At 55.0% G+C, this 69,459-nt stretch overlaps 2 protein-coding genes across 2 annotated transcripts; both read left to right on the top strand.

The window, feature by feature from the left end:
• The first annotated feature begins 6,906 nt into the window (after positions 1-6,906).
• On the top strand, positions 6,907-8,789 carry LOC136017694 (noggin-2-like). The gene has a single exon (XM_065686187.1). It carries the CDS (start codon positions 7,205-7,207, stop codon positions 7,841-7,843), a length of 639 nt encoding a protein of 212 aa, XP_065542259.1. The 5' UTR covers positions 6,907-7,204; the 3' UTR covers positions 7,844-8,789.
• Positions 8,790-30,235: 21,446 nt separating this feature from the next.
• On the top strand, positions 30,236-61,684 carry NTN3 (netrin 3). The gene is made up of 7 exons (XM_065686186.1): positions 30,236-30,309; positions 39,214-40,208; positions 46,965-47,153; positions 53,349-53,498; positions 54,436-54,489; positions 59,811-59,885; positions 60,144-61,684. The coding sequence occupies exons 2-7, from the start codon at positions 39,242-39,244 to the stop codon at positions 60,470-60,472; spliced, it is 1,764 nt and encodes a 587-aa protein (XP_065542258.1). The 5' UTR covers positions 30,236-30,309; positions 39,214-39,241; the 3' UTR covers positions 60,473-61,684.
• The last annotated feature ends 7,775 nt before the right edge of the window (positions 61,685-69,459 follow it).

The following is a 69,459-nucleotide window of genomic DNA, read 5'->3' as shown; positions in this document are numbered from 1 at the left end:
AGCTCACCCTGGTGAGGATCCCGTCCCAACATCCAGGCTTCTGCCTAGCCTCGGGCTGTGTGGTGGAGACTTTGAGCTGGAGGGGGGTCAGGAAGATCAAACTGTTTCACTGGGGACTTTCCTTCCCCAAATTCCCTCGCTGGAGGGTGAGGTCTCCTGCCCTGGACCACAATGACTGATGCACGCAATGCAAAGTGCTGATGTGTGCAGTGAGACAGTCCTCCTTCTGCCTTCTTGCAATGCCAGCACCTGCCCGGAGGACACCAGCCCAGGCAGTACGGTCCATTCGGTGGCAAGTGTTATGGTCACTGTGCATGGACTGAGACCAGCAACACCTTTTGCTCAGGGCAGCCTTATTCACCAGCACAGGCATCACCTGGTTGTGTAGGCCACAGCAAATGGGACGTAATTCAACCCCAGCCTGTAAGGGAAAAGGGAGAAACCCCCCACTTAAACTAATGGCAATAAGATAGGTTTTCCTAAAGCATTTAGGACATCTGGCACTACTGGAAATGTTCCAGAATTTGGGCAAGACTGTTAACTGGAACCAGTAGAGCAATTGTTGGGCTCTTGGGACAGCAGGGAAATGGAGTGCTGAAGGGAGTGGAATCAAGTGTGGGATACCAAGGTGCTGCATCCAGCATGCAGCCACAGTGCAGGCAATGAAGGATGAACTCCAGGCAGCTGATGGGCAACTGGAAGGTGCAGATGCACAGAAAACATGGAGATATGGGGCCAGGGCTATGCCAGGAAATCAGATGGGATCATAAATGGGTGAGGCAGTGAGGGATGGGCCACAACACCATGATGCCGAGAGGAAGAAAGTGATGAGAAGCTTGAAAAACAGATAAATACATCATGATAAGAACAAAAAAAGGATGCCATGAAGCTCAGAATAGTTAAACCACCCTACTTGGTATAGGGAAAGTATATTTCTGAGGCACAAGTAGTACCCTCCCTGGAGTTTCAGGTGTGTTTTTTTTTCCCATCAGCTCTTTGGCACATTTGAACTTGGTGCAGCTGAGTGCCGAGGTGGTACCGAGCTCCCAGAAGCACGAGGAGGTTCTATCAGCTCAGCTGCTCAGAGGAGACCCTTGCAGATGCACTTCCCACTGGGGCAGCACTGGGCAGCCGAGGGGGTTTGGTTGGGGCTGATGGCCTGTGGTGGTAGAGGAGAGAGCTGGGAGCAGAGTTTAAGTCCCTAAAGCAGAAGGTGGTTGGGGCCACCTTTCCTACCACCCCTTTTTCTCTTCCCATCCCATTCCTGAGCCTGTCCTGTTGGGATGGGAATAGGAACCTGTGAACTGGTGAATAACTGCATTAACACTGGGACTAGTGAACTACTTACAGAAATTAAACTTAAGTAGGTCTGTGATGAGAACAAGGAACACTGTGTGATTGTGTGTCCCGTATGGGGACAAATCCCCTCTGCTTCACAAGGCTTTGGGGCCATCCAGCCACCTGCAGGCTCAGAACTCTTTCTGTGCCCAGCAGACTGCAAGGAAGCAGCAAGCCCTGAGCTCCTGCAGGAGTGCGAGGCTGCTCCGTGGAGACCTGCCAACCACTTGCCATGGCATACTTTGGGAACTGTTCCTTTGGACACACTGACGAGAGCAGGGTAATGTATTTCTACTGGAAAATAAACATATCTCTAATGAAAACCTGGTGCTCCATCATTAAGCCTTTTTTTTTTTTTTTTTTTTTGTGTGTGTTCCTTAAGCGAAAATCAGGGATTCTGTCTTGTCAGACCCAAGCACCCAAGCTGTTCCTCATACTTGCCATGCCAACCCATCAGCATTATTTCTCAAGCATAAAGAGAGCCTGGAAAACTTAAACAAGCAAAGAGAAAGCAAGAGAAAAAAACCCAAAGAGACAAAAAATGTTTGGCTGGGAGCTCCTTTTCCTCTTCTCTTCTCTCTTCTCTTTTCTCTTCTCTCCTCTTCTCTTTTCTCTCTCCTCTCCTCTCCTTTCTTCTCTTTTCTCCTCTTCTCTCTTCTCTTCTCTTCTCTTCTCTTCTCTTCTCTTCTCTTCTCTTCTCTTCTCTTCTCTTCTCTTCTCTTCTCCTTTTCTCTTCTCTTCTCTCTTCTCTTCTCTTCTCTCTTCTCTTTTCTCTCCTCTCCTCTCCTCTCCTCTCCTCTCCTCTCCTCTCCTCTCCTCTCCTCTCCTCTCCTCTCCTCTCCTCTCCTCTCCTCTCCTCTCCTCTCCTCTCTCCTCTCCTTCTCTCTTCTCCTCTCTTCTCTTCTCTTCTCTTCTCTTCTCTTCTCTTCTCTTCTCTTCTCTTCTCTTCTCTTCTCTTCTCTTCTCTCTTCTCTTTTCTCTCCTCTCCTCTCCTCTCCTCTCCTCTCCTCTCCTCTCCTCTCCTCTCCTCTCCTCTCCTCTCCTCTCCTCTCCTCTCCTCTCCTCTCCTTGTCTCTTCTCTTCTCTTCTCTTCTCTTCTCTTCTCTTCTCTTCTCTTCTCTTCTCTTCTCTTCTCTTCTCTTCTCTTCTCTTCTCTTTTCTCTTCTCTCTTCTCTTCTCTTTTCTCTCCCCTCCTCTTTTCTCTCCTCTCCTCTCCTCTCCCCTCCTCTTCCCTCTTTCCTTCCCTTCTCCTCTCTCATTTTTAGATTTCCAAGCATGGGCTTCCTGCTCTCTATACTTTTACATGGTCAAAGATGAAGGTGTAGATTTGAAGCTTTTGTGCCTACAGCTGAAGAAATAGGAATGACTTTGTAACACGATCATTTTGTTCTGCATCTTCACCCCAGCTTTGACTTGAATTAGTGCTGCCCAAAGCAGGCTAAAAGATAAAACCCCCTGTCAGCTGAATAACTGTGTTGCTAGGACAGTACCACTGATGCTTTGCTGCTACAAATTTCCTTGCTTGTGGAGCCTTACCGTGAAAACAGAGTAGGCACTGCCCAAGCTTCAAATGTAAAGTAGGAATGCCCTTTTTCTTTTGTCACAACACTTTTCAGGTCTGCTTTAGATGGCAAAAGGATGCCAGATGAGGCAAAGGAGCAAAACTAAGCAGTTTGCAACCATTTTAGCCTTCAGAAGGTGCCTTTAGCATCACACCTTTCTTCTTACATGGGATCATTTTGATAAGGTTTTTCTGTATGTGATATGTAGCCTTTCCAACTTTATATCCTCTAATGAAGGGCTAGGTTGTGATATGGGGGGAAGGTAGATGAACGCACCACTCAGCCTCTCAGTCCATGCTCACAGCCATAAGTAGTATTTTGCCCCAGTGCTTCTGGTCCTGAGGAGAAGAGGACAGGAAATGGCTGCCATGGTGGATCCCACGGGCACAATTAAGCCTTATAATTCTTTCCGGGGGGTCTTGTCTTAATTCCCTACTGCCCTTGAGAAGTTGAGAACACCACCCAGAGAAGTGCTTCACACTGGCCAGCACAGGAGCATGGGGTTAGCCCACTGCGGGCTGCCTAATGGGGAGTCTTGGGGAGTCTTCCAAGCCTGCTGCAGACCTGGTGCCTCCCCCTGCTGCTCTGGGGACGCAACAAGCACTATTTTCCTTGCCTCCGAAAGGGGAAAACTCCTCCACTCCTCCCTTGAGAGCTTCTGATCTATCATGGGGACCTGTCGAAGTGATGTGAGGTGCCTGAAACAAAGGCATTTTTACTGGCATGGGATGATTCCAAAGCATGTTTAGAAAGTCCAAGGGACAGCTGAAGGAGTTGAGTTACTCCAGGGCTTTGGGATCCTCCAGGATGAAAAATGCTGTATATATGTTGGATTTTATTATTCACAGAATCATAGAATTGTTTGGACTCAAAAGGACCTTAGGATTATCCAGTTCCCACCCCCTGCCATGGGCAGCGACACCTTCCACCAGACCAGGCTGTTCCAAGCCCCATCCAGCCTGGCCTTGAACACTGCCAGGGATGGGGCAGCCACAGCTTCTCTGGGCACCCTGTGCCAGCGCCTCAGCACCCTCACAGGGAAGAACTTAATCCTTATATCTAACCTGAACTTCCCCTATTTCAGTTTAAACCCACTACCCCTTGTCCTATCACTACAGGCCCTGATGAAGAGTTCCTCTCCAGCATCCTTGTAGCCCCTCTTCAGATACTGGAAGGCTGCTACAAGGTCTTCATGCAGCTTCTCCAGGCTCCACAGCCCCGACTTTCTCAGTCTGTCTTCATTCGGGAGGTGCTCCAGCCTCTGATCATCCTCATGGCCTCCTCTGGACTTGTTCCAACAGCTCTGCGTTCTCCTCACGTTGAGGACACCAGAACTGCACACAGCTCTGCAAGTGGGGTCTCATGAGAGCAGAGTAGAGGGGGAGAATCCCCTTCCTCAAGCTGTTGCTCATGATCTGGGGATGCAGCCCAACATACAGGGGTGCTCTGGGTGGTGAGTGCACACTGAAGCCGGCTCATGTTCATTTTCTCATCGACCAGCACCCCCAAGTCCTTCTCCGTGGGGCTGCTCTGAATCTCTTCTCTGTCCAACCTGTAGCTGTGCCTGGGATTGCCCTGACCGAGGTGTAGGACCTTGCACTTTGCATTGTTGAACTTCAGGAGGTTATTCCAATGACGGTGAGATGTTAATCCGCTTGCCAGGGTTTAGGAAGGCACCAGTGCCAGCAGCAGCACACCTCGCTGTGTGGCTGCCCACTGCTAACTCCCAGGTGTATCTGCCCTGAGCTGCTTGTTTGAATTTCAACACTGCCAAGACACCGGTGTCTCCCACCCCAGGGCAGGCAGTGCCCATCTTCCCGGCTTTGCTTCAAGCATCACACTGGGATGTGTGCATCAGGAAGCTGGTCATGAATGTGTTTTCCTGATAATACTCGGTATCAAGGAATAACAACACCCATCTCCTTTGCAAATTGCTTTGAGAGCTAATGTTAACAGAGCTCAGGAACAGTGCTGTTTCATGGCTCTGTGGCAGAGTATGATCCAAATGATTGAAGTTCAGCAGAAATCCCAATCTGGGATCATGTCAGCAAGGGAAGAAAGGCCAGATACGTTTAAACCATGTGCTTTAATACCATAACTGGAATGCAGGGTGGCTGGCCCTGAGCAGCAGCTTTGTCTCCCTGAAGTCCAGGGAATGCTCTGGCTTTATGCGGACTCAGGACTGGATCATCGGCCTCGCCATTTTGGGAGGGGTTTGTTTTCTTTCCTAACATTTGGAATTTCTGGGATGATGAAGAGGCCGAAGGCTGGGGGACATGCTCCGTTTGCTAGTTTGCGGGATGAAGCCGGCTCTGCAAGTGCTTGGCACGCCTCAGTGGGGTGCTCTTGGCTGATGTGGCACTGCACCCCATTGCTTTGCCTGGTGGTTCACCAGCACATTGTGGTGAGAAGTTGATGATGGGCTGTGTTGCTCCCTCCCCACACCGTGCCTCAGCCCCAGTGGGTAGCTGGTTATCTCATGCCCCTGGGAGGGAGTGACTGGCATGGGCAGGAATGTTCTTACACACCACCAGCCTGGAGGAACCAGCAGTGTGTCCAATTCCTGGACATGGTTCAAGTGTGAGCTCAGCGCCAAGCAATGTGGAGGTAAAGGAGGTGTGAAGGGTTGTAGTTTGTGCCGTGCGGACACACACCAGGCTCCCACTCCCAATGCCCCAAAGGTGGAGGGCCCAGCTCTCCTCCAAGAGCTTTCGCCCCACACTACGGAGGAGGGGGTGAAAAAAGACCCAGCGATGCCGCGCCGCGTGCACCGCGGGATGCAGGGACACTCCCTCCGGTGAAAGGGGTGCTGCTGGAGGCTGTGGCCTCCCGCGCAGCGCACGCCGCGGTGCCGGAGTGCTCTCGGCGGTGACATCCGGACGTGCTGGCGCGGCACGGGGCCACGCTCTCTTTCGGGCTCCGCGCGGAGCTGAAGAGGGCCTCGGAGGTGGCTTCTGTGGAGCGGCAGCTGCGGTGGCACCAGAGGCAGGGCGAGGGACGAGCGGCCGCGCGGGTCCGTGCCGGCGCGCAGGGCCCGCCCGGCCGACGCAGGCGGAGGATGCCGAGGGCGGGCAAGAGGAGGGGGCAGCTCCTGCGCGGGGGCCGCGGCCAGCAGCGCGGCGCCTGCCCACCGCCGGCGCGGGCCGCGGGTGGCGCGGGAGGGCGGCCGGACCCCGCGGGCGCGGCTGCCGCTCAGCGCGCGGCGAAAGTGACAGCGGGGGCGGGGCGGGCGCGCGCTGCGCGCGTATTTAACTTGGGCAGCGGGCGGCGCGCGGCACAGCGCGGCGGGCGGGCGCAGGGCGCGGGACGGGGCAGCGGGGGCCGGGCGCAGCCGAGCCGAGCCGAGCCGAACCGAGCCGAACCGAGCCGAGCCGAGCCGAACCGTGCCCAGCCCAGCCCAGCCCAGCAGAGCGGCGCCGAGCCCAGGCGGAGGCGCGGCTGGGTTCGTTTTGCCCAGCGGAGCCGGCCGGGACCCCCAAGCACCGGCGGCAGCGGCAGCACCGGGCGCCGGCAGCGGCAGCAGCATGGGTCGCTGGGGCTGCTGAGCGGCCGAGCCCGCCCCTGCCCGCCCCCGCCGAGGAGCCGCGCGGAGAGGCGGGCGCCGCCGAGGACCGCACCGGGAGCCGGTGCCGGGGACATCTCCTCCGTACACAGACGCCGTCGCGCCGAGGATGCTCCGGGGGCCTGCAGGCCGCCCCCGCCGCTCGCCATGAGGAGGAGCCCGGCCGGGCCGCGGGCGCTGCCGCCGCTGCCCGCCGTCGCCTGAGCCCCGCGCCCTGCCGGTGCCCGCGCAGGGGCCGCCCGAGCGGTCCGCCGTGACCCTTCCCCCCGCCCCTCGCCCTGCCCGCCCGGCTATAAAGGAGGGTTTTATTCTCGGGCTCCGGTCTCACGCCAAACCCTGTCACACCGTCTAGACAAGCTGTCGTGGGGCTCGGCCCAGCTGTCACCATGGCGATGGAGACGAGTCCGCTGTGAATTTTTGGGGGGAGCGAGCGAGAGCGGCGGCGGCGGAGGAGGACGGCTCGGCCGCCGCCGTGCCCTGCCCTGCCCCGCGGGGGAGGCACGGACCCCCCGGCGCTCTCGGCCGCGGCTGGAGGCGGCCCGGCGGGGAGCCCCGGGGAGCCAGCGGCCGCGGAGCGAGCCTCAGATGCGTCTGTCACACAACCCCGGCAGAGCTATTTAAAGTAACGGGCCTCGCCGGACTTTGTCTCTGCCTATTTATGAGTTCCCCAGAGCTGGCAGGCGCCGCCGGGCAGCGCTAGGAGCCGAGCCCGCGGGGACGCCAGCGGGGGCCCGCCCGGAGCATGACGGCGATCCGGGCGCTGCTGCTCTGCTTCTGCCTGGGGCTGCTGCGCCCGGTGGGCGGGCAGCCCTTCCTGCGACTGCGACCCTCGCCCAGCGACAACCTGCCCGTCAAAGACATCGTGGAGCACCCGGATCCCGAGTACGACCCCAAGGAGCATGACTTGGACGAGAGGACTCTGCGGAAGAAGCTGGGCAGCCATTTCGACCCCGGCTTCATGGCCGTGGCCGTGCCGGGACCGGCCAACGCGTCGGGCGCCGAGGCGGCGGCGGGGCGGGCGCGGGCGGCGCTGCCGGCGGAGCTGCGGCGGCTGGAGCTGGGCCCGCCCCAGGGACCGCGGCTCAGGGTGGGCAAGAAGGCGCGGCGGAAGGTGCTGCAGTGGCTCTGGGCGTACACCTACTGCCCCGTCCTCTACACGTGGAAGGACCTGGGCGTCCGGTTCTGGCCCCGCTACATCAAGGAGGGCAACTGCTTCGCCGAGAAGTCCTGCTCGCTGCCAGAGGGCATGTTTTGCAAGCCCGTCAAGTCGGTCACCAAGACCTTCCTGCGCTGGCATTGCCAGGGCTGGTCCAGCCAGAAGTACTGCACTTGGATCCCGGTGCAGTACCCGCTCATCTCCGAGTGCAAGTGCTCCTGCTAACCCCCCCCGGCCTCGCCCCTCCGCCCGGCATCGCCCGCATGATTTGGAGGAAGGGGCTGTGAGTGTTTTCACACTGCCCAGCACTGGGTGTTGGAGCGAGGAACCGGGTTGTTTGGTTTTCTTTCTTTTGTTTTTCTGGACTTATTTTAATGTTATTTTATTTGAAAGGGGAAAAGCGAACCCAGGAACTGCAGGGCAGGCCAAAGGCACAGTAAAGCACTACAATCAGATGTCTATTTTTATACGTATATAGCCTTCTAACAAAAGGAAAAAAAAAAAAAGAAAAAAAATTACCAGCCGTGTAAATAGAGAGATTTTAAAGGAAAGGGAGGAAATCGCAGTTGTTGGGTTTTTTTTTTTATTATTATTATAATTATTGTTATTATTTTAAAGACATAGGACCACATTTTAAACCCATCCCCACAGAACCTGAGAACTCCGTGCTGAAGGGAAGGGCAAAGATTTCCCATAAAGATGATTTTATCAAAAGGAGAAAGGGAGGGAAGGGGGTGTAAAAGGAAGCAAAGCAGGAATGGCAGCAGCCCCCAAGATGGTTGTTTCTCTGTGCTGTATTTTGTCTTCTTCAGACCTTGTCACTGATGTTTTAACTAATTTGCCACGCTCTCTAGGGTTTTTAAAGTGTATAACAATTAATTCAGGAGGAAATTTTAAAGAAAAGTACAAATCTATGAAAGAGTGGAATCGTTTTGTTGTGTGGGAATACATATAGTCATGTAGAGATGCTAAAGGAAATTTTCTGTGTACAGTTTATTTATTTTTAACGTTTGTGTATAGGAAAAAAAAAACAAACAAGCTAGAGATTATGCCAGAAACTATTGGAAATGTTTACTTGAATATTCCTTTAAAAACATATCAATGTAAATATGAGCTATCACTGAGCAGAAAAAAAAAAAAAAAAAAAAAGCCTTTTTAGCAATAAACTCTATCTTTGAAGGAACCCCCTCCCCCATGGTGCACCCCACTTCCCACTTCCCCGCAGGAACTACCGAAACCCCGGGTCTTGCTCGGAGCGGGTGATGAGTTAAGGGCTTTGGCCATGTGAATCGTGACACGCTCCTGAGGCTGGTGGAGCTCCACTGGCTTCTGTGCCTGGGATCCCGCTCTGGGCTCTGTGTATTTAACCTGATGGGGAGAGAGAAACAAAAAATGGGGAGAGAAATGGCTCATAACGTGCAAAAAGAGTGCGATGTCCTGGCAAGGAGGTGTCATCTGAAGTCCTTGGGAGATTCCATGCTCTGTGGCTCTTGGATTCAGCTATTCTCCCACTGGCAGAGGAAGCGATCGAGGTTACTGCCCCAGCCATCAAAGCGCCTGACACAGCTAGGCAGCCCTGTGTATGTCAGAACAAATGCTTTTTCCTTGGCTGCCGCTGCTAGCACAGGAGGGGAGGATATTGACGAGCGCCGTGCCCAGCCCTGCTGCCACCACGGAGCCCAGGGCCCGTTGTAAGCTAGGGTGAGGAGGAACTGCTGATCCCACAACGGCTCTGCGTGCCCTCAGCTTCCCACCCTGGTGTGCCAGGGCCGCCGGGACCCTCGCTGCTCTCCCGCTGGAGCTCATGGAACCCGGGACAGGGACAGACATCCAGGCAGGCTGCGGGCAGCAGAGCCACTGGTGAGGAGCCCAGCACTGGTGAGCAGAGACATTGACAGTGCAAGCCCATTCCTGATGGACATCTGTCTGTCTGTCTGTCTGTCACAGGGCTTGGAGTGGGGCCCTGATGGGCTGCTGGGCTGTCCTCCTGCGTGCTCCACGTGGGCTGCTGGTGGTGGAGGGGAAGGTCTGGCCATTCCCCCCAGTGTCTGAAACATGCCCAGCATCCCTGAGGAACAAACTGCTGCCGAAGGCCCTTGCCACCAAGGAGCCAAGCTCCGCCAAGCTGTCTGCAGAGCGGCAGGGAGACCCTGTCCCCCTCCAGCCTGGCACACAGCAGAGGAGAGCAGTGTGACACCAAGCCCATATACCATGGGAAGGCACCGGAACCCTCCAAGGGGTCTGGCTTGCATCTCTCCATCATCCTCTGAAGGCATCGCAGTCCAGTGAGCCCCCCTGGAGCAGGCCTGCAGAGCCTGGAGGTCATGTACAGATTGAGGCCGAAACTGGGAAAGAGCTTTTTTTAGTGGGCATGGTGGGGACAAGGCCAGAGGGGCAGTGACATTCATCAGCCCATGTCCCTGCAGAGCCCTGCGGCCGTCCGCTCGGCTCCGTGAGAGGAGCAGGTTGGCCTTCCCATGCGTTCATCAGCGAGGGACCAGGGAAGGGGGAGATGCGGAGGGCAGGGTGGAAAGGAGAGCTCAATGAAGGCAATGTGCAAAACATCAGGGGCATTTGGGAGAGGAAGGGGAAAGCTCATTTTGCAAGAGGAACAACATCTGTGGTGTGGGGGCTGAACATCTGTAGGAGGGAGCATGGGGGGAGGGCATTCTGGGAAAATATTTCTGACATAATCCCAACAGTATCTGGTGTGTTGGGATTTGGTTACAAATGGCCCTCTAACGTCTTTGTGCGTTTTGTTCTGCTGGTTCCAGGGGCACACAGAGACCCCTGCTTTGTGCTAACCTGGGAAATAAACCATTCGCTGGGCTCAATGGCTGAGTTCAGTTGCACGGGGAAGGGGGGGTGGGAATGGGGAAGGCGAGATTTGTGTGAACTCCAGCAAAAACCAGCCTAAAAGCCTCTGTGCCATGTGCTGGAGGGAGGAGGGGGGCTGCCTCCATCTCTGGGGAGGACTCAGTGGTCCCGCTTGAGATGGCAGCTTGTTTGGAGGGGAAAGCATGAGACTCGGGAGCGGAGGTGCTTGGTGTGGGCAGGGGCCGGGAGCTGAGGGCAGCCCCACCGGGTGTGTGCCAGTTCACCAGGCTCTTGTGTGCGGTCACTTCATGCTGAGGAGCCTCCTGCTCCACTGCCCCAGGAGGGGATGAGTCGGCCGTGTGACAGCCGGGACATGGGCGTGATGGCTAGCCTCGGCTGCTGAGCCTCAAAGGACAGAAAGACAAAGGGGAACCAGCCTCGTTCTTTGGTGCGGTTATTTCATTGTCTCCCCAAGCTGCTTGTGATTAAGGAACAAGCAGGGGGGGAGAAAGGGGACAGAACCCCGAGTTGTGGTGGGTGCTGACTTCTGAAGATATGGGTCCTTCCCTTGTTCTGGCCTGGGAAATGGGCCCAGAGCACCAAAGGCAGGTGGTGTCCCCTAGGTTGGGTCCCACTTGTCATCACATTGGCAAGAGACAGGCCGTGGCCACACACTGACAGGAGTGTGCACACCTGCTTCTGGGCACCCAGCGATTCCTCTACTCACCCAGGATTTGCAGGGGGAGTGCGGCCTCCCCAGTGAGCCACATGCTTTGAGGTCTCTCTTCTCTGTGCTGAGTTTCAGGGCTTAAGCAGAAGGTGGTTAGCAGGAGGACCAGCAGTTTGACACCTTCTTCCTTTGGGCAGGGCAGAGCACATGTGGTGGAGGTGGCTCCATGGGACCTACCTGATGGCTGCCCCATGTTCTGAGGGCACACGTCAACTGGCAAAGCTTTCCTCTCCGCAGAGCTGGCCTGCTCTGACACCACGCGCTATGCTTGGGCAGCTCCCTTGGCTGGATCATGTCTGATCTCTTCCTTGTAGTTCCTACAAAGCCTGGCTCAGAGCAGAGAGCTCCTCTCTTGGGTCCACAGAGGTCTTCATCTCTTCTGCATATCAAATCCCTTCGTTCACCTCATGAATTGCTTTCCCATGCACAAACCCTAGATTTAGATGATCTTGTTTGTCTTGGGAGCGACTGCAAGCACAGAATGGCTTCTGACATTTGACTCGCTGGTATGGAGCACTTTCCCATTCGTCTTTCACGTCCCACTTTGGCTTTGACACCAGCAGTGGGTTAACTCTTTGTCTCTGCTGGCAGAGTATTTCATCCTGTTTCCCATGCCACCTTGCCCAGTTTAGCTCAGGTCCCCTCAGCTAAGGCCAGTCTCCAGGAATGCGGTTTCTGTTGGCGTGCCAGCTCTGCCAGGGTGACCCGGATTCACAGGTCCAGAGTTTGCAGGTGTCTAATGCCAGCTCTTAAGATATCTGATTCAGGCCCACATGATGATCTAAGCCCATCACTCATCATTCCTAGAAAGGCAGATGAATGGTCCGGATGCAGTAATTGCCTCCTCAAACTTTCAAGCCCAGGCTAAGCTGAGATTTCTCTCAACGTGCAAATTTGTTCTCAGCTCCTCCTTCAGTGTCAGTGTTGGCAGCATGGCCACCAGGAGCCCTCAGGGAAAGCCAGTCTCCCTGCATCTTGCTTGTTTCACCAGCAGGTCCCTGGCGAGCCCAACTGCTGCTGGCCAAGATCTCCAGCCAAGCTGGACCTGCTTCCTCCAGGCACTCCCAGCTCCCCATTCACAACCATAAGGAAAACCACGCATTGGTGTTTAGGTAACCAGCACCAGTACCAGCCAGTGCTGATCATGCTGAGCACAGACATGCCTTGTGGCATGGGCAGAGGTGGACTCTTGTCTTGCCATCTCTCCAGGGCTGCTGCGTGCAAGGGCAGGGATTCTGCTTCCTCTGTGCAAGACCCACCTTAGGCTGCCTTTCTCCCCACTCCTTTGCAGTTCTCCTCAGCTGCCTGTGTCTCCACACACAGCAAAGCCAACCGCATGCCCAGTTGCTGCTTGGCAAAGCTGGGCCCTGACCCCTCACCAGCATGTGCATGAAGGTTTGCAGGGATACCTTGGGCTCTACTCACTGTCACTCCCTTCCCCCTCCGGGATGAAACCCAAACATTAACTGCAGCACCATCCAGGAGACATGGCTGCTCTTCAGCGTTAGCTGCCTGGTATTCTGCTTAAAAATGTCAGACACCCCGTCAAGGAGAAGGGGCCACATCATGTGGCGCCCGGGAGCCCAATCAGAGAGGCAGAGACACGAAGAGCAAATCCCGGCAAGCTGGGAGGCAGCGCTCGCAGGACAGCCATTGGCTAGAGTGGCCCTTTCAGGGGCTGGTGAATGAATCCATTCACAAAAACACAGGACTAGTTTGCAAACAGCAAAACAGTCTGGAGGAGTCTGCCAGGGAGACACCCAAGCCCTGCAGCAGATGTGTGGGATGTGGCTAGTGCAGCTGTGTCCAAGCCCAAGCAAAGGTGCAGTGAATTTGGGAGGACCAATTCTGCCCGGCTGCTCCTGTCAAGGAGGTTCAGTGCCCTGCCCCAAGAATCTCAGCCTCCTGCCAGACTCCCGGGCATGGGGCACAGACCACCAAGGACACATGGACCACCACTGGGGCATACTAGGAGAGAGACCCTGACCTCCAGCATCACACAGATATCCCGGAAAGGGAGAAAAGCCCTCACAGAGGCCCATGGTCCCAGAGATATGATGGCGCGTATAATGGGAAAAGCTTCTTATTGGATCTGGAAGCTGGGAGTGAAGGGTGTTATGCTGGATAATGCCAGACGTGGGGCATGGCTGCTCTCAGAGGGCCTGACTAGGTCAGCCATGTCAGCCACCCTTTCAGTGGAAGGGTGGGCAGGCACTGGAACAGGCTGCCCAGGTGGAGTCACTGTCCCTGGAAGTAACAAGTCATGTAGATGAGGCCCTCAGTGCCATGGGTTAGTGGTGGCCTTGGCAGTGCTGTGGGAACAGTTGGACTTAATGATCTTAAAGGTCTTTTCCAACCTGGCTGATTCCATGATTCTGATTCTATGAGCCTTGTTACCACATGGTCTAAGGACCACGAACATGGTCCTCAGAAACCAGTTATCTCCCCATGCTGGAGAACAGAGAGCAAGGTGACCAGCCAAGTTAAGGTGACCAGCCAAGTTAAGGTGACCAGTTAAGATCTGAACCTTTTCCCCCAGAGAAGTCTTTAAAGCCACTACAAAAAGCCAGGGCTTTGGAGCCCGTGCTGCCAGGCCTATAGGAGGTCCACAGTGAGGACCCTGGAGCTCCCAGAATGGTGATCCCACCTACTGAGCAGCAGCATATCCAGTGCATGCCACATCGCGACTCCTCTGTTCCAGCGTTGGTTGCTTTGGGGAGGTAGCAGGGGCCAAAGCCGAGCAGCAGGAATGCTGCAGAGGGAAGTAAAAGCTGCACCTCTTCGTGCCAGGGAAGGACAACCTTTGGAAACCAGGCTCTGTGTCTGGAGTGGGAAAAGAGAACAACGGTGCTGGAGAAAGAGCTCCTTGTCACAGATGCTAGCTCACTGTGTGGGATCACGTACAGGTGTTGAAGTGCATAGGCTTCTTGTAAGGTTGTGCAAGAGCCACCAGATCTCCTCCGAGGCTGGCTGTGTCCTCAGGCATTGTCTGGTCTGCTTCCATCCCATTTACTGCCAGAAGACACTTTCACTCCAGGAGGTGGTACTAACAAAGGACTGGGCCTCCAGCCTGGGCTCAGTTTATCTACTTTATTGGGAAAGGGACCATATTTCATCCTGGAGCTGAGATTAAGCACTGAACTGGACCTGGTGTTCCACTCTATTTTAGGAAAGAGCCTACTTTTGCCTCCTCCTTTCGCACCAGGATTGCAGCCAGCAATCATGTCGGACACCTCTCTGAGGCAGAGAAGGCAGCGTGCAGGTCAGCGCGTAGCGGTGAAGCTGGCCTTCGCCGCTAGCAAGGAAGGATGTCGGTGATGGTGTGCGTAGCGTGGCGGTACCCAGCAGGGCGCTCTGCTGCAGGAGGTGCCTTCAGCCCGGGCCGCGCTGCTGCGCCGCTCAGTGGAACCTGACACACGGTGCTCTGCCCCCTCCTGACAGAGGCTGCCCTGGAGCTGCTCCCAGCAGGGCACCGGCCACCCCACAGCGGGCAGAGGCCGGCGGTGGCTCTGGGGGGCTGCTGGCCTGCTCTGCAGCACTGCAGGGGCGCTGACACCCGGCTCTCCGGGCTCCAGAGAGACCGGCACCCGCGGGGAGGGTCGCTGGGTGCGGGCAGTGCGGCCGGTTAGCCTTCCCCCGGCCCCGGCGCGATCCGGGGACAGGCACTGCGAAGAAGGCGGCCCCTGCCCGGGGGCTGCTGCCCGCGGCCTGCTCCAGCTCCAGGGCCTGCCCGGGCCCCGCCGCCTCCCGTCCCCCGGGCGCCGGTGCCGGTCGGGCCGCGCAGGGCCCACCCGGGGCCGCCGCCGCCGCCGCCAGGGGCGCCGTTCAGCCGGGAAGAGGGCGCCACCTGGCGGCCCGCGGGCCCCGCCGCCCGCCGCTGGCCGCGGGTCTCGTCGCGCCGGGCCCCGCTCTCCGCCCGCCTCACCGGGCCCGGACACCCCGCCGGGACCCGCCCCGCAGCGGCTGTGGCAGCGCCCGCCTCGGCCGTGCCACCGCGGGCAGGGACCCGTGCGGAGCCCTGGGGGGGGCGCTGACAGCCCCAGCAGCCTGCGCTGGGCTCAGCGCCCCGGGGAGCAGCGGCCTGGGCCCCGCCGTGCCGGGGGGAGCGGAGCCCTTGTCCGGGCCGGGCTGAGGCACGGTGTGGTGATGTAGGTCTGTGCTGGGTGACACTTGTTGGACAAGCAGCTCTGTCACAAACACGCAGTTCGTGTACGCTTCTGGTGTGCCCAGCACGAGAGGGACGTGGAGCTGTTGGAGTGAGTCCAGAGGAGGCCACAGAGATGCTGCGAGGGCTGGAGCAGCTCTGCTCTGGAGCCAGGCTGAGAGAGCTGGGCTGGTTCAGCCTGGAGAAAAGAAGGCTCCTTAAGGGGAGACCTTAGAGCAGCTCCAGTGCCTAAAGGGGCTACAAGAAACCTGGAGAGGGATACTTCATCAGGGAGTGTAGGGACAGGACAAGGGGTAATGGGTTCAGACATAAACAGGGCAGATTTAGGTTGGATCTTAGGCAGAAGTTCTTCCCTGTGAGGGTGCTGAGGCGCTGGCACAGGGTGCCCAGAGAAGCTGTGGCTGCCCCATCCCTGGCAGTGTTCAAGGCCAGGTTGGACGGGGCTTGGACAACCTGGTCTGGTGGAAGGTGTCCCTGCCTGTGGCAGGAGGTTGGGTCTGGGTGAGCTTTAAGGTCCTTTGCAACCCAAACCATTCTGTGATACTATGATTCTAATTCCAGCTTCCTACCAGCCACCACCGACCTCCCATGGGATGTCCCGTGAAGCCACCCCAGAGCTGCATGAGCCTCCTTTCCCTCTGCAGCAGCAGCAGCAGCCACTGGCCAGCAAACAGACCCCAGAAGTCCAAAATCCTCCACAGCTTTCATCTGAGCTGAGGTAAATATGTTCTACATGAGGAACTTCAGCATGCCTTGCATATAAATGCTTCCCATGGTGACTGACAAAGCAGCCCTCCATCCTCCCAAAGGGAGTGGTGAAAGAGGCACCACCAAAGATACCCTGCATAGAAGAAAGAAGATATCCTCCGTGAATGCTCTGAGTGAAGTGGGATTCATCTAACCCCTCCATCCCTGTTGCCTACGCGCCAAGTGTCTGCGCACAGTTGTTGTCCTGGTCCAGGTCCAGCCCTGTTGTCCAGCTCAGTTACTTCAATAAGCTTTCAAATTGCTTAACAAATACCACACAAATGTTTAAACCCTGAGAATTTGTACTCTGGGCTCAAAATGTGATTTATCTTCATCTATGCCTGCAAGATTTATCAGCCCCAATTAAGGGAATGGCTGCACTCTTTAAAGTGTGGTTCTAGTCAGAAAAACCAACTGGAGTCTTGTCTCAGTGAGCAGGACACATGGCCAAACCAGAAGGGAAAAACTGAGAAACGTTTTTCTAAAACAATCCTTGTGTTTTTTTGTCAAAATTTTTGAAGCATGGCTGAATTTAGAAACATTTGATCAGCTCAGTAGCGAGCCAGGAGCCAGGAAAGGAATGGTGAAAATTCAGTCAGGTTTTTCCCTCTGTTCTTCATCAGAATTTAATATTTTTATGCCATTTTTCATCCAAAAGTGCTGGCAAGCGCTGCATGGCACATCTGTCTGCTAAAGGCCATCTGCAAACCTCTTCCCCTTTATAACGCGGGTGAGAGATGTCTCTGTTGGTGCATACACACAAGAGAATACAAGCATGTGCTGGTGCACTCCGGGCAAGCCTGCTAAAGCCTGGGACATGAGTCTTTAATCCTGGCCACAGAGGAGTGCACTGGTAATATATGGCAGTAATTCCTGCTAACAAACCCTGCAGACTTGTGGTTCCACTCATCGCTACCAGACTTCTTCCTTTCTTCTTGCTTCCTTTTTCCTCAAGAGGACATGGAGCTGTTGGAACAAGTCCAGAGGAGGCCACAAGGATGATCAGGGGCTGGAGCATCTCCTGTATGAAGACAGGCTGAGAAAGTTGGGGCTGTTCAGCCTGGAGAAGAGAAGCTGCATAGAGACCTCATAGCAGCCTTCCAGTATCTGAAGGGGGCCTATAAGGATGTCGGAGAGGGACTCTTCATCAGGGACTGTAGCGATAGGACAAGGGGTAATGGGTTTAAACTGAAACAGGGGAAATTCAAGTTAGATATAAGGAAGAAGTTCTTTACTGTGGGGGTGCTGAGGCACTGGCACAGGTTGCCCAGAGAAGCTGTGGCTGCCCAATCCCTGGTAGTATTCAGGGCCAGGTTAGTAGGGGCTTGGAGCAACCTGGTCTAGTGGAAGGTGTCCTTTCCCATGGCAGGGGATTGGAACTGGGTGAGCTTTATGGTCACTTCCAATCCAAACCGTTCTATGATTCTAAGATTCTTGCTGTGACACTGAGCTCCCAAGGTGGGAGGCTGGCTCTGCTTTGCCCTGAGAGCCATTGGAGCAAGGCTGGGAAATCCCAATGCCATGGGCAGCTTCAGAGAATATGGAGTTCTTTCTCCTTTCAAAAGCTTTTCAAGTGGATCTCCGAGGTGCAGCCTGTGCTGGCAGTGACAGGTCCAAAAAACCCACCCAACCTCTTATAGGGTGAAACCCTAAACCACACAGAGCAGATCAAGAAATACAAGAACATGGGGGATGGCTCATTAAAGAACTGTCACTAGAATCTAGAGAGACCAGCTTTGGAGCCAGATGACATTAAGCCATACTGTTAAATTCACCTCGTCTGGAGGTGGGGAGGCATGGCAAATGCACATGGAAACCCACACCAGGAAGGAACAGCCCCAGAAACTGGATTTGCTATTGGCGGGGAGTTTTTTCAGATAGACTTACCTTGAAACAATATTGTTTGTCTACCTGTGCAATTACCCATCAAATCAAGTTGTAGGGGGAAAAAATGCATTCTAGAGGTTTCCTTCAGACAGCATGAAAGCCTTTTGATCCAGCTTGAGCCTCCAGACTCCGTACATTCAGACTGCAGTGCTGGTGTGGTTGCAGTGACACAAGGCAAAAAAGAAACAAAAGGTCCTTTCAGGATAGTAGGTGTGATCCTTTCCCAGTAAGTGCAAGGAGAATGTTTTATTCCTCATCAACTTGCCTGGATCAGGATGTCCTTCTTGCCCTAAGAAAATCCTTGGTAATTAAGCCTTTTTTCTGCAATATGTCAGGGCACATAACAAAAAGGATTTTCCTGCCTGGAAGTAGTGTGATCTTAGACATTTCTAGATACAGCTCAGGCTAGAGGTACGAACAGAAATCTGACCTTTTATGTCCACCATCTTTGAAGGTGGGAGGGTCCCGATTTTAATCTCAACAACAAAGTGCACGTGTAAGTAAGTCTTGATTTAAAAGGTCTGAAATGACTCTCATCATCTCCTCTGGCTGCCTGTCTCATCCAGGCAGTCTCACCTCATCCCACAGGCACAGACAGCTGGATCCCATCCGTGCTGCCATCCCGGCCATCCTGTAGCTGAGATCACTGGGGCCAGATATCTAGAGGTGGGGGCTTGAGGGGCACTGTCCCCTGTTAGTACCCCCTGTCAGTACAGGAAGAAGCCGCAGGACTGACTCTTTTCTGAGGCTGAGCCAGATCCTAGATGAGAGAGGAACCCCAGGAGATGCCCTTGTTTCCCTTACCAGCAATGTGTTCTGCAGCCAAAGACTGAAAGCAACCCCATCCCGCTCTGTGGCCCCCATGTGTCACCACTGACGCCTGCCACTATCTCTGCTGTACTCATCCCCTTGGCTGCATCATGGAGGATGCTGAGCTGCTGCCATCCTGCTGTCACTGTCTCTCGCACAGTTTGGCACACAAACAGCCAAGGGCTGAGGAGATGTGCAATGACTAGTCAACCTTGCCATTGCCTTTCTCAACACTTTTAACTAAGAGGAGATGATAAGCCACCAGCTGGCAGGTGGCTGCCAGTGAGTGGAGCCTTGCACAGTGCTTCTGGCAGTTGGAGCACAGAAGGCAATATGCTCTCCACCAGAGAACATCAGCTGGTGATGTGTGGTGCTTTTTCTCAGATGGGGGATGGATGTGAGATGCTCCTGATGATCCAGCACCTCTGAGACAGCAGGTGAAATAAAAGCAAGGTCCTGTTACCTGTTATCTCAAGATCTGTCCTCTGCAGGTTGGCATGTCTAGGGAGATGTGATTGATTTAAGTCACACTAACAAATGTGGTTTTGTCCTTACAGGATGTATCAGCTTGGCTACTGCTTGACTGGCTCGGGGAATGACACTTCAGCATCATAGCCCTGTGCCTTTAGTCAGCGATCTAAGAACTGCAGTGAAGGCTGCTCAGGCACCTCCCCAGGACTCCCTGGACTTCTCCTAGGGCTGTCCCTAGAGTGGCTCTTTACCCTTGGCTTTGTTTGGCATCCCCAGGCTTTTCCTATAACAGCAGCTGCTGGAAGTGTGAATTTCCATGCCTGAGGACTGTTCACTGGAGCATGTGTAGTCAAAGAACCAGTGGAGAAAAGCACTAGGTCACATCCCTTGCTGTAGCTGCAAAACCTGCCTCATTCTCATTGCAGCGAGCCTCACTGTGGGAATATGCAGCTCTCCCATGCCTCCCGGTTAGGAGTAGAGCTGTGGGGCTGTGAGGATCCCTTGGCTTTCACCTGCATGCACATGGGCAGGTTTTGCTCCTATCTGTGCTAGTTCTGCTTTTGGACAGGCCAAGGGACTGTCTGATGAGCTGTTTGGGTATTTGAGTCCAGAGCCTGGTCCAAGGCTACAACTGTCCCAGGTCTGAGCTGCTTTGGAGACATCTGCCATCCAGGGCTGAGAAGAGGTTCCCAGGCCTGCTCAGAAGAAAACCGTCGCTGCCTGCTTGGCGCCAGATCTTGGATGGGAATTCTCTTGTTTTTCATGAGCAGGCTGAGTGGTCAGCACATACCATGAGCAACAGTCAGAGGAGCAATAAATAGCCGACCCAGACCAGAAGGAGACAACCTGTTCAGACTGGACCACTCATCCCCTATGCTGGACAGAATAACTATTGCTCTGCGTCAAGGTCTTGTGCTGAGGAGAGAAAGCCTGTACCTAGCAGATTCTCCAAGAGCAGCCATGGTTACTGTTTCAACTGGCACGTCCCAAGGATGGTTCACATTTGGGATTGCACCCAACTGTACTTCTCCATTCCAGCAAGTCGCAGCTCTGCTCATTCTCCAGAAAAAGGAGCACTTTGAAAATGTTAAGGTTCCATAACTCATACCAGGAAAAACTTGTGTTCCCCAATAAGGTTTCTTTGTGGTCTTATACCACCCATAAGAAGAGGAGAAGTCCCAGATAGCCAGTGCAAGCCCATCACTTAGCGTTTCCCCTTCTCCCCTTTAAGGTCTACAACAGAAGCATGCATGAAAGGCATGCCTGCAGCTATGGGCCAGTGTTCCCTCCCAGTCACCTCTTGCTGAGCATCAAATCTGGGATAGTCAGGGGTTGTAAAGTCCTCTGAACCTGAAAAGTGCTAACCAAGAGAATAAAGCACAACAAGAGTGTTATTAATAAATGCCAGCTGCTGTTATATAACTCCTAATCATGAGCTGCGTCTTTCGGCCCCCATTGTTCCATTGTCAGGCCCCATTATCTGGGAACTCTTACCCACGGACCACAAGAAATAGCCTGGGCTCTGCGGGTTTGCAAACTTTGTTGTTGGAAAGCTTTTCATGCAATTGTTTTTGCTTTGCGCTGTTGCCGTCCTTATTGTACAGATGTGGGTGTGTATCGCAGCCCACACCCTCTGTCTTTTGCCTCAGGATAACTTTGAAAATGAGCTGATCCATCTCAGTGAGTGTTTTCCCTAAGAATTTGCTTTAAAAACAACAACATTCAAACAAAAAAAACCCCTCATTTTCCTGAAGTGAAGCTTGTGCTGGGGAAAGATGCTGGCCTGCAATCCCAGCAGAATAAAGACTGCACTTTATCCTCAGAAGAGACTCCCCACAGGACTGCCAGTGCCTTAGCCCAGGCCTGAAGGAAGAATGGAGTGTGGGGTAACCAGGTCTCTGGGACCCATTTGGAGCAGGGCATCTCTGTGGTTGCAGGGCTGGGCTATCAGTCCTCCCCTGCCAGCTTACGAGCTTTCAGCAGTCCTGCTTCAAGTGCATCTTCATAGAATCCCAGACTGGTTTGGGCTGGAAGGGACCTTAAAGCTCATCCAGTTCCAACTGCTTGCCATGGGCAAGGACACATTCCACTGGACCAGGTTGCGCCAAGCCCTGTCCAACCTGGCCTTGAACACTGCCAGGGATGGGGCAGCCACAGCTTCTCTGGGCACCCTGTGCCAGCGCCTCAGCACCCTCACAGGGAAGAGCTTCTGCTTAAGAGCTCATCTCAATCTCCCCTCTGTCAGGTTAAAGCCATTCCTCCTTGTCCTGATGGACACCTCAAGGAAGGCTTCTTCATGGCATTTCTACCTGAAAATCAAAATGAAGCTTATCTGGCACCAGTGCAAGCTTGTGATTCTCAGCTCTACCTACAGGCTAATCATAGAATCAAAGAATCACAGAACAGTTTGGGTTGGAAGCTTTGGACCTTAAAGCTCAACCAGTCCCAACCCCCTGCCACGGGCAGGGACTCTCACTAGACCAGGTTGCTGTGCAGAAAGAGGAGAGGGTAGTTCTTCGTGGCACCTTCATGCTGGCCAGTGTAAGATACACCAGCATGGGAAGCTCTGCATGCTGGGTTTTGGCTGTTAGGTTGGTTGGGTCATGGCTGTTCATATTGGTTGGGTCATGGCTGTTCAGGTTAGAGGCACAGTCATTTCCCAGGGCCCAGAACTGACCACACCAAAAAAATGGGTTTCTGGTCAAAATTAAAAATTTGATAGAACTTTGCCTAGGTTTCGAAGAGAAATTATAAATCAAAACCAAGAAATGCCAATCTGTGGTGTTCAGTTCCCAAGGCCTGTATTTTCTCTACTAACAATATGTTTTAAACATCATTGTGTTTTTTCTTCCTTTCACTGGAAAACCTGAAATGACACAGGAAGCCAAAAATAGTAACAGTACCCAACCAAGTCATCGATGCTTTTCAGTCAGCTTCAATGCAAACTTCAGTGTTAGCTGGGGCAGGATTTGTTATTTTTCTGACCAGGCCGTATATTAGATTCAGGAATATATCTGACAAAAATGGTCTAGGAAAGCCACCAACCTATTCCTGAATGGTTTTCTCTGGAGTTCACTCAGCGCTTCACATCTTCAGGCAGCAACAACCAGTAAGCACAGTGATGCTCTTGGGATAGGGATGGAGATGAGGAACACCGACAGCAGTGCTGCAGTGTGACCACGGTGTGGTCCTCAAGCCTGGGGCTGCAGCCCTTGGGGTCACCCTCCCTCACGCTCAGGAGAGATGGGCTCTGAGACGCTGTTCCCCCAGGACCATCCTTGGTGGCGGCATCTCCTCCCCAGATGAGTCCAGGCTGTCCGCAGTGGCCATCCTCTGGCCCATCCTGTGTTTTGCACTGAAAAGCAGGTGCAGAACATGCATGGCCACCATGAGGCATCTTCTCACCTCCTTCTGCCCTGCCAGTACCTTTAATACAGAGCAAGACACAAGGCACAGAGGGTGTGTATGCTGTGCAGGGAGCTGGGGCAGCCCAGGATACTACTCTCCTGAGACCTCTGCATGGCACAGAGACATCTACCTAACAATTGAGGGAATATTTTCCACCCAAAGAATCCATCTCATGGTCCCCTCTTCATTTGTGACACAAGGGAAAATGTGAAGCAGCCAAGACGCGTGAATCACTGTCCCAAACAACATATAATGAACTCATAAAATCAAAGGCAGGGTTTGTTTCAACCCGTGCTGCCAGGGCTCCTTGGACATTGTCTGGAATGAATTTAAGTTGTTACAAAACTCTCTGTGTCTCTGTGTCTCTCTTTCCCCCAACCCTCCAACCCGTCTTTCTTCTTTTCCCACCTCATGCTCTGCTTTCCTATGAGATTCTTCCCCCTCCTTTCCCTCCCACTTTTCCTTTCCGTCTCCTGCCTTCATTCTCTGCCTGCTTGCCCTGGTCCCTCGTTCCCAACCCTTCGCCCCAGCCCTTCCCCTTGGATCCCTGCTCCCCCAGACATCCCTGTGGCTGCCGGCCAGGTACCCCCACCATTCCCAAACAGGCTCGTTCCCAGGACAACTTCAAAGATGCAGCCATGCCAACGGACCCCCTGTGCTCTGCTCTGGTGGGATCTCAGCCCCAGGGCCATCAGCAGAGGCTGGGTGGAAAGGTGACCTTCCCCAGTAGTACCTGGGGCTGGAGGAGTACAGCCACAGAAGACCAGAGTCAACCCCACCACAAGCACTCCAGCCACATGTAGCTCCAGCAAGTGCCATGCTGGGGCTGCGGGCAGGGACATGCTGGCCCAGGCCGGAGGCCACAGTGAGAGGCTTTGGCAGCCATACTTCGGAAATTGCCTGCACACCTCATTTGCCCACTCTGTGCTCTACTTCGCCGCTGGGAGCAGGGGTGTGCTCCATGGTTTCTGCTGGGTGTGATGGTATTGTCAGCAGCACAGACTTGATTTCAGCAGGTGGTCCTGCTCCTTCTGCTGCCTCCTAGAAGTTGCCTCCATCCCTACAGGTCTGCCCATGTTCTGGCACTCTCAAAGAAGACAAGGAAGCTGGTACTTAAATCCCATCATGACTTCAAAAAGCCAGATTTAATTCCATCACACAAGGTGCTAGTGCTGACAACTGAGAGGGCTATGGAGCAGCAGGCTGCTTGCAGAGACAGGGGGACACTGCCTAAGGCAAGCTTGGGCAACAGCAGGTCCTGCTGCTTTGGGCACTTGGGCTGGCATTGCTGTGTTGCAACTCATGGTTCCAGCAGCAGGCTTGGAGCAAACCAAGGACCCTCTGTGCCATGTCCAATTGAGCGGCAGCAGCATGGCTCACACTGCTGAGGCTTTCTGGACTCCCAGCCCAGATCTACCCAAACACTAAAGGCTGTATTGGTTTGGAGCAAGAAAAACACAGGCCAAACCCCAAATCAGCCATGCCAGAGCCAGCCTAGCAAGCTGCTCCTGGCTCACACAGGGCAGCCTTCATGTGCCAGGCAGGTCTGTGGGCCTTTCCCTTGGTGTCCAGCTGGGAACACCCCTGCTGCACCCAGAGCTGGGCTCCTGCTGCAGCATCAGCAGCCGCTTTCTGTGGGGAACAACAGCTCCTTCAACGCTGTGGATGAGGTGCTGTGCACCAGCCAGCACAGCTCAGATTCCTCCAGTGCACCAAGATGTTGCCCAGCTCCTCCACATCCCTACAGCAAGCACAGGGGTGGTGGGCACCTGACTGGAGCTGGGAAGTGAGGAGTAAGGTCCCCTGCAGATGCTGAGATACCTCATGAGGTTTAATGTAAGCTGCTTGTGCTAAGGCCAAGTTTTGCTGCTGACTTCAGGCCTGTGGGCAGCGTTTGCAAAGCAGCTCCCAAAGGTCATATGGGATGCTTTCCTGGAAAAACCGTTGCTCTGCATCCACATAACCCAGCTCCAGCAGAGCTGCTGCTGGGCAGCCGTTGCTCCCGGGAGATCCACCACCCAGGGAGCGTGCTGGAGACCCCACGATAACAAGCGCGGACACCACACAACATCCTCCCACTGCTGACAGCACAAACGTAGGTGCAAGCGCCTCAGGGGACTGGCTTTTCCCAAGCTGCCGGAGAGCCGGGGCTGGGACCGCAGAGGCGGGGGAACGGCACCACCTCGCGGCTGCTCCGCCGAAGATGTGCGCCCATCGCGGCTGCATCGGGCCTCTCACCCTGCCACCGCTCGCCCACGGAGCCGGGGATTCCTGGCCCGGGGAAGAGCAGGATGAGGTGCCTGCGGAGCTGCAGCTGGCTGCGGGGACAGAGGGTGGTGTTTGGGAAGTGGTGCACATCTCCGCTGTCCATTGCACCCTCTTCCCACAGCATCCTGCCGGTCCAAGATTGGGGAGGGAATCACGCCAGCATCCCTCCAGCTTCCCTCTGGTGAGCTGAAGCTCTGGTTCCATGCCGGACCTGTGCAGTGTTCACATACAGCATCCTCCTAGTGGGGTGAGCAGGGTCAGAGTGGGAAAAAACCATGTAACATTCGTCTGTGGTGGTGTTAAGTGCTGGATGTTGCACTTTGTTTTCCCAAGGCATGTTCATTGCACAGCTTTCACACAGCAATCCCTATCCCCACTGGGGTCTGCCTCTCCTGTCTGCTTCTGCTTGGAAATGGGTATTTATGTCGGTGGGGAAATAGCTCATGTATAAATGATTCCTGAGCCCCAGATGCTCAGCTTTCCTCTGGGAACTGAAGGCAATAACGTGTGTCTGCCTGTGTCTCTGCCTGTGGCAACATCGTGCTGATTTTACACAGGCTCATAGGGGCACCCAGACCAGAGAACCTCACCCTGAGCTGCCCCAATGCCCATCCTGGGTGGCAGAGAAGTGTGGTTAAAGCACAGTGCAGCACTGCTGCTCCCCAGGGAAGGCCCACTGGGGCTACCTCCATACCACCATGGTGCTCAAAGCCTGGGTGCTGCCTGTGCCTAGACACCAGGGTCTCTGGCCATGTAGAGCAAGAGGAATGAATCCTGACAACTATACCAATTTGTCATTAAACGAGTGGTTTAGGATCACTCCAAGCATGACCATCAAAGCAAGAGGGATTTTATTATGATTTTTAAAGGTACAACCTAACAGAATTTGATGGCAAGGTTCAGTCTATTACTTATTACATGGACCCGAATGTGCTATGGGGGTTGGGTTGGCTAGTGGTGAGCAGGAGGCTGGAGAGGACAAGACCCCCAAAGGCTGGTGAGTCACAGGTGAGTCACCTCTGGTGTGATGCAGCAGTGGCAGGTTGCCTTTGGCAAAGCACACCCCATGGCATGGGGTGTTTGTACTTCTCTGCATGCGCTGAGAAGTCCATGTTTCAGTTCCTGGGGACCTGCACTCCAGAAAACAGCGGGTGTGAGGACAGGCTCTGAACACAGGGTGGAAAGGGAGATGTGTCTGCCAGGAGGCTGCCAGCCCAGCCCAGGCAGAGGTGGAGGTGAAGTGCCTTTGGAGAGTAAATGGCACAGAAAGAAGAGAAACACAGGAATTATGGAATCAGCCTGAAGATGATCCAGTGGCTAAAACTGGCTCCTCTTCTTCCCCTACAGTGGGGCAGGGGCCTGTGGGACCAGCCAAAGGAAAGAGTCCTCCCTTGTCATAGAATCAGACTGGTTTGGGTTGGAAGGGACCTTAAAGCTCATCCAGTTCCAACTCCCTGCCATGGGCAGGGACACCTTCCACCAGACCAGGTTGCTCCAAGCCCCATCCAACCTGGCCTTGAACACTGCCAGGGATGGGGCAGCCACAGCTTCTCTGGGCACCCTGTGCCAGCGCCTCAGCACCCTCACAGGGAAGAGCTTCTGCCTAAGAGCTCATCTCAGTCTCCCCTCTGGCAGGTTAAAGCCATTCCCCCTTGGCCTGTCCCTACAGGCCCTTGTCCAAAGCCCCTCTCCAGGTTTCTTGTAGCCCCTTTAGGCACTGGAGCTGCTCTAAGGTCTCCCCTTAAGGAGCCTTCTCTTCTCCAGGCTGAACCAGCCCAGCTCTCTCAGCCTGGCTCCAGAGCAGAGCTGCTCCAGCCTCCTTCTCCAGTGAAGGATTAAAGAAGGACTCGAGGAAGGCAGCACATGGGGTCTCTTCCCTGCCTGCCCGGCCAGGCGAAAGGAGCCTGGGAACACGAACCTCTGCCTCGTGGAGCCTTTCGTACCGGAGCACGGAGGATGCGAGGGGCTGGGGCTGCCGACACGGGACCTCCTCCGCTCTCCGACGGGGCAGGGCAGCCCGGCAGGGGGCGAGCGAGGGCCGCGAACCGCGCAGCGGCAGAGCCGGGACCAGCCGCGGCACCGGAACTGGCTGTGGGAGGCCGGCCGTGCGGCGGCGGGCGGCGGCGAGAGGCACGGACCAGGGGAAAGAGGGAGGGAGGAGGGAGAAGGGAGAGCTGGGGCGGTGCGGTCCGGAGGAGAGGGAGTCTGGGGAGACCTGCCCGCGGCATCTCGGTGTGGAAAGAGGAGGTATAAGAAACCTGGAGAGGGGCTTTGGACAAGGGCCTGTAGGGACAGGACAGGGGGGAATGGCTTTAACCTGACAGAGGGGAGACTGAGATGAGCTCTTAGGCAGAAGCTCTTCCCTGTGAGGGTGCTGAGGCGCTGGCACAGGGTGCCCAGAGAAGCTGTGGCTGCCCCATCCCTGGCAGTGTTCAAGGCCGGGTTGGTTCGGGCTTGGAGCAACCTGGTCTGGTGGAAGGTGTCCCTGCCCATGGCAGGGGGTTGGAACTGGATGAGCTTTAAGGTCCCTTCCAATGCAAACCAGTCTGTGTCTCTGCATCTGCCTGTGCTGACTCAGTGCCAGAGACACAGCATTTGCTCTGACAGCTTGTGCATCTCTGTGTCCTTCCAGCAATCCTCCATTAAATGAGCATTCTGGCTGACACCAGATGTTGGGCCTTCACGTGGCATGAGGAGCAGGAGCAGATAGATGCACATGTAGAATGGGAGCTTGCAGAGCTGCCTGCAGACACCGGGATGAGAGAAACCACGCAGTGTGTTTGCCCTCTCCTCCTCCCAGTCCTCACAATTCAGTCCAGGAATGCAGTGAGCATGGGGAACATGGTTCCTGGTAATGTTGGCAAACCAAGAGACACCCAGCAGAGTCTCAGCAGTCTGATTCCTACCATAGTGAGCGTTCCATCCCTCCTGATGTCCTCAGCAGCCCCCTGTTTGGCAAACCCAGATTCACATTTTTCTCTTGGGCTCTCCACCCTGCAAAGGTGATATGCAGCAAACAGTGGAAATGAGGAACCAGGACGCAGCTTCTGCCCTTCTCAGGTGGGGTTTAACTGATGTGAGGCCTGTAGACATCAATCCCAGGACTTCCCTGTGTGATAGCCAGCACCTCTAGTATCATGTTTGGGACTCAGGATGGAGGTGGATGAGTGTGAAAAGAGCAGCTATGGGGCTGTGGTGACCCAGCACCACTGTGGAGGAGCCAGGCCGGGCCAGCTCAGCATCACAGCTCGTATTTATGGTAGTCCTTGTGCTTTCTGGTGAGGAAAACACCTTCAGGACCATCCGTGGGACAATTCCTTCTCTGTGCCACCTCAGGCTCTTGGAGCTGAGTACAGTGGGGCTTTTGCCCCATTGCCTTGGTCATCCCAGCTGTTCCCAGCCCCATGCACAAAGTCTCACACTTTCCTGGCAATCACTGCCCTCACTGTGGCCCTTCACAAACACACACTGCCCCTGCACTTGCTTTTCCACTGGGATCTGCATCTGGGCTGCTGGGGCTTTGTGGCTTACGGCTTGGCCTTCTGACTCTCCAAATGCACAATGCTTGTGGCATCAGACTTACGGACCCCTAAGGTTCCCGTGTCCACAGTCCGGCTCTCCTCTGCCCCGTCACCTGGTGGCTTTGCGCTTGTTTGTCCATACCCCTGCTGCTGGAGTAGTGGGAAAATGTGTTTTGTGCAACACGGCTGACAGCAGCAAACAGCATTTTCCCTGGGATTTGAGGCCAGCTGGGGTCTCGTCCTTCGGCAAGCATCTGCCAGACGGATGGGGAGAGGCTTCTTCTGCAACCTGCTCCGCTGGAGCAACAGGATATGAGGACCAGGCATCTCCTCCATAACTAGGGATCCTTGGGTCTGGAGTGATGCTGGTGATGCCTTGAACATAATGGGTGAGCACTGTATGGGCACCTTGCCCTTCTCACCATCTCTGCTACCCTCCTCGGTCCTCACAAGGGCATCCATGGGCAGGATGTTCTCCAGGCCAAGCTAGAAGATGTGGGGGGGTGCAGTGCTGTGAACATGACCCTAGTGACCGAGGGGATCCAGGTCCAGGTTTTCTTCTCTCCTCCGCCGCCTCACACAAACGCTGATTAGATTAGTTTCACCTTTTTCCTGCCCCACTCGCAGGTGGCCGGGGATGAATGGGGTGGTCAGACTTCCCCCTGGGGAAGCAGAGATGAGTAGTCTCTCTCAGTGGGTTCCCTATTTCTGCCTCCCCTGCTAGCAAAAACCAGAGGTTGAGATTGGTGCTGGCGTAGCAGGTCTGGCACCGCGAACTGGAGCAGAAGCTCCATTCTCATACTCCTTTGTAAGAGGAGGCTGCTCCGGCCTGGTAAATCCCTCATTTCTTCTGCTTTGGGAAGCACGGGGAGGATTATCTGCGGCACCGGCTGAGCTCTTGGCGTCCGGGGCCGCAGCGGCGGCGGGCCCGCTCCGGGCAGAACTCCCGGGTGGCGGCGGGGCTGGAGCGGGCGACAGGTGGGAGCCCGCCCCGCACGGTGCCCCGACGGGGAGGGCTGTCCGCCGGCGGGGCGGCCCCTTCCTCCCGGCCAGACCAGCTTCGATGCCGGCCCCTTCCCGCTCCGGTCCCGGCGGGGCGGCGGCGGAGGGCGGAGGAAGGGCGGGCAGCGCGGCGGCGGGTGGTGCGCGCACACACACACACACCTCCCTGCATGTGATTAAATGGCTCGAAATCTGCTTCTGATTTCCTCGGGGAGGTGACTTTTCCCTTCTTTTCAACCCGGGATTTATTAGAGCCTTTTTACTCCGCTCCCAGGCAGCGGTCGCGGCTCAGTTCCTCCACTTCTTGCTTTTCTTTTTATCTCTCTCTCTCTATATATATATAGATATATTCACACATATATATATATATATTAATTTTATTGGGTGTTTTTCCCTTTCCTCTGTCTTTATCCCTCTCTCTCGTAGCCGGAGCAGCCGCTGGCGGTGCGGTGGAGCGGGCAGGACCGCGGCCGGCTGCGGGCACGGCGCTGGGGACCCGCCCGCACTGCCGGGAGCAGCCCTCCCTCTTCGCACTATTTCACTTTATTTTGCTTTCTCTTTCCCCCACCTTCCTTGGCAATTTGCTATTGCTGGAGTTTTTTGGTGGGTTTTTTTGTTTTGGTGTTTTTTTTTTTTTTTTTTGGGAGGGGGGGGTCCTTCCTTTTTCTTTCTTTTTTTGGGGGGGGAGGGTGGGGGGGTGGTTTTTTTGGTGGTTTGGGGTTTTTTTCCCCTTTTTTCCTGTGCTGCGATCAGCCAAGGGAAGGGGGAGCTGTCCCACGCCGCCCGCCCCGCTGCTGCTGCGGCCCCGGCTCCTCTCGCTCCTGGACCTGCTGCCCGGACTGACCCTGCTACCTGCCCGCCCGGGGTAAGCTGCTCTTCCAACTTCCCGGCCGAGCGGCTCCTGCTCTGCTCCCTCCCTCGCTGCCTTTTATTCCTCCCTCTTCCCCCCCCCCTCGCCCCCCTCCCGCCCTTTATTTCCCTTTCCATCCTTTCACCGCTGCTAACGGGACCTCCCCGCGGTGGAGCAGGGTGCCGCCTGCCCGCCTGCCCGCAGCTGGGCACGGCCCCGCTGTCTCCAGCCGCCGCCGCTCTGCGCGTTGACCCGGCTCCGCTCGCTTCGCAGCCGCCGCGCCGGGCGGGGGACGCGGGGCGCCCGGCGCTGCACGGAGGCCCGCGGTGTCTGATCCCCTTCCCGCTGCTGCCAGGCTGCCGGGGGCACCCGGTGCGGAAGCGCTGCCAGGCACCGCCTGCAGTGCCCTGGCACGGGGCACGCACGTGCTGCCCGCAGCGCCTGCGTGAGGCCTTCACCCGCTCCAAAGGTCCCCACCAGCACAAAGCCACTGGGCACCTTGGTAGTGTGTCCTCAGCCTTGCCACCAGCCAAGGCTTGGGGTTATCGCTGCTCCCCTCCCGACACTGCTGCCCCGGGGGACACCTATGCCGGGCAGCTCAGAGCTGGGCTTCCCTGTGGAAACGGCTCCCTCTGTGCTGCGGTCCTGGGGCCAGGCTGAGACCCCTTCGGCACTCCCAGCACCCTGCCCCACATGAGGGCATGCAGCTCCAGCCAGGGCACGTGGAGCGGGTGTTGGCACAGGGAGAAGGGAAGCTGGGAGTTTCTGCTTTTCTGTCTTGGAGCTGCTGAACCCTCGTTCCTTCAAAGCGCTGTCCCTCCCACAGCTTCCTGGCCCACCGGGGAGTGGGTGGGTGGAAATACCATTCCTGGGATAAGGAATAACTGGTGTGATGGGGAACGTGGTGCTCGGCAGTCTGCTGCCTCGCTTGGCTCTCACTGAGCAGGTAGGTGAGGAAGGCCCCGTGGGGAGGAGCCAGAGCTTGTGGGTCCTGCTGGCTGGATGCTCATCTAGGCAGTGTTTATGCATGGGCTCTCCTCTACCTGCTGAGGGGCCGAGCATTCCCACCTCCAACCATGCCATTTGTTTCAGACCTGAGATGATACTGAGTGTAAACCTGGATGTGCCAACCCTGGACATGGAAATGACACAGATCCTTCTTCCCTGGCTGAGTTCACTGTTACCCACTCTCAAAGACATGAGAGGCTGGAGCTCCCTGCAACCAGTGCAGCAGGAATGTGGCTTAAGCTGTGCTCCAAAACCACCCTCCAAGGCATTTGGATGGATGCGTGGCTACTCTTTTTGTTGGTTGTTTTTTTATTATTATTATTATTTTTGTTGTTGTTGTTGGTTTTGGCTTTCTTTTTTTTTTTTCCCCCTAGCAATATCCCATTTATAAAACAGAGGGAGCTGGTGTGCTGCTCTGACCACCTGGTTGGAGCAAGCTGGTGAGGGGACAGGAGGTCCTGTGGTCCAAGCACAGGGTGGTCTGTGGGGGTCCCAACATCCCTTCTTCCTCTGCCTGTATATGGAACAAGGGCGAGTTGGTACCTGCAGAGCAGAGGGCAGGTGTAATGCTGGGCTGGGAAGGAGCCAAAGTGAGTCTGCAGCCTAGAGAAGAACGAAGCTGAGCCCAGGGATGCAGCTGAGCACGCTGTGGCCTGAAGTGAGGAGCCCACCAAAACTGCAAACTGCTAGGAGTCTGGGCTGAGGATGTTGTTGCTCCTTGGCATCAGAGCATGGTGTCTTCAGCCTGAGCTGGCTGGAACAGAGGCCCCGCCTTGGGTGGCAGCTGGTGGTGTGGGTCTGAGCAGGGTTTCCCAGCCTGGAAGGAGGTGAGCATAGGCACAGACCTTGGGGCACCCACTGAGATGGCTTCGACTTCCTTCGGCAGAGAAGAGGCCGCCATGCTGAGGGTGTCCATTGCACCTCTGCCTTCTGTTACCCCTCCCTGTTAGTCAGGCCCTGCTCCATAAGGAAGCAATTATTTTGTGCCCCCACGAGCCCCTCCCTGAGCCTGCGCAGGACACTTGCGCTCCGTATGGAAACGCGACAGATTTTCCATATTCCGCTTTGCCCTGTGATGTTGAAAAATATACGTGACAGCCTCTTCCAAAGGCTGCAGACTTGGCTGGCACTCAAGCAACAGGCTGTGGGACACCGGGGCATGAAATATCCTACCAACAGCCAGAGAGGGGGTAAAACAAAAAAGCTAAAGCTGAGATGTCAAAGTGCAGCGTGTTTCCGGCCCCATTGTCGTGAGCCATATTCGACCCGATGTGAGAGATCTTTCAAAGTCAGCCAAATGCTGTCATCTCTGAATGCCATTTTAAATATTCATCCAGACTATTTTCAACATCTGTGCCCGGCATGTTGTGAAAAGGCAACAAGGGACGTTATGGAAACCAGATCACTGTATTCCCGTATGGAGGAGTGGAAAGAGGTTGAAGCAATGAGGACTTCTAGGCTGGGACCATGCAAGTCCCGTGCATCTGCTGGGAGCAGCAGGAGGAAAACCCTCTGCACCTCCAGGGATGCTCCTGGGGAGCACATGGTGTGGCAGGATTGTGCAAGGGGTTCAGGGAGCTGGGGTGGGATTAGAGTTGGGTGATGCTGCAAGTCAAGCAGTAATGGGGGTTAACAGGGTAGCAACAAGGCAGCTGTGTTTTCTGCTCCTGCAGGGCTCCAGATGCCTCCTTGAGCCAATGTTGTGTTGGGAGCACAAGGAGGAGATCCCCAGCCTGTGCTGGCTGAAGGATGCAAGAGTGCTTCAGCAAAACGGATTCAGATCCACAGCATGTAGATGATTCCGTGCTGAAATCTTTGTTCCCAGGAGCGGGACCATCTGTCCTAGGGCTGCTGGCGAGCAGAGCAGGAGCAGGGCACCCATGGGGGACTCTCCTTCCCATGGCCAGTGTGACTTATGAGCTACCAAAATGGGTGAGCAGGGATGGATGTGAACATCCAGCCTTTGACAGCTCTGTGCACATGGCGGAGTAGCCTGGGGACTGTTTGCTTCATGGTGGATTTCTTTTTGTGTTTTTATTCTTTTTGGTTGTTTTCGATAACCCAGGAAATCTGGGCTCCGTTTCTGCCTTTTGTAACGTCAGGCTGCAGCTAATTCAAGCCAGGCCAGATTCTGACCACAGGTATGCCAGTGTAAATTTGAATGGAGTCGCTTACGTCTTGGTTTGGCGTGATGTGAATGGAGTTACTGCTGGATGATGCCAAAGGGCTGAGGTCAGAATCTGGCCCATCCTTTCCTGCGTGCAATGTAATTTGTGTGTGTCTCCTGGCACTGCTGAGGTATCATATGGCTTGTGTACTGCTGGCTCCAGCCTGCCAGAGAGCATTGTGATACCTAGTGCCGGCGGTGCCTTCTGCAGAAGGACGCTGCTGTGTAATTGCCCACGTGAGATGCGTGGACCCTTGGGAAGAGGGGCTGGAAGCCCGAGGGGCTGTGCAGAGTGATTGGCTCCATGAATGCGGATCCATATGCTGCTGGAAGCTTCTGATGTTTAAATATCAGAAGGGAGGAGGAGCCTGTAGAGCAAAGTGAGGCATCTTCTCGGTGCCATTAGCTGCGTCCCAAGTGGGCACTGGTTGCTCCATTAGTGGCTGGGAAGGCAATCAGCATTCCGTGCCGCATCCCTCTGGCCTCTCCCCACCACATGTGCTCCCTCCTGCTGGAAAGCCAAGCCCAGTCCCAGCGTCTTGGCTGCACGGGGTTTTTCCTTTCATTTTAAATACTTCTCAGTTGTGCTTTTTGTCCCAGCAACACATGGAATGATTTATCCATGGCCAGAGCACAGCTTGGTCCTGATGAGTTCTGCTGGTTGGGTGGGGGGATGGAGCATCCCCCAGCTAGCATCAGTGTGGTGGGTGGGGAACTGGTGCCTGTGGATGGGATGGAAGTGGTGGGGACTTGGGGATCCCAGTAGCTTCCCAAAATGGGTCCTTTTCATGGAGCTGGAGCAGATATGCAGTGGGTGACTCCAACAGCACAGGTAGTGGGGATTACCTCATTAGAAAGGGCTCATGATGAGGAGGGAATGTGCAAGGCATGGTAGCAGGTACATCCTGGCTAAAGCACATGCTCTGGCTGTTTGGGCTTGGCTACAGTTTCTCTGAGCACATCATTCTTCTGCTTTGGGTCCCCTCCTGTCCCCTCATTGCCCTTCTGCTCAGAGCTGCTGGTGGGCTTTACTGGGGATGGCACCCTGCAGGGATGAGCAGCGCCCATCAGCCCTGTTCGAGTACTTTGGATGTAGTTGCTGGATCCCCTCAAGTACTCGGGTGCTCTGCCCCTTGCCTGTGGGTTCCTCTGCCTGCTGCGCCCTGGCTGTGCCATGCCATGAGGGATTTTTCTGTGCCCTGGGTGGATGGATGGCTCTGTCCCTACCCTGTGCTAGCACCAGGGACCTTGTCCCTGTGATGTGGCACCTCCTGGATTCCAGGCATCCCCATCTTGACCATGTAAGACCACATGCTTTCCTCGGGTGCTGCCAACACCCCATCCACGAGAGGAGAGACCCAGCCCACTGTGCCATGCCAGTGGTGTTGGGAAGGACCTGGGGGAGCCATGCAGGACCCTGGCAGGAAGGAAGCACCATTTCCTGCCCTTTCTCAGGGCTTTCCCCTTCCCAGTCTATGGCTTTACCCATCCCTGCCCCATAAGCCCAGGCTTTTGCGCAGCAGGGCTCAGCAGATGGCAGAGCACTGCTCAGGCTGCTCACACCTTCCCACTCAGCTTTAATTGGAGAAGGCTGCTCTCATGCCACAAAGGTCCTGGGATCAAATCTGCCTAATAACCTCCTTCCCTCCCCAGTAAGTGGACGTCGTTCCACTTAATCCTGTAATTACCTCTGCAAAGCTGCCATGGCCCCTGGTCAGTTGGGTGGTAACCCTAGGCCCGCTGTAGGCACCAGCATCCGTATTTGGGGAATTCTGTTGTTTTTGCCCTGGCTCACCTGTATTTGCCTCATGCATTCCATTTTGGGGACCAAGCTCCCACTTGATGGGTCGGCATCCAGAGCCCTGGAGCCTGGCATTGCTCTCGGCAGCACTGCCTCCAGGGAAGATGATGGGAAGGGGAACCCAATGCGGGCTGGAGCAGCACCCTGACAAACCTCCCGCAAGGCAGGGAAACGCTGAGGACACTTGGGAAGCATGTTGCTGTAGGGAGCAGGGGTGTGGAGGCACTGAAAGCAGTAGCTGATCCTTTCCTTTCTAAAGCACTTGTGAAGCGCTGCGACAGCATGACTTCCTTCCAAGCCGCATGGCTGTTAGCGTTCCCGAGCGGAGGAGGGAGGAAATTGCCCACCTCAGAAATGCAGCCGCTTCTGGGGAGGAGCTCGGAGCGGAGTCGCTTCCTCAGGAAGGGTGAGCCCTGTGGTGCTGCTGGCGGCCTCCTGAGAGCCTTGCCGGGGACACCGCTGGGGTGCTGCCACTGGGAGCTGCACCCCCTCCTTGTGCTGGATTTGTGCCAACAGGCTTGTTCCATTTCAAAGAATCCCAGAATCCCAGACTGGTTTGGGTTGGAAAGGACCTTAAGATCATCCAATTCCAACCCCCTGCCATGCACAGGGACACCTTCCACTAGACCAGGTTGCTCCAAGCCCCGTCCAACCTGGCCTTGAACACCGCCAGGGATGTGACGTTTCTCCCTCCTCAGTCAGCACCATCTCTGTTTGCACTGAACCCAGGGGCAGTGAAGATGGGAAGTGGAAAGCAGGGAAAGATAGGGGCCGGGGAGAGAAATCCCCACTGCAAGGCCTCCCTGGCAGCTTGCTGGCAGTGCGGGGTCATGCTGAATATGCATAAGAGGAGCATGCTGTGGCTTCTCTCCGATACAAGGTGAGGCCCGCAGAGACCAGTGGCCCCAGCTCTCTTTCAGCAGGATAATGGGGTGAGCCGGGCGCGGAGCGCGCGTGTCTGTGTGTGGTCTCACGGATGATAATGATTTCCATTCCTGCCCTGCCTCCACAGCACCAACGAGCCAGCACTGGCTCCCGGCAGGAGCAGAGCCCCCAAAGGCTGCCCACTGAAGCTCTGGGGCTTGCACCATGCTACAGCAGGCAGGACAGACTGAGCTTCCCATCGGATGGGGAGGATGGGTAGGAGATGATTGTTCCCCTAAGTGTCCAAAAAGCAGTGGTAACCCTGGTCCGAGCCCTAGACCTGCTGCCCTAGCCCTGCTCATAAACACCTTCGTCTCTGGGCTCTTCCCTTGCCACCACTGGGTGCGGGTGCTATCTCTCCCCTTTGGGCAGGGGTTTCGGGGTTTCTTTCTGCCTTTGTGTCTTACCAGGAATTCAAAGGCCTTTGCGGGTGGCACACTGAACATGGCCCTACTCCTGTCATCCTGCTACCATGTAGCAGAGGAGGTGGTGTGTGCCTTGTTTGATGCACCCAAGTCCCCCTGGAGTGAATTGACGCAGATTCTATGGCATCCCACGGGGTTTCTCCTTTCTTCTGATGGGGTTGTGTTGGTCCCATGTGCTGCCCTGGCGCTGGTGGGATGGGAGGTGGTGGTGGCTGCACCCAGCCGGGTCCCCTCTGTGGGGTGTGCAGTTGGATGGCATGTTGGGCAAGCTGCAGCATCACAAGACTGAAGGGCCATGCTGGTCTCTGCAGGTATGTGCATGGTCAGGTAGTGCTGGCATTGCAGGGGGGGCCCAGTGCTGGGTTGAGTGCAGGAGCCCTGTGGGCTGGCAGGGGCTCTGGTTCACTGCCTGCTGCTCTGCACTAGGCTGGTGCTGGGGATGGTTCCATCAGGATTGTATTGAGGGGTTAACCAGAGGCTGTCTTCATTCAGCAGTTCCCAGACAGGCAGATGCTGGGGAGCTGGGAGAAACCATGGCTTCACCTCCTGCCCTGGAGGCAGCTGCCTGTAGTGGGGATGCTGTTCACTGCCTTGTGCTTGGGACACGGTGCTTCCTCCGCTGTGGTAATAGCCACATCCCTGATGCCCCTTCTGCTCCTGTGGAATAGGGGGTTGTCAGTGCTTTGGGCACCCCAGAGACAGCATCCCTCATCTTGGGCTGCCGTGTCCCCAAAGAGCTCTGTAGTGCTGCCACACAGTGAGGGACATGCTGCCTGGGCGATGCAGAGACCACCAAGGGAGCCGCTGGCTTTTCAGCAGGCAGCATCTCCTTTTCCATCAGCAGATTAAGTGGTGAGGAAACAGTGTGGAGGTGGCAGGGCCGGGATTTGTCCTGGGGGAGATGTCTAGGGATGGTCTGAGACCCTTGTCCCTGCTCCCTCCTCATTGGGCATGCAGTGGCTGCCTGCCTGAGAGTGGCTGGGAAGGGAGGAGCTTCCCCCGTTAGTTGTTTGGCAGCTGGACAGAGGCAGCTTCCCTTCAAAGCCATGCTCCTTGGTGTTTTATTGTGAAAGGGAATAAAGCAAAAAACCCCAAACCCCCTTCATCATTTCGAATGGGCTATCCCCTGCCAGGCTCCTCAGGCCAAGTGGCAGCCGGACAGGCCAGGGTGGTGTTGGGGGGTGTAGATGGGGAGCAGAACATCTGCTGTGTCTGGATCGTGCTGTTGGCACAGGGCTTCATTCTTTGAGTGAAGCACAAAATCCAAGTCACTCAGAATCCCAGGCTGGTTTGGGTTGGGAGCAATGCTAAAGTTCATTCATACCACAGGCAGGGACACCTTCCACTAGACCAGGTTGCTCCAAGCCCCATCCAACCTGGCCTTGAACACTGCCAGGGATGGGGCAGCCACAGCTTCTCTGGGCACCCTGCGCCAGCGCCTCAGCACCCTCACGGGGAAGAGCTTCTGCCTAAGAGCTCATCTCAGTCTCCCCTCTGTCAGGTTAAAGCCATTCCCCCTTGTCCTGTCCCTACAGGCCCTTGATAATAGTAACTAATGAAGCAAGTGTAGGTTATACTGTTTGAAACCTATTGCACTATTTCCCTGTTGGTCAAAAATCCCCATCTGATCTGCACAGCTGTTTGGGTCTGAAATGTATTTTCATAGCAGCAATCCAGTGATTGCAACAGGTTATGGTGAAAGTGCAGAGGACCCTAAATCTCACCTGAAGAGCGGAGTCATGGGTGCGCTACACCAGTGCACCTCAAAATATTCTGCCAGGTGTTCACAAGCACCTTCAAGCTGATTTAATCCAAAGTTACGTCAAATGTTGCTGGTGAGCGTTGTCCAAGTTTATCAGCTACCACCAACTGAACATTCAAGTATTTACTTTATGGCTTTCCTCTAGATTCTATCAGTCACTGCAAAACTTTTGGAGAAGACACTCGAATGTGGACAATGATGGTCTTTACCTTTCCCTCCATTAACAGACAGGCCAGTCCCAGACTTCGGTGTCTGGGGCTGAGGCCAGAGTAACCTTCTTTTGCCAGTGGGAATACTCGGGCAGTGTAGTGGTGGGATTTGGAAGGGATCTAGTGTCTGGTTCAGGAAAGCTACCATGCCCAAGGCTACTGAGATCTTGCTTGGGCTGTGGCACAGCAGGGAAAGTGGTGCTAGACCCAAAGCCTTCATCCTGGCGAGCTCCTGCCTGTTGTAAAATGCCCCCACAAAGTGTTTTCACTGGTGCTCATTTCTCCCACCCTGGTAGGAACTGTTTCAGGCTGTGGTTGGGTAACTTGGGTTTGCAGCTCCTGTCACAGCTGAAAGGTCTCCCCAGCTCTTACCTACCTCCCATCCTTGGTATTTTGCTCCTGCTGATGAGCAGCAAGGGATAAGTGTGGATAAGTACTCACCTCCTTGCTGCATGCCCAGGAGGCTACATCAGTAAGTGTGGGGTGGGAGGGTGAGCACAGGTCGAGAGGCAGACATAGGGGTGTTCCCCATCCCTTACCAGCCTCCTGTGTGAGCAGTGCTGCGGTTGTGCTGCTCATGGCAGAGCTGCAGGAGCCGTTCTCTCTCTTTGCTGTCCACCCAGGGAGGAGCCACTTCCCTCGCCCGGGAGGATGGAGGTCCTGCAGCTCCTGCGCCTGCTCCTCACCACTGCCATGCTGGGCCTCTCCCAGACCGTGAACCCCTTCGTGGCCCAGCAGACCCTCCCGGACCCTTGCTACGATGAGAGTGGTGCTCCTCGCCGCTGCATCCCTGAATTCGTCAATGCCGCCTTCGGGAAGGAGGTCCAAGCCTCCAGCACGTGTGGGAAGCCCCCAACACGGCATTGCAATGCCTCGGACCCGCGCCGAGCCCACCCGCCTGCCTACCTGACCGACCTCAACACCGCATCCAATATGACGTGCTGGCGCTCTGAGACCCTCCACCACTCACCCCAGAATGTTACCCTCACCCTCTCCCTCGGCAAGAAGTTTGAGGTGGTCTATGTCAGCCTCCAGTTCTGCTCTCCCCGGCCAGAATCCACCGCCATCCTCAAGTCCATGGACTACGGCAAGACCTGGGTGCCGTACCAGTACTACTCCTCCCAGTGCCGTAAGATCTACGGCAAGCCCAGCAAAGCCACTGTCACCAAGCAGAACGAGCAGGAGGCCCTCTGCACCGATGGCCTCACCGACCTCTACCCTCTCACCGGTGGGCTCATTGCCTTCAGCACCCTTGATGGGCGACCCTCTGCCCAGGACTTCGACAGCAGCCCCGTGCTCCAGGACTGGGTGACGGCCACTGACATCCGTGTGGTCTTCAGCCGCCCGCACCTCTTCCGTGACCTGGGCAGCCGGGATGCTGGGGAGGACGAGGGGGGCACCAGCTCCACCCCGTATTACTACGCGGTAGGGGAGCTGCAGGTTGGCGGGCGCTGCAAGTGCAATGGGCATGCGGCGCGCTGTGTGAAGGACAAGGAGCAGAAGCTGGTGTGTGATTGCAAGCACAACACTGAGGGGCCTGAGTGCGACCGCTGCAAGCCCTTCCACTATGATCGACCCTGGCAGCGAGCCACGGCTCGTGAGGCCAATGAGTGTCTCGGTGAGTGAGATTTCATTTTTCACTTGCATTTTTTACCGTGTTGAAACCCTTAAATGGGCTGTTGGGGGCGAAAGAGACGGGTGCTGAGCCAAAGTGATAGAGCGTGCTTGCCCGGAGGTACTGGGGAGCATCCCCCTCCCTGGAGAGCTTGGAAAGGCTCAAGCATCTGCCCTGTCTCTGCTGAGCTGAGCCTTTCCCAGCCCTCCAGCAAGTTGCCATGGGCCAAAGCACTGAAACACTCCAAAAACTCAGCAGTGTCTTCCAGCAGGTCAGCAAACCTCGGTGCGGATGCACAATGCCCATCTAGGGGGTTTCCCTTGGGCATCAAAAAGCTGTCCCTGGGCCAGGAAGGGGAGTCACAGTGGTCCCCCATGAGATGTGCTGTGGGGTAGGGAGCAGGCAGCAAAACCGGGCAGAGACTCAGGAAATATCTGAGTCAACATTTTACCATTCATGAGGGGTTTGGCATGGCACTTTGCGTGGTGGTTTTAGCTTGTCTGTCCTTGCAGAGGTTAAAAATATTGTCATGGAAATGAAGTGGTTCCAAACTATCATACTGGCTTTGCTCAGCTCCCCCACTCCTGACTCTTTGTGAGATTTTGGTGGAGGTTTTTTTCTTTTGTCCTGGTTTGGGATGGGGTTGGGGAATGCCACAGCCCTGCAATGGTCTGGGAGAGGGAGGAACAGCCCCTCACTCCTCCTGGCCTGGAGCCTGGGTCCCAGGGGGTGGCGGAAGGATGGAGACGAGGGAAAGCTGTACCATTAATCAGCCCCTGAAAGGCTCAGTGGATGTGCCAGAGGTCAGGGGGACTTGTTAGTATTTGTGATCGATGTCTTGTTGAGATCCCAGCTGTCAGCTTATATATATATATATATATATGTATATATATACATATATATGTTACAGTGGTTTTCTTCTAAGAATGGCTAAAAAGGCAGCAGGCTCAAAGCAAGTGCTGGAGTCAGTGCTTTAAACCACCTCACTCCCTGTGGGAATGTGTCAGCCTTTGCATTCTCCCACTTGTCTCATCTCAGAAGATGAGTTTCTGAGCAAAGCTCAGAAAAAAAGCCATCAACTTTGCACCCTGCCCATGGCTGCTGCCTCCAGGGGAGGGGCTCTGGATGGAAGTGAACCCATGGAAACCCACTGGGATAAAAAGAAGGACCTCAACCTGAGAACCCTTGGGGCACCCCACAGCGCATCTGCCTCGCCATCAAGTCCTCCAGTACAGCAGGGTGATGGCAGTGGCAGTGGCTCTGCTGGCACAGAAGAGGTTAAACTGAGGGGTGTATCTGCAGATCTGCTGTCCCTCTGTTCATCTTGGCCATCGCGGAGTGAAGGTCCTGCACTGCAGGGCTGTGCTCCTGAGCATACTGCCCTCAGCTGCCTCACCCTTTTGGCAGATGGGGCTGAAAAGATAAAAGAGAGAGAGAAGAGGAGGCGGGGGCACAGCGCAGTCCCTCCAAACTGCCCCCCAACAAGCCTCCTGCACAAAAACCCTTCCCCGAGTTGCGTGTGAAAGTAGTTTTTTCCTGTTGATTCGCTCCCCTTCTTTCTCCCTTTCCCCTCTCAGGCTTTGTGCCCTCTCTGAAGGGACCTGAAAAGAGCTTCTCCGTCACCCGCCTCCAAAGGGCTTAGCTGCTGAAAGCTGGATTAGCTCCCCGAGCCTTCCCCTCTGTGCCTTTCAACAATGACATCTCTGCAGCCAGCATGAACAGATGCAGCAATTAGTACCAATTAAAAGGAGAGGCTGCCAGGGAAGTTCCCTTTGCTCAGCCCAGGGCTGCGGGCTTTCAGACTCCATCCTGCAGCCGGTCATCGGTGATGCTGGCGTGTGGTGGTGGTTGATCATGTGCGGCTACGGAGGGGTGAGAAGGAGGAGGGTGGATGGATGCAGGAGCTTGGCAGCTAAGGGGCAGGCCTGGGGGCTACAACACCCCAAAAGGACATTTCGATGGAGCCATGGGGCTGGTACAGCTTCAGGTGGTGTTGGAGTGTCACCTCTTCTGGCTCTGTGCTCCCCAGCATCCTGCAGGAGGGTTTGCCCCCATCCAGGGGTTTCTACCTGCTCTGGCATGAGGACAGATTTATGTCCTGCACCATGTCACAGTGCTGGGACATCATCCACACAGCTGAGGACAGACTTTTTTACTTCACAAGAATTTCTGCCTCTGGCTGGGGTGGGAAATGCGGAGGTGAAACAGGCAGATGATGGCTGAGGTCTGAGCATGGGCAATGGGCACGACCCCACCATGGCTGCCATGGGGTGGCCATGAAGTTCACGGGGATGTTGCTGTGCTGCGGCACTGGGGGTGTCAGCACGGCTTTGGCAAGCAGGCAGGTTTGGGGATGTCACCAGCCAGGATGGTGACAGTGGATTTACCACACTGCTGGCTTGGCAAGAGGGCCTAGTGCCTGCTCCATGTCGCAGGGTGCATGGCTCTATGTCTGGTGGTTAGAGAGTGGTGCAATTGGTCCATGGGTACAGGGGGCTCTCTGATACCCCAAAAGGGCGGAATGTCCCACTAGGTGTTTGCCCTGCCGATATTAGGATGCTTTGCCATGCCCTGCCCAAAACGGGACAGAGAAGGGCAGGAAGGAGAGACACGTGTCCTCTTCCATGTGTCCCTCCAGCTTTTAGCCCCTCAGTGAAGGTTAATCCCAGCAGAGTGGCCAGTGCGAGCAGGATCGCCAAAGTCCCGAACTCCCCACATGAGATGCATCAGCTTTATTCTTGTGCCTCCTCCTCCTCCTCCCCGCCACTGCTTGCACATGCGGAGCTGCTCAGGGGCAGCCTGTCACCGCCCCCTGGCAGGCAACCCTCTAACCCCGTCCTGGAGAAGAGGGGGAAGCGGATTAGCACAGGGCAGCCACTGGAAGTAATTGATGCAGTCGCTGGGGATGCGGGAGCTCTTGTTCCCTTTGTGGCCGCCGCTGCGGGAGCGCTCCCGGAGCACTGGGATAATGCACGGGGCTGGCTCTGATGCAGGGGGTTCGGTGAGGAAGGAGGGGCTGCGCCCTCCTGGGAGGACCTCGCTGGCTGCTGCTCCCTCTACTCTGGGCCGGAGGGCTGTGGAGATTGATCTGGGATTCCAGAGCCTGAAAACACCGATCATCAGAGCGGTGACGGGATTTAGAGGATACCATGTGCTTCCCCCATGTCCTCTGCCCCTTCTTGTACATCTTTACTTTCTTCTTCTATCTCAGTACTTCCCATGCAAAAATCATCTCAGAAACGCTCCCTTGAGCTGCCCTGGCCTGTTTTACTCCCGGAGCAGGATCTGTGCTGTTGGCAGCCCCTTCTCTGGCAGGATGCTCCTCACCTTCTCCCTAGCATATGTGCTGGAAAACAGCAGCACCAAGCACGGTACTTCCCTGGGAGCACAGTGGGCAGTGATTCGGGTTGGTGGTGGCTTCGGGAGGTGGCAAGCGAGCAGCATCCCCCTGAACCCCCAGTCTGCTGGGATGCTTCACCACATGGACAGCAGGTGCCAAGGCAGGAGTGCTGGGAGTAGCCAGCCACTGTGATGTAGGGGTTTCACACTTGTCTGAGCATCTTGAGTCCTGCTCCTCCCTGGCTGGGGCTGGAGTGGCTCAGCCTTGCCCCTTGCAGCCCCTCAGGGAGGGCTCTCCACCACTTCTGCTTCTCCTCCTGCTTCTTGGCAGCAGAGGCATGAGCCCTGGCCCCTCTTTTCCCAAGCACATTCCGCATGAGGAGGGGCAGTGTGGATGGGAGGGAAGGGTCTCGGTTCCCATCCCAGGGTGGAGGTGCAGCCTCATCCTGCCCCGGGCTCTCCTCCAGCCAAAGCAGGGGCGTAGCTTGAATCCACTGCGGGTTGGCAGCAGCGGCAGGTCTAGGGTTTCGCTGAGCCGGCTGCCTTCCCTAATTATTCCCAGGGAATTTGCAGGGCCGGCAGCCATGCTCCTGCCCTGCGGGCTCCATCCGTTGCCTGCCACACGTGTGCCCTGGTGCACAGCGCTGCCTGTCCTGTGCCGGGCTTCCTGCCCCAAACCGCCTTGTGCCATCACCCTGCACTCTTCACCCGCAGCAGACTGGAGGAGGAAATGTGGGGTGGCCAGAGCCTGGGCAGGGGTTCAACCACCATCAAAAGGGGGACAGAACGTTGCTCCATTGCAAGGTATCAACATGTAATTAGTCTATTATTGCAAATTATTAGATGTTGTGATTGTTTAATTGGTCATATGATTGTTTAATTGGGCATACTGTATGAGGGCGGAAGCAAGCTACCACATAATTAGCCCCAAACTGTGCGATTAAATTCTTATTAATACCCCAAACAGCAGGGAACATTCAAGCCTTTAATTAGTGATTAACGGGAGACAGACAGAGCTTGCAACCTAGCCGGCGCTGAGGAATAGGGAAGTATTTATCTGGGTAAGAGGGGGACCTGGCTGCCCCGATTAGTGCCAGATGGCTGCACCATGGATCCCATGCTGGTGTGACCCTGTCCCTGAGCAGGGGACAGTCACCCATCCCAGCCTGGCCAGATCCCCGCCTTGGCTGGCCAGGACCATGCCAAAATCCTGGCTTGGCTCCAGCTCAGCTGGAGGCAGGCTCCTGACCCCCAACCCAGACTGGGAGCAACAACCCAGAGTGGGCAGCAGCAGCATCCCAGAGAGGATGATGCTCAGCAGCAAGAGGAGGTTTCTTCCCAAAAGCTGGCTCCTGGGAGGATCTGCAGCATGTTCCCAGGGAAAGGTGCCACCCAGGAGGGCCCCCGGCCTGCAGCAGGTTTGGTGATGCTGTGAAATGTCCCAGCCAGTTACTCTCTCACCAATTAAACTGGAGACAGGGAGGGAGCCGCACCAAGGGCAGCGAATCATTTACCTGACCTTTCTCTGCTGCCCATAGACTCCCCTCTGGGCTGCCATCTGCCCTCTTTCCCCAGAGGATGCCAGGGACAAACAGGGGTGGCCCCAAGCATTCCCAGTGGGACAGCAGAGCTGCCCTTTGGGGTGACCCAACTGACCTTTCAGTGATGCAAGGGAATAGCGAGGCCCCTCTACCCAAAAAATTGCTCCTTTGCTGCAGTTCCATGCAGCTGCCTCAGTTCAGTGGCACAAACCACCTGGCTTGTCCCTGTCCTGCTATCTAGAGCATGCAAGGACAGCCTGGATGTTGGGGTACTTTACCACCTCTCCTGCCCCTGGCAAAGCCTGGCCAAGCATCAGCATCCCTGGCACAGAGCATCCCAGACTGCTTGGATCATGGGCAGTATTTGCTCTTCTCCCTACAGGAGCTGCATCCCAGCATCCAGAGGCAGAATTTGCCTCAGAAGTCCCTATTTTCACCATCACCAGGGAAACAAACAAAAAAGAGCTCAAAAGGCACAAGCCCCCAAGGCACCAACACGCTGAGTGTTATTTTGATGTCTGCCGTGTGATTTTTACACTAATCTCAGCATGGGGGAGCTCCGGGGGGAGCTGAGGGTTTGAACGTGTGGTGCCAGCACCAGTCTTTGCCCCACTCACTTAAGCCTCCAAAAGGCTCTTTCTGTTTTTAGGGCAGGGGCTTGCTCTTTCTTCATTCCACCAGCATCCTTACAACCAGGCGGGTGAGGGAGTGTTTGATCTGCAGGACTGAAGCTCCTGCCGGCCGTGGGGGAGACAACTTCACACACCCGCCAAGCCAGGCCTGAGCAGTTAAATCTGGTCTGACACATTAATGAATTTCACAGGAGGCCTGGAAAAACTCTCACCCAACCTCAATTTACTGGCTCCGGGGGAAGGGCGCTGTGTTTCACCAAAAGAAATCTTGTTCCCATTATCCTTTTGCGAGTGTTAAGCAGGAGCGGGCGTTGCTTTGCCTTTTTATATTGTACACTTGGAGCAGGGCAGGGGGAGCTGATGAAAGAACGGCATGTGTGTGGGTCTGCAGCAGCACACACATGTGCACGTTTGCCAGCATCTGTGCATGCATACTCATGCATGTGTGTGAGCATGCATTTGTGCACGTGTGTGCACATTTGTGTATGTGCACATGTGCCCATAGCAGGGGGTTGGAACTGTATGAGCTTTAAGGTCCTTTCCAACCCAAAGCAGTCTGTGGTTCTGTGATTCTGTGTAATGGCATGTAGCTGTTTCTGTGCACATCTGTGTGTGTGCATGTGCATGTGTGCACATGTAATGGTATGGGGACATTTAGGTGCACATGGACACGTGTGTACGCATGTATGTGGATATTTAGGGGCACAGTTTTTGTGTATGCATGTTCACATATACATGATTATGTGCACATGAGCTTGTGTAGGTCCTTGTGCACATTTGTTTGTGCACACATGTGTGCACACACACAGGGGTTGCTGTGTAGGCTGCTATGTGTGTGCACACGTGCATACAGGGTAGAGCCTTAAATGTAAGGTGTTTGGGGGCTCCATTGTTGATGGTGAGGTTGCCCTGTGAGGCAGCAGGAGCAAGGCCAGTGCACCCACCCATGAGGGTGGGAAGGGAGATGGGCGACAATTGGGCTGCAGGTGCCTGGGTTTGCTGCCAGACCCCATATCTGCACCCCTCCACCCCACCCTTGCTTCCAGCCGAGCCCTGCCCCAGCCCTACACGTGCTCTTTCTCCTCCACCCTGACCCCCTTGCACTGGCTGATGCTGCACATCTGGATGGCACATTGGGTCCAGCTGTGACCTGCCTGTCCTGCTCATCGGCACTGGGGCAGCTCCAGCTCACCCCCGTGGGTCCCAGGTCTCACCCCCAGCCCTCATCCTCTCCCCTTCCCTTGCAGCCTGTAACTGCAACCTGCACGCCCGGCGCTGCCGCTTCAACATGGAGCTGTACAAGCTCTCAGGCAGGAAGAGCGGCGGCGTGTGCCTCAACTGCCGGCACAACACCGCGGGGCGGCACTGCCACTACTGCAAGGAGGGCTTCTACCGGGACCTCAGCAAGTCCATCACGGACCGCAAGGCCTGCAAAGGTAAGCTGGGGGGTTCTCCATGCAGGCAGCGTGGGTCATACAGTCTTTCTTGCTCTCCCTCCCATCCTTGCATCATCCCTTTGCTCAGAGCCTGGCTGCAGGTCACCTCCAGCCTCTGTCACCCGGGTCACCTCTGCCACCCCAAGAGTACCAGGCAGGGACATCATTTCAAGCCCAACATCTCTTCAAGGGATGGGGAGGACAATGGGCAGGGAGTGAGCATCTTCCCTGAGCTCCATCCATCCTGGCAGGGTCCTGGTGTCTGGGCCATGGACGTGCTTGGAAGTGTTCAAGCTGCTTCACAAAATGACCCGCGATGGCTTCCCTTCCTTAGAGGGCTGGGGATGCTGGCAGAGGTGTCCATCATCCTGCTGGGCTGTGGAGCAGGACCCAGGTGTGTGTTTCAGCTATGGGGTAGCTGTGGGGAGCTGTTTTGGAGAGGATGTTGAGCACCATGGCTCATAGTGCAGGCAGGGTTGCTTGTCCCTGAGCTGGCCAAGAGATGCAATCACTCCAAGCCATTGAGCCACAGCTTGACCTTAAAAGGTCCACAGCCTGTGCCAGACATCATGTGCTCTGAATTCATCCCTGATCCCTCTTTTTCCAGCTTAGAGTGCAAGTACCCCCCAGAAGGGAGTGCAGTGTCTCATGGGCACTGGGCACTCTGCTGTTGTGAGGACATAAACATAGCATGTTTATGTAGGGTCTACAGGAACTGATGGAGCTGGTTTTGGACCATTAATGTTGTGGCTGCAGACATAAATTGAAGGATTTGACTTTTGGGGTTCCTCTCTGGGGTGCCCTAGTTTTGTTGGTCATTCTGGGTCATGTAATAGGTGACATCTGTCCCTTGCCCATGCTGTGTTCCATGGGAGCAGTTGAGGAGATAAGGGAAGAAACTTTCCATGCTTGACTGGTGCAGCAGCAGGAGCACGGCTGAGCACTGACAGGGGCAGCCTTGCCTGCAGCCACCTTCTTAGCCCATCAGTTGTAATCACCCAAGTAGCTGACAGATCGACAGATCCCTCCTCAGCAGCCTGTGCCCCCATAGGCTTCCCAGGCCCAACGGCATGGCCAAACCATGTCACTGCTATGGCTCTGGACATGGCAGCCCCCCAGCAGCAGCAAGGGTTTCCTGTTGCCGGGGTTCATGCCAGGCAGCAACCAGGTCCCAAAGCCATGCCAGGTACCACCATCCTTGGGGTGACACTGGGAGAGAGGAAGAGGAGGAGGAAGGACAAGGCATGGAGAAAAGAAGCTGTGTGGAGACCTCATAGCAGCCTTCCAGTATCTGAAGGGGGCCTACAGGGATGCTGGAGAGGGACTCGTCACTAGGGACTGTAGCCATAGAACAAGGGGGAATGGGTTTAATCTGAAACAGGAGAAGTTCAGGTTAGATATAAGGAGGAAGTTCCTTACTATGAGGGTGCTGAGGCGCTGGCACAGGGTGCCCAGAGAAGCTGTGGCTGCCCCATCCCTGGCAGTGTTCAAGACCAGGCTGGACAAGGCTTTGGTGACATGGTCTAGTGGGAGGCGGCCCTGCCCATGGTAGGAGGAGGTTTGGAACTGGATGATCTTAAGCTCTTTTCCAACCCAAACCATTCTATGATTCCATGCATGCTGAAGGTCTATAGCCCAGCATCCTGGGCCCTGTCCCATTCCTGGAGGGGTCCTCACTCTGACTGAAGCCAGGGAGGAATGGCAGCAGCCCCCAGCTCCTGCTGCAGCACTGCTGGACTTGGGCAGCTGCAGCAAAATTCTCTTTTCTGTGAGGATTGTCCTCAAGCACTGGGGGATCACAGGCAGTCCTCACTCACCCCAGCTGGCACCAGGGCTTGTGAGGCTACTGGGGTGGCTGTGCCACCTTCACCTCACCTCGCATCCTCTGCAGTCAGTACCCAGCCTCTCCACCCTGCCCTGAATTAGGGGTTTCTGCTTCCCTTTGGTTCACCAGCTCCTTCTACCTTTGTTACCAAAATTATCCCATGAAATCCCAAGCAAAGTGGAATCCTTGCAGGTGTCCCTCCCCTGTAGCACCCAGCATCCCCAGTGCTGCCTTTGTGCTGGGCACTGAGCTTTCTGTTTCTGCTCCAGCCAGGGAAGAGAGCAAAAGCTAATGATAAATAAAGCAAGCAGGATTTGGCTGGGTGCTGGGAGCAGGGAGGAGGGTAGTTAAATATGGACCAGGAACACTGCAGGTGCAGCATTTCCTACCCAGGCTCTGGCTCAGGTCCCCCCATTTTCAGGGCTGAGGGTGGAGGAAGCAGAGGGGCTATGGCTGCCTCCTTCTGCCTGTGCCTAGTCCTGCTCCACCATCTTCCCAGGCCTGTAATTGTGGAGCATTAAGGTGATGGAAAGCATCTCAGATGGTGGCTGCTCTGGAGAGGATGGAATGAGCAGAGCCCCCGGGGGTGCTCAGGATCTGGTAGGACAGGGCGAGGACTGATGCTGCTGTGCAGGAGAAACACCAGTCCATGCTGCAGAGGAGCAGAGTGCTGCCCGTCCCTGTGCCAAGCCAGAGCAGGTCTCTGCCAGCCAGGAATGGGAGGTGCTGTTTGCAGAGGTCTGGCAGGGTTTGCCCCAGGTTTGGAAGTGCTGCAAAGGTTGAGCCTCGCCAGATGAGCATGTTCACAAGGGCTGCTCCCTGCCACAGTGCATATGCTGAGGAGGATCTGGCAGTAAAGGCAGTTCTTGGGTCTTGGGAGCCAGTTCCTGTCTCTGACTCAGGGAACCGAGCTAATAATAAAATCCCTGATGCTTCTGCTCCTTTGGCTGTCCCTTCTTCAGTAAAGCAGAGGGCATTTCCACCTATTCCTTGTACTTAGCGAGTGGCGGATCTTGTTGGGATTGGGAGCTCTTTGGTGCAGGACCAGCACCTGGGAGCCTGCCTGCCCAGTGCCATGAATGAGATTTGTTGCTGCTAGAGATATGATCAGGGGTCTGGAGCACCTCTGCTCTGAGATAGGTCTCTCTGTGGGAGAGCTGGGCTGGTTCAGCCTGGAGAAGAGAAGGCTCCTTAAGGGGAGACCTTAGAGCAGCTCCCAGTGCCTGAAGGGGCTACAAGAAACCTGGAGAGGTGCTTTGGGCAAGGGCCTGTAAGGACAGGCCAAGGGGGAATGGCTTTAACCTGACAGAGGGGAGACTGAGATGAGCTCTTAGGCAGAAGCTCTTCCCTGTGAGGGTGCTGAGGCGCTGGCACAGGGTGCCCAGAGAAGCTGTGGCTGCCCCATCCCTGGCAGTGTTCAAGGCCAGGCTGGACAGGGCTTGGAGCAACCTGGTCTGGTGGAAGGTGTCCCTGCCCATGGCAGGGGTTGGAACTGGATGAGCATTAACATTGCTCCCAACCCAAACCAGACTGGGATTCTGTGACTAGAGAGTTTGGGCTTGTTTTTTCCAAAGATGTGTCTTGTACCTACAGCTCAGGTATCTACGCTTCTGCAAGAAAACAGAAAGAAAAGGAAAAGCACGGCTCATGACAACAGATGTTAAAACCAGTTGTGGAGTAAGCTGCTGGGAACTGAAGGGTGCAGCTTTGGACAAAGACGTTTTCATGTGCCACGGTGGTGGTCCAGGGAAGAAGCTGAGCATCCTAGCAAAGAGAGATACTGCAGGTGCTAGGGATGAAGCTCAGTTCATATTCAGGAGATGAAAAATCAGCCCAGAGGCCAGGAACTGTTTTGTTTTATTTAACAAACCCCAATGCATGTTACTGAACCATCCATATGTGGCTCATTTCTGCTTGGGATGCAACATCTTCGAAAAAGGCACAGAAATATCAGCTGTACATTGCAGAAGCCCATGTCACCTGCTGGCACCAGAATGGAGCCCTCAGCCACCAAGGCAAGCTCCTCCCTCCCAGAAAGGCCTCCCTGTCCTGGTGTCACCACTGGGCACTGTGAGAGATGGAAAAGCTGGGAGGATGGAAAAGGCAGAACAACCTGCAGGATTAATGCAGTGATGGTAATTGCAAAGTCAAATGAAGAATGGTTGTGCATTAATGCCTGTAGTTTAAACAAAGCTATAAAGCCTGAGCTTTCTGCAATGAAAACTGGGGAAGCAGTAGCAGCTAAGCCTTAAGAAGTAAAAATACCCTCAATATTAGGTGCAAGACATGCTTGCTGGCAAGCACAGCTCAATGAGTTAAGCTCCAAGCTAGTGACTTAATCCACTGTTCAAGCTCCGTGGGCCAGATCCTGGCACCCGGCAGGGGTGTGAGCAGCAGGGCTCAGTGTGTGCGCAGCAGACATTGAGTTGGAGCTGGGAATGGGGCTGAGGATGGGGATAGGGATGGAGCTGGAGCTGCAGCTGGGAATGGAGCTGTGGAGGTAGAGCTGGAGATAGAGCTAGAACTATGCCCCCAGTTCCTTCATCCTGGAGCCAGCCGCCACTGTCGATCACCTCAGGATGAGGAAGGATGGAGATGCCGAGGCAGAATGGTGGGATGCAGCCATGCTGGGATGTGGGACTGGTCAGGGGAAGAATTGGGTGCTGCCTGGAATGCTCTTCCCATCCAAGTGGGAAGGAGCAAAGGATTTCTGTGAGACTGTGGGAAATCCCACCATGGCAGGGCAAGGGGCTGGAGGCTGGTCTGACAGAGACCAAGGTCATCTCTCAAAAACACGTATCCGCTGTGGACCTAAGGTGAGCAAAGCTGTCTTAATGGCTGATTCAGGTAAAACGTCAAGAGTCATTGAAAGCTTTATTCTACCGCATGAAGAGAGATTTGCTTTGATGAGTTGGATCCTGATTGTGCTGAGATTTATGTCCTTCCTTAAAATTCACACCAAGAATCCAGCACTGGCGCCCAAGAAAGCCCCCATGTTTCCGATGGCCCTGCATCATGCCAAGGCTCCCTTGCTCACTGCCATTTGTTATCACAGCTGAGCCCCCAAAATATCCCTGTCAGAAAGACGTTCGCTTCCAGTCCCAGCCAAGATCTGATAAGGGTGAAGCATCTGGTCCCCATTAGAGGCTGCTTGCTCTGGTTTTTGGCTGTGCGGGAGGGGGCCTGAAGGAGCAGTGCCGTGGTGCTCCCACCAGCCCCATCTGGTGAAAATTAGGGAAATGATAACATCAGGGGGCTGTGAGGGAAAGCAAGGGGATGCTGGTTTTTTTTTTTTTTTTGGTTTTTTTTTTTTTTTTTTTGCTTTGGAATCATGTTCAACTCTTTCTTACACTGATGGGGGCCAAGATAACCTCTTCCAGCTCATAGCCAGCCGAGCCCCAGGCAGGAAGAAGCTCCTGAGTGAACATCTCCTTCCTGCATCCCTCCACGTAGACAGCCCTCAGTAGGTCTGTCATCCACTGATGGAGAATAACTGGCTCTGTTCTGAGGGTGAAGACCCAACTTTCACCCACCTCAGGTGTGGCTTGTCCCTGGGGAGGCTGCATTAGAAAGGCAATGGGGACATCCTTTGGTCATGGTTTCCAAGAGCCGGGATGAACATTGAGGCTCATGAGCTTGGGAAGCTTTGAGAAGACCCACTTCAGACAATCAAGGCAATCAAGGCAAGGCCAAACTTCGTGTGAAATCTCAGTGTTGGTTCAGCTCCATGGACTGAAAAGCTCGCAGGTGGGGGAGCGAATGGAGAAAATGCCTTTTACTGCTGCAGCAGGAGCATTGCCCTGGGGTTGAGGTGGGGGAAGAGCAGACCTGGGCCTGTATCTGTCTACTTCCTGTCTCTGCAGTGGCCCCAGTTCGATGCTGGCCATGAACCAGGGTTTGCACAGGCCCATGTGGGCCTTTTGGTTGCACAAGAAAAGGTTGCACAGGAAAGGGCTGCCTGTGGAAATCCCTCCTCTTGCCTGTGTGCGTAACACACAGACTGTCCCCAGAGCAGTGGGCAGGAAGAAACTGTTCTCCTGATGTCTGGTCCTTAAATGCAAGCTGGTGTCTGCAGGTGCCTGTGTGACCTCCGGGATTTCCAGGGGCTCATCCTGAGCATCCCACTCAGTGGAGCTGTACTCTGGCCAAGCCTTTTGTCTGCTTGCCCTCCTGCCCATGCTGCTCACAGCATACATGGGGCCACAGTCTGTACCCAAAGGTCTTGGTTGCGCCAGCCCTGGCAGCTCCTTTCCACTAGTGCACTGGCCCACCTCCTCCTCACCTCTCCAGGGGGGACACATTGGGTCCAGTTTGAGGTCTGTGTTGTGCATCACCTTTGATGAAACCTCTTCTCTCTCCCTCTCCCCCAGCTTGTGACTGCCACCCTGTTGGCGCAGCCGGCAAGACCTGCAACCAAACGACGGGGCAGTGCCCGTGCAAGGATGGTGTGACCGGTCTCACCTGCAACCGCTGTGCTAAGGGCTACCAGCAGAGCCGCTCACCAGTGGCCCCCTGCATCAGTGAGTGTGCCCACCAGCACCCGGGGCTGCTGTCCTTGAGCTGGCACCACTGGCTGCCTCTTTGTCCCCAGCCCATGTGTGTGCAATTTGTGGTGGATGGGAGGCTGAGATGAGAGCATGTCCATCCTTATGGATGTTCTCCAGCAGGTGGTCAAGTGAGGATGGTTGGGTCACCTTCTGGTGGCATCCATGCATCACATCCCCCAGCACAGAAGGCTCTGAAAAGACCCTTTGGGTTAGTGCTTCGCTGTACTGGGTCACATCTTCAGCTGAAGCAAGGTGCACCCCTCACCTGGCTGAGCCCTGAGCATGGTCAGGGTTGGAGCAAGGGCAGATCCTGTGGTCAGCATAAAACCATGTTATTGTTGCAGTGATTGTGACTTTCTCATAAGTGGCAGAGGAACAACTTCCTGCCCTGAGCACTGCTGGAGCGGTGGCAGTGGGGGTGGGCTGGCGGGGCTGGCTCCTCCCCCCCTCTTCTTCCCCAGATTTAGGGTTAGGACAGAATTTCCCCCAGGTTTTTTCACAGGGAGTCCTGATAAAGTGTTTTTGCCCACACTTACCCCTGTGCTGTGCAGCCTGGATGAAGTATGTTCAAATCAGCCAAGCATCCATCCAGTGCCCAGACTGAGTTCAGATGAGCTGAGCATCCAAGGAGCATCCTGGAGCACATGTCCTTTGCAGCAGTGCCTTAGGGCTCATGGGGCATGCAGTATCTCAGCCTGTCCCAGTTCACTGAGCTCTGTTTGGGCATCTTTGGGCCTGTTTAATGGCCTGTGCTGTTGTGGTCAGACTCGTTCCGTTTCCTGTCTTAGAGAGCTGCTGGAGAAGGCCCAAAACTCCCCTCTGCACCCTGCTTGCAGGAGGCTTTTGCCCAAGTGTCACCAACAGAGCTGGGGACCCTTTTCCTCAAGACATCTCTTCTTTTCTCTTCCAGAGATCCCTGCCATCAACCCCACCTCCCTGGTCACAAGCACGGAGGCACCTGCGGGTAAGTGCTTCACGTCCCAGGCTGAGCCCATGGCCCCAGCCCTGCCCAGAGACATCCCATTCCATCTCCCCTCTACCCTGCTAAGCCCATGGGCAAAAAGATTAATGGCAAAAAAAAAAAAAAAAGGTGAAAATGATGACTGAGGTTTGAAATCCTGTGTATTTCTGGAAAGGGACCAACAAAGCTTGACAGGGCCTTGGGGAAAGAGTTTCTCCATCCCCTCCAGGGAGGAAAGCAGGGATGCAGCCCCCAGGGCCTTGCCACCCCTTGGCAGGTTATGGCTGGGGTTGTGGTGTGAGTGCTTCTGAGGTGGCTTTTTATTACTCTCCTTTTGTTATTGCCAGTGCCAGAGGTTTCTCCTCGGTGCCCTCTGCCCATGAGGGCTCTGGCTTTCTGAGCAGTGCTGGGGAGAGCAGGGGGGTCTGGCAGGCTCAGGAGCCCCTGTGGCAGGGCACTGGCTGCCAGCCGTACCCTGAGAGATGGGTGGGTACAGCTCTGGAGGAGTGAAGTGTTTGGGTATGAGCTGCTTATCCCAGCTGTGCAGGGTAATAGGACCATGGAAGGATCAGTGTCACTGCTGCTGTCACCCAGCAAAGGAGGGGCAGCTTCAGCAGAAGGCTGCAAGCTTTGCTTTTCTGTCTTCCCTCCTCCTGCAGTCCTGTTGGCACTGAAGCATGGCTGTTCCTAGCCATACCACTGTAGGGATCCCAAGCCAGGACAAGAGGTTGAAGCCAGGGAAAGAAGCAGCCACTTACCTCCTCAGGTCATCTTTCACCCTGCTGTCCCCAAGACCTTGGTCTTCTTTCACATGCCAATGTGGGGGAATGGACATCCTGCACCACCATTCACTCCATCCCATGGCACATGGTCCTGGGAAGAGAGCAGGGGCACCTCCAGCTCCCCACACCCATATGTACTGAGGAGCTTCCCTATGCCTCATTTCATAGAATCACAGAATCCCAGACTGGTTTATGTTGGAAGGCACCTTAAAGCTCATCCAGTTCCAACCCCCTGCCACAGGCAGGGACACCTTCCACCAGACCAGGTGGCTCCAAGCCCCTGTGTCCAACCTGGCCTTGAACACTGCCAGGGATGGGGCAGCCACAGCTTCTCTGGGCACCCTGTGCCAGCGCCTCAGCACCCTCACAGGGAAGAGCTTCTGCCTAAGAGCTCATCTCAGTCTCCCCTCTGTCAGGTTAAAGCCATTCCCCCTTGGCCTGTCCCTACAGGCCCCTGTCCAAAGCCCCTCTCCAAGTTTTTTGTAGCTCCTTCAGACATTGGAAGCTGCTCTAAGGTCTCCTCGGAGCCCTCTCTTCTTGAAGTTTGGAGTGCATCTATCCCAGGGGGAGCCTAATCCCTCCTTGGAGAGCCAATGTACTGTGCACATCCTTCTCCCCAGCTCTCCTTCCTGCAGCCACCTTGCCTTGGGAGTGGAAAATGCCAACAACCCCTCCCCAGGCTATTGTGTGCCTGGGACCTGCTTTCCATCATTTTGGGAATGTTTTACAGCATGGTGGCTGTGGCACATACATGTACTCAGTGGCTGTAGGAGGGGAATGGATGGGCACAAGGGGTGTGGAACATATGGACCTATGGAAGGATTAAAGCATGAGGATGGGGGACGGAGAGGGGAGATTCACAGGAGGAAACTGGTAGCTCAGCTCCTTGCAGAATGGTGCTGGCCCCGTACACATGCAGACCACATGTATTGGTGCAGAGAGTGGCAGCACTGCACATCTTGCATGATAGGACGACTGTAAGAGCTGAGCTGCCTGCATGGTAACACTGCTGGGACAGAGCAGACCACCTCCTCTGCTCCTGTGTGCCCTGCCTGCAGCAAAGGAGGGAGTTGGGAACACCAGGCTTTGTGAAAAGGAAAGAAATGGGGGGAGGGAAAGGGGATTTGGATGGTTTTATTGCAAACAGGGAACAACGCATGGAGCCGAGTTAAGGTGACTCCTCTCCAGTGTTTTATAAATAGGAACAGTCTTTGAGTGATGTCTAATCTTTTCAGCTGCATAAAAGTAAGTGGCACTCGCTGGAGGCCGGGGTGTTTACTTTGTTTTAGCAGGGCAGGTCTGCCTTAAACTGTTCTAGTTTTATCTGTGGCTTTGTTGTGTCAAAATTTCTGGCTTCTAGCTTGAGTATCTTTAATGCAGAGTTGCTCACCTCTGCCCAGAGCCTGCACCGGGGGAGCAGGGGATCCTCTTGCAGTCCTGCCCCGTTGGCCAGCAGAGATAAGAGATGGGGTGGGTGATGCTGCCTTGCCCAGCTCTGCCTGTTTCTCTGTCTCCAGTGTGCTGGTGCTGCGGGCAGGGCTGGCCACAGCAGTGCACCCTGCCTGCTTCTTGCATCCTGCCTGCACCCTGCCCGCTCCCTGCCTGTACCCTCCCTGCACCCTGATGCCCCTTTGGCTTCCTCTTTGTGCTGCAGGACCTCCAGGCTCCCCCATGAGCAGGGCACTCCCCAAGAGGACACTCAGCCTCTCAATCCCCTCAGTCCTCCCCATCCAGGCAGCCTCCAAGCCCCTTCTCCCCTCATTTCCCCACATCCCTCCCTGCCGCTGGCAGCAGGTGCTGGGCTGCAGGAACAGGGGGACATTGTTCGGGGCCATCGTGCTCAGGTGCTGGACTTCCCCCCCTCTCCCCGTCCTCCTCCTTGCAGGGTCCTGTCCCCGGGTGCGTCCGGGCTTTTTGCTGACTTTGCCATCCACTGCATCGCTCTTCCCAGCTTTCTCCTGCCTTTCCCACCCTCTGGAGCCTTTGAGGTCTGGCTTTGATCTCTCTGCCCAAGCGGCTGACCGTCTCAAAGATGAAATGTCCTACGTCCACTTCTTGTAATTTTTATTATTATTATTATCTTAAAATATTTTCCACTAAGTGGAAAAGAAAAAAAAACAAACTAGAAAATCCCGTTCCCTGTTAGCAGAATTAACAAAAACCGTGGTGCACAAAACAGGGCTTTGAAGGAATTCAAAGTCAGCAGTAAAAGATTTGCAGCCATAACACCTAATTAAGTTACATCTCTCTTAAAATATTCCTCTTTCTTTTTTTTTTTTTTCCAAGGTGAGGAGAAGTAAACCAGATGTGCAAAGCAAACTCACTGGCTCTTGCACACGCTGCCCCACAGACCGGGGTATGCCTGCACCAGCCGGTGGCTCGCTGGTCACCGGCCACCTCCTCCCATGTGTGTGCAGCATCATCCTGCTTTGTCTGTCTGTCCAGCCAGCCATCTAACCATCCATCCATCCATCCATCCATCCATCCATCCATCCATCCATCCATCCATCCACCCATCCATCCATCCATCCTTCCCATGTGCTGGCTCCCCACCAGCAGCAGAGGTGTTGCCTGTGTGCAGGGCATCATAGAATCACAGAATCCCAGGTCGGTTTGGGTTGGAAGGGACCTTAAAGCCCATCCAGTTCCAACCCCCTGCCATGGGCAGGGACACCTTCCACCAGACCAGGTTGCTCCAAGCCCCATCCAACCTGGCCTTGAACACTGCCAGGGATGGGGCAGCCACAGCTTCTCTGGGCACCCTGTGCCAGCGCCTCAGCACCCTCACAGGGAAGAGCTTCTGCCTAAGAGCTCATCTCAGTCTCCCCTCTGTCAGGTTAAAGCCATTCCCCCTTGGCCTGTCCCTACAGGCCCTTGTCCAAAACCCCTCTCAGCTTCCATCACTCTGCATGGGGAGGAAAAGGTTGTCCATCCTGCTGGGCAAGCCACAGAACAAGGTGGGAGCTCCCTTTTAGAGTCCCGTTCTTGTAGCAGGAAAGGGTGGAGCAGGGTGTCAGGGGCAGGCTTGTAGCATGTCCCGGGGGATGCAGTGGGGTCCAGGATGAGGCTGAGGCAGCTCCCAGGGATGTAGCAGATGGGGGCACCTTTAGTGCCACAGTTGAGCATTTCAGTGCACCCAGAAGCCCCCCAGCATGGGGATGCCCCACACCAGCTCCACAGCTGCCACTGCAGCCCTGGGGGATGCAGCGGGGCTGGGGCAGCTCTTCCAGCTGGGGCAGAGGGGCTCAGCTGGGAACTGGGGCTTAGCCCCCTCTTCCAAGAATTAGCTTCGTGCTGCACTGCTTTTCTTGAGGACAGATTTGGGACAGGCGGCACAAAGTCCCAGATAAAGGATAGCCAGGCAGAAAGGAGAGCAGCAGAGTCCGTACTCCTGTTTTCTTCCCTCTTTTCTCTTCCTCCCCTTGGCATAGGGCACTGTTATTCCCCCATCCCCTCACTTCTGTCACCAGTAATCACTGTGGCAACCTGCAAACAATGACAACTTCAGAGGCTGCTGGCTCTGTCCTGGGATGTGGGGCCAAGCCAGAGAGAACCTGCAAGAGGGAGAGAAAAGAAGAAAGATGGGCTTAGAAAAAAAAACAAAACAACCATGCCATTTGGAAAGAGACAAATTAAGATGTTCAAAGGAAGATGGCAGGAGAAAGAAAGGAGAACAGGGCTGCTTCAGGCAATTGTTGGGATCAAAGCCTTTGGGGAGAAGGAAAGGCATTCCCTGCCCTCCCTCTGCTTGAGATGCAAATCTGGGGTCTTTAGAAATGCACAGAAAAGAGCCTCCTTTAGGACATGAGCCTTGCCTGAAGCTGGGACTGCTGGGAGAGGATGCTGTGGTGTGGACGGTATGGTGGCCTCCCCAGCGCATCTGAGCAGGGAATGCTTGGGCAGGAGGAGCAGCGGCAGAGCAGAGCCACGTCCCTCACCCACCAGCTCCCCATGGCCCAAGTCCCCTTCCCCACTTCTGGGCCACTGGCAAGGCACAGGTCTTTGGAGGCACTGCCCCATGAGGATGCTTTCTACCACCCTGGCCCCTGAGGGCTGAGGATCATGACCCCACTGGCCTGCGGTCAGATCGTCCGCTGGGCCTCCTCCCTGTGGATGGTGGGGTTGGTGCTGAGTCCACTCTTTCTCACATTGCCCAGGTTTGCAGGGCCACAGCCATTCTGGTTGACTCTCCTTGGTCATGGCCCCTACCTGCTCTCCATGGTGGCCTTCATTAGCTCACCTACATTTCTCCCACCCATCCCTTTTTTGCATCCCAGAGGAGAGTCCCCAGGGTCCCTCTACTACCCCTGTGCTGACTTATCTTGCAGGACACCATCAGCACAGGCAGTGACACAGTCTGCTGGGTAGGCCCAAAGCCACCTGGTTTCTCTTCCTGGCTGATGTGGTGTCGTTGTTTGCGCTGGGATTTGAGTTCCCAGCCCCTGTGAGCTGCCATCCACTCCAACCTCTTCTCTTGTGGTGGTACGGGACCCCATGTCCTTCAAGCCTCTCCATGCTCAACCGTCTGTTCTTCCTCCACAGACTGTGACTCCTACTGCAAGCCAGCCAAGGGCAACTACAAGATTAACATGAAGAAGTACTGCAAGAAGGACTATGGTAAGGACCTCCTCCCTCACTGGACCATGCTGGGCTTTGCTATAGGGGGCTGGCCACAGGCTGCCTGTGGGTGGGCGAGATGCAGATGTTCCAGGGCATGGGGAGCACCCAGCATGGAGAGGGGTCCCCGTATCAGTCCCTCAAAGAATGCAATAGATGAGGTAGGTGGGGCTGCTGGTGATGGGCAGTTCCTGTCACCAGAACTTCCTTTGAGAAGCAAGGCAAAGCACCACTGTGTCTCCTGCTCTTTTCCCTCAGTGGTCCAGGTGAACATCCTCGAAATGGAGACGGTGGCCAACTGGGCCAAGTTCACCATCAACATCCTCTCTGTCTACAAGTGCCGTGACGAGCGGGTCAAGCGTGGTGACAACGTCTTGTGGATCCACCTGAAAGACCTCTCCTGCAAGTGCCCCAAGATCCAGATCAGCAAAAAGTACCTGGTCATGGGGATCAGTGAAAACTCCACTGACCGGCCGGGACTGATGGCCGACAAGAACAGCCTTGTCATCCAGTGGCGGGACGCCTGGACACGCCGCCTTCGGAAACTGCAGCGGCGGGAGAAGAAGGGGAAGTGTGTGAAGCCCTGAGGGGTTTCCACACATTCCATCCCACCCCGTGCTCAGCCCCAGCCCGGCTGTGCGTTGCCAAACTGCACCCAGAGACTCTGTACATATATATAGTGTGAACAGACTCTTCTGTCTATAGTGTATATTTTGGCAATGGTTTCCCCTCATGTGTGCACGTGTGGTGCGCGTGTGGGCCTTTTCCTCTAAGTGTGTATTAAAAATAACACAGTAATGACAAACCTTTAATGAGGAGCAAAGCAGAGTGAGATCCCATGGTGCCTGAGGGAGCTTGAAGGGGATTGATGTCCTTCTCTGGGCATGCTGTTGGTAGCACTTGTTTTCTAGGCTTTTCTTTTCCCTTTAGTCTTCTTCTGCCTGGTGGTGACATCTGAGTTGACAGTTCCCCCTTCTCCAGCATCCAGGCCCTGCTTCTTCCTTGCTCTCTAAAAATATGCTGCTGTTAGATCTCTCTCTGCCCCTTCTCCTTGCCCAGTAGGAACAGGTCTGAGTCTTCTTCCATCATACTGATGTGTATACGGGCAGGATGAGTGGAAACCATCCTAATGCTGAAGAGGGACCAGTCCCAGGTTCTCCACCAGGAAGAACAAATGAACTTTGAATCATTCAGGCCTAATTGTCTGGTGACATTGGGTTTACATGGACCAGTGCTGCCGCCTGCGGCAGGACCCGTGTGATGCTGCAGTGCCTTAGGGAAAAGACAGGCCAGACCACCAGAAAGAGCTGTGTCCACCAGGGAGAAAGGGTCAGACTTCACACCCCCATTGGCCTTTATCTATGCTGGTGTTTAGTCCAAGCAACCCAGTGGGAAAGACCTAGAGACACCCATTTTCCCCTCCCATGTCCTCCAAGGCTGTGGCCTGCCCCACAAGCAGGACCTGGGGCAAACAGGCTGACCACAGCCATCGTGTGTCATCATCCATCCACCCAGGTCTATGTTCTTGTATTCTTGGCTGGTACCAACTGACATAATTCCACCCATTTCTGTTGAGCTGACACCAAGTGACCATCTGCCTTGGTGTGCATCCTTCAGAGCTGGCTTGGCTACATAGTCCCCTGAAGGTATTGCTGTGGCCAAGGTTGTCTGAGGAGATGCACAAGGCAGGGGTGGCAGGAAGAAAGACGAGCTTTCACTGACCCACCTCCAGGCTTTTATATCTTCTTCACCATGTATTAGCCTCCAGTTCAAGCAGACGTCAGTATCACCCCATGTTGAGATTGTAGCAGTCTTGGCATAATAAATATGAGTAGAAATAATAGGTGCTCTGACAGTAGATATTCCTTTGCCTACAAGCATTGCCTTGCTTACTGAATGGCTCAGCAAGGTATTGCAGCATACATCACAGTTTTCCAGTGCTTTAGGATGATGCTTTGCCCCTTGGAGCCCGCGGCAGCTTACATGGACTCCCCATCCCATGGCTGGTCCAGTCCTTCTGAGCTCTGTCATCCCAGCATGGTGCTGGAGTCTGCAGCTGAAGAGACACGTTCTGGACAGGGGAGTTTGGGAGTGAGGGTGTAGGCACTGGGGGATGTCTGTGTGGACATGCAGATGCCCTACTCAGGGAGCTCAGTCCATTGGTGAAGCTGCTGGAGGTGCTGGAAGTGGCTTTTTAGAGACATGGAGAGCCTGCAGTGCCATCTTTCAGGTCCTGTGGATGTTGGGGTGCCTACAGAGGGCGTGAGCAGAGCTGAGGGGAGGGCAGAAGCGGAAAGGCAGAGAGTATGTGTGACCACTTGGCCTTGGATGAGCTGGTCTTATGCTACACTCCTGACACAGAATCCCCCTTCTCTCAGTTGAGCTGAGGGCATCCTCCCATCCCTGGTTCCTCTTGTTCTGGTTCTCCCAGGCTATTGGTTTCTGCCATGAGATGGCCCTTGAAGTATGTAGCCCACCCACCCCTCCTCTTCCTCTTGTGGCTGCTTGGCTCCAGAAGCAGAGCTGCTGCCCTTGCCCCAGGCTAACTCTGACCCCATGATCCCTCGAGTCCCCATGCAAGGGTCAGCGGTGGAACACCCTTTGGTTGCACACAGCCAGGATGATAATCCCATTGGGGTTATCCCCACAGCCCCAGAGGCTGCTCGGCATCACCCCATGGGATGTGGGGGCTCTTGAGCCCCTCTTCTCAGCAGCTCAGCCCACGAAAAAGCAGGGCAGCACTACTGTGTGGATGGTCATCAAGGCAGGGCTACAGAAGGCATGTGTTTTCTCCAAGCATCTACAGCCTTCAGGAGATGTATAATGTGTCTGTGCTACCCAAAAAGTACTCTTACAGCCTGCTGGGGCAGGAGGATCCAGGGTTTCCTTTGGCACCTGGTTTCTCATCCGTTGAAACAGAGAACCTAAAACTTTGAGGACTTTGGTGTTGGTGGTTGAAGTTTTCTGTTTACCCTCCCATACAGCTCATCCCTCTTGTTTCAGCTCTGCCACTTGGGACTGCTGATGAGCAGGGACGGCTCCCAGCTGGTGTCCCAGTACATATGTGTGTCCTGCTGGGGCAGATCGGAGACACTAGAGCAGGACCATCACATGTGCCACGGACTGCTGCTGAGGAGAGGAGCTCCCCCTTTCCTGGGGGATATCCTAAAGTCCTGGCTGAAGGACTGGAGCAGGCCACGTTGCACCTTCACTAAGGCTGCTGCTGTTGTCCTGACTTCCTCTGTTTGTGTCACTCCAAAGTCTGAAGCAAGATTCATCTTTCGTTCATCAGCCTGGAGAAAAGAAGTCCCACGGGAGACCTTATAACAGTCTTCCAATACCTAAAGTTGCTGACAAGAAACCTGGAGAGGGGCTTTGGGCAAGGGCCTGTAGGGACAGGCTAAGGGGGAATGGCTTTAACCTGACAGAGGGGAGACTGAGATGAGCTCTTAGGCAGAAGCTCTTCCCTGTGAGGGTGCTGAGGCGCTGGCACAGGGTGCCCAGAGAAGCTGTGGCTGCCCCATCCCTGGCAGTGTTCAAGGCCAGGTTGGACGGGGCTTGGAGCAACCTGGTCTGGTGGAAGGTGTCCCTGCCTGTGGCAGGGGGTTGGAAGTGGGTGATCTTTAAGGTCCTTTCCAACCCAAACCTGCCTGTGGTTCTGTGACTCTGTGACTTGGGTGGCAGCCATGCAATCCTGGTGGCCATGGCCAAAAGCAGTAGCCTTTGCAAGGCCAAGAGACATTGCAGCATAAACAGACTTGCCACAATGAAGGCGAACGCTTTCCAAACCAGCTCTCTGAGGCAAAAAAAAAGTAAATGAATTTAACAAAGGATCTGAAAAGATTCAGCATACTCCGGTGCCCTCTCATTCCGGGAGTGCAGACACCAGCCTGTGAGCACCAGGCTGAGCACATGTGTGCTGAGGAATGCCGTGCAGGGACCCACTGCTCCAGCCTGCGAATACTTTTCCTAGTATTCAGCTGGGGCAAAATGATTGAGATTCAATCATTTTGAAGGAGAGGTCACATTTGCAAGTTCCCCCTTGCTTTGGGACTGAATTTCGCAGCTGTTTGAAATTTTTCTCATTTCAAAAGGCCAGCGGACATTTTTCATGGAAACATGGAATTTGGACAAGTAAAGAAGCAAAATGTGAGAATACTACAGGAAACTCAATGCTCTTTTTCCATGTAGTCCAGCCAGCTCCACTCACAAGATATCACAGGAGCTTGGACAGCAGTACCCCAACCTTAGTGGACAGAGAGATGGGTAGATAAGTAGACAGATGGATGCATACACATATTATTTCCCACCATTTTTCTCTAGGTAACCGAAGCCCATAAAAATCCCACAGGAAAACACCTCCCTTAGGTGCAGCACAGTCAAGCAAAGAGCATTTTGCTTGGCCAATATAGCACAGCTCAGTGCTGGACTCTGGGGCATGCTGCCTGGTGAGTAGCAAGATCTATTCAGAAAGGCAAGACCTGCTTGCTTCGCCCCTTGTCATGGCCTGATGTGGTCTCCTTACTCCCTTGATGCTCCCTGGTATACAGAGCAACTCCTCTCCATCCTGCAATGCAGATCAACATGGATCTTAGTAGTGGTTCCAGCTGCCATAGAGCAGTGATGGTGGCCCTACCAGCCCAATCTTTCCATGCTTTTATGGTTAACAGCATGGCACTTTGTCTCCTGTGGACATAGTGCACTAGGCATCAGTGGCCTGCTGCCATGCCTCAGCTGTGGTGACCTGACGAACGGCCCCAGTCAATGCACATCCTCCATTCTGGCTCTGCCAGGCTTTTGGTACGGCAGCACTCTGCCTGCCACCCCTTACCCCAGCACAGGGCTTTACTCGGCGCTTTACAACCCTCACAAGCCTCATTAACCTCCCAAATATTACTTCCTAAGCAAACTCAGCCTCTCCTTTTCCCAGCTCTCCTGCTTTCCGAACCCCAACCCTTCCACCCACCCAGGCTCCTGATGGAGGGGCTGTAGGACCAGGGCAGGATGCACTTTTCCTACTCATGACCCTGTCAGCCAAGTGTGCAGGGGGTTGAGCTGCTCTAGCTACTCTTGCCCTTGCAAAACGGTGAGAAATGGGCTATTTTTCAAAATGCCAAGTGTATTTTTACAAGCCTTGGGGGCATTTATTACATCAGAGTTAACCACCACGTCATTCATTCATATTTTCATTTATTCCTTCACCCGATCTATCTATTTTGGGGGTTGGAACTAGATGATTATTAAGTTCCCTTCCAACCCAAACCATTCCACGATTCTATGATCCCTCATCTTTATGAGAGCACAGTTCACTGAATTAACACATTCTCCCTGTGTGCACAGGGTACCCGGGCTCAAGCAGGGTGTGGGGACATGGGGAGGCAGGGGAGGTTCAGGGGATCCTGGGGAGCGGGGAGGCAGCTTTCCAGTTCAGCTGTGCAGAGGGAACATGAGGAAACCATTCGTCAATGGGCTGGCCTGTGCCATGTTTTCCTAAGGCAGAGCCGAAGGCGGGGAGCCACTGTGGTCAAGGGGGCACCATCTGAAGAAGTTTCTCATCTCCATCCTGCTGAGATTTTACCACCTCAGTGGTGATGGAGAGGATGAGGCAGAAGAGTGCTCCCCACCAGCACCCTGGGGATGGGGTGACCCTCCTGCAACTCCTGTAACCTCCACATCCCACAACCTGCACTGGCCCTAAGGTATGTCTGCGATGCTGTGCCAGGAGGTTTGCCAGTGGCACATGGGCCATGGCACTAAAAAAGCATCCTACCCAGGGTGGCAGAGCCATGGTGGTCCCCCTGTGACTCGAGCTCAGTATTGTGCCTCCTTCCAGGTTTTTGCTGCTCAGCTGCTGCCACGACCTCATTCTCCCCCATTTCATCCTCTGCTATTCATGTCCCCATAGAGGCACAGGACCCATCAGGACTGCTATTTCAGAGGGATGCCATGTCTCCTTTAAGTCAATGACAGGCTGGGGGCCTCTTCACAGGGCAGGATCAAGCCCCCACTGCCAAGCCACCAGCCAGCATCCATTAAAACGAGCCCTCTATTTACACAGCCACTGTGGCACCCAAACAAATGCTGGTGTTTCCATCTTGGGCAAGATGTATTACCCAAAAAGCCTGGAGAAAGGGCCTCTCCACTGTCCCACCTTTTCCCCCAGCACACCCATGCGATGGAAAATCATTGGGTGGCGAAGGGAGAAGTGTCACTCTCAGAAGACAGCTGGTTCTGGGGGAACTCCACCAGATGACCACTGGGTTTGTCACAGCAAGGACCATGGTTCTCTTCGCAGTGCGGGGAGAAAGGGGCAGAGATGGGCAGAGATGGGCAGAGCGGACCCAGCTCCGCACACCCTAGGCGTCTGGAGGGTTGCATCTCTCCCAGCACCAGCTGACCTCTGAAGCAGCAGTGCAGAGCCAGGTACTGTATTCTGCCTGTGCCCTGCCAGACAGATGACAGTAGGAGCAAAGCTTCCCTGATGCTTGCAGCTCCATGGCTGTGCAATGAGTCAGTAACCTGACCTCGTGGCCACTTGAGGCTTTTGGCATGTGGTGACTCTTAGGCATCCCTTCCCAGTGCTGCTGGCCACCCACACCGTGATCCCTGCAGCCTCAAGGCCGGTCGGGATGGGATTGGTGTTGATCGGGTCAGTGCCCCAGGAGAGTGCTCTCCGTATCATGGCAGACAGGGTTTGCTCATTCATCAGCAAGCCTAGCAAAGCCTGGCAAGCTCTGGGGTGGCTTTGGCCAGCACATTCACACAGAGCTTCACACTGTCCCTTTTCCAGCAAAGCCAGACAGTGCTGGATCTGGGAGGGAGACAGGGTAGCTGGAGGGGGTCAGTGGGGTGGCCAGGCAGCGCTGTCCCCATCACCAGCAATGCTCAGCCATTCCTCTTGCCCTGCCCCTGTTTCCTCAGGTGCTGATCCCAGCCTTCATTCCCATCTCTCACTCCAGTGGTCAGCTCCTCACCTTCAATAGCAATCCCTTCCCATCAACCTGCTGGATCCTGTGGGGAAACTCCCGGTCTCGTCCGTTATTCAAAACCAGCTCCCAGGGAGTGCCTGGTGAAATCGTGGGGCCTTCGTCTGCTCCGGGCGCTTTCAGACTTTTCCCTGGCATCCAGTGGGATGGCCATAAATCTCTGCTACTGCCTCCAAGTCGAACATTTCCTCCGAGCCTCATTATTAATTTTCTGAAAGATCGCATAAACCCCCAGGTGGAAAAATACGGAGGTATTTGCACATGTGTCGTAAAACACATTGCCCATCTATTTCAAATGGATGTGGCAATATATAAAACATACTTAGGGCATGAGCCAGGTTTCATGGTATTTAAACAAGGCAGCATGATGTAATTGGAATTTACAGTATAGGAGCAGATTGAAGCTGGGATGTGGTTGAGTACCATATATCTTCAATCTCTTGAAGATTTGGCCTGCTTTATAATGCCAAATGCCTTTTGTACTTGTCACCTATACTTTAAGTGGATGAACAGCTCCATTTGTGAAATATAACGGTTGGAAAATATACATATTTTTCCATCTGAATTTCACAGCCTCTCCAGAGAGATCTGTCCCATTTCCCTGCAAACAGCATGTATTCCAAGGGATGCAGGTGGCCTGGGGCTTTGCTTCCCTCATCATCCTGCCCAGGCGGCTCCTGCCCCCGAGCAGCACAGTGCCACTGCTCCATGGCCTTACGCCACTCAATGCTCTGCACTGTGGGGTGGGGGTCAGGACCTGTTGCCTGCAACCACTGCACCCTGGGGCAGGAGAGGGTGATGAGTCCAGGTGCTGCTGCACGATGCTGGGAAGAGTAGCGAAAGCTCCAGGTGCTGCTGGCAGCGATGCAGACAGGAGATGCTCCAAGCAGAGAGAGCAACCCCTGGAAGAGGTGTCACTGTCAAGTGCTCAGAAAAGATAGATTCATAGAATCATGGAAGAGTTTGGGTTGGAAAGGACCATCCAGTTGGGAAGCTCATCCAGTTGCAACCCCCTGCCAATGGCGGGGCACCTTCCCCTAGACCAGGTTGCTCCAAGCCCCGGCCAACCCGGCCTTGAACACTGCCAGGGATGGGGCAGCCACAGCTTCTCTGGGCACCCTGTGCCAGCGCCTCAGCACCCTCACAGGGAAGAGCTTCTGCCTAAGAGCTCATCTCAGTCTCCCCTCTGTCAGGTTAAAGCCATTCCCCCTTGGCCTGTCCCTGCAGGCCCCTGTCCAAAGCCCCTCTCCAGGTTTCTTGTAGCCCCTTTAGGCACTGGAGCTGCTCTAAGGTCTCCCCTGAAGGAGCCTTCTCTTCTCCAGGCTGAACAAGCCCAGCTCTCTCAGCCTGGCTCCAGAGCAGAGCTGCTCCAGCCCTCGCAGCATTTCAGTGGCCTTCTGATGCTCTGATAAAACCCATTGGGTGTGCCTCATCTCCTTGTGGCACCATGAAGCCAGCATGAGGGGTAGTGGGAAGCATCACTCCACATCCAGGTGATGGGAGAGCTGGGGATGCTCACAGATCAACAAAAAGGCACTGTAGGGCTCTGGGGTGGCTCTGGGCAGGCTTTGGGCACTCAGGTGAGCCCACCTGCAAGCCTGGGGCAGAGAGGATGAAACAGGAGCTGGAGCCTCCCATGCCTGCCAGCTCCGGGCTGCTGGTGGACCCAGTCTGGCCAAACTCACTAGCCCTCTCTCCACCCTCCTCCGAGTGACCAGGGGGTTCGGGATTAGGAATTTTTGAAAAATCAATAAATCAAGTTGTTCCCTTCCGGCAGAAGGAGGAAAACCCTCCAACAAAATGTCAGTTAGAAATAATCCAAGTGATTTGTTTGGAAAATCTTGAAGCACAGGTCCTCCCAAGAGCCAGGATGGCCTCTCAACTTCACTTTCCAGAGCCAGAAACCTAGAGCCAATACCCTGGCTCCAGGGCAGGAAGCCTAGAAACTGCCGTAGCCACAGTTTGAACTGGAGCCCATCGGAGCTTCAGGCCACCTGCAGCTGAGCCAGGACCAGGATCCCACAACCCCACCTAGAGCCAGAACAGAGCCTTCCCGAGGGTGTCCGGACATGGGGGTCAAGCTGGGCTGGATGCAGAGGAGGGGCCAGTCAGCTGGCTCAGTTCAGCAAACTGGCTTTTTCAGAGGGTAAAACCAGTTGGATTGAGAATTTTCTGACAAACCCAAGCATGGTGCTGGACATGGATGAGACATGGGGCAGACCCTGAGGTTGCTGTCCCTCAGGATCTTTTCCTGATCCACAGTGCCAGACTTAATTTCTGTTCACGAAAGAGCAGAATTGCTCTGCAGAGTTGTTAGCAGGCATTTGTTAGCTGGACAGTGCTTGTGGCTTCTAAAGACCTCATCTATCATTTTCTGAAGGGCTTTTACTGCCAGACAGAAGGTCTCTGAGGGTTTCTCGTGAGCTTCAAGTGTGTATAGCACAGTGGAAGCTCCTCAACAAGGTTGTGTGTGTGTGCACTTCCAGCTCTCGGGCCTCTTGGAGACCCAGCTATCAGAGGATGTTCAGCATCAGCTCTTTGAAAGCCAGGAGCCTCTCCGTCATTGCCACAAGGGAGGCTAAATAGGG

Source organism: Lathamus discolor, chromosome 6, assembly GCF_037157495.1.
Source record: "Lathamus discolor isolate bLatDis1 chromosome 6, bLatDis1.hap1, whole genome shotgun sequence".
NCBI classification, from domain to species: Eukaryota; Metazoa; Chordata; class Aves; order Psittaciformes; family Psittacidae; genus Lathamus; species Lathamus discolor.
Note: the sequence above shows the minus strand (reverse complement) of the source record. Positions and strands in the feature narration are given on the sequence as shown.

What these genes read in the sequence shown, in the direction of transcription:
- LOC136017694 (XM_065686187.1), top strand. Translation starts at nt 7,205, where the DNA reads ATGACGGCGATCCGGGCGCTGCTGCTCTGCTTCTGCCTGGGGCTGCTG.
- NTN3 (XM_065686186.1), top strand. Translation starts at nt 39,242, where the DNA reads ATGGAGGTCCTGCAGCTCCTGCGCCTGCTCCTCACCACTGCCATGCTG. An exon ending in TGAGGCCAATGAGTGTCTCG is followed by an intron (nt 40,209 to 46,964) that starts GTGAGTGAGATT and finishes CTTCCCTTGCAG; the next exon opens with CCTGTAACTGCAACCTGCAC. An exon ending in AAGCACGGAGGCACCTGCGG is followed by an intron (nt 54,490 to 59,810) that starts GTAAGTGCTTCA and finishes CTTCCTCCACAG; the next exon opens with ACTGTGACTCCTACTGCAAG.